This window comes from Uloborus diversus, chromosome 10, assembly GCF_026930045.1.
Source record: "Uloborus diversus isolate 005 chromosome 10, Udiv.v.3.1, whole genome shotgun sequence".
Classification (NCBI taxonomy): Eukaryota; Metazoa; Arthropoda; class Arachnida; order Araneae; family Uloboridae; genus Uloborus; species Uloborus diversus.
Window position 1 is genome coordinate 95,038,437 of NC_072740.1, and position 72,089 is coordinate 95,110,525.

A 72,089-nucleotide genomic window follows, 5' to 3' on the forward strand; every position below is an offset into this window, starting at 1 on the left:
AAGTAAGTGCAGAAGAGAAGGCATGTAATTTAAAGACATCAGTAACAAAAACTCGTTAAATACAACGTTGTGCTAATTTGATCATCGCTCACCTTTTGGTCGTACATATTTTCAATTCAAACATAAATATCATTAAAAGTGTGGCTGAGTAGTGACTCGTGAAAAAGCAATGATTGTGCATGTAAAAAAACAGGTTGTGGCAAATACAGTCCTGCCCATGTGAGCATCTGACGGGAAAAAAAGAAACATTAAAGAGATATTTATTGGCACGGATTCGAATTGGCGCCATTCTAATTAACAGCCCGACACCCCAACAAACCTAGCAATTGCGCCTTCCTTTTCGAAAGCTATTCATTGAAGGAATGCGTAGTAAAAAACAGCAAAAAAGGTTTTTGCCAAAAAAAAAATAATAATAATAATAATAAGATCATGCTTTTATGTTTTGTCATTAACCAGCATGATACGATTTAAAATTATTCGAAAAGCATGGAATTTGATTAAAGAATAACGAAGATCTCACGTAGCGATTGAAACGGACATTCTAGAGAAGTAATAAATTAGATTGAAAGTAAGTGTTTTTATCTTTGAATATTGAACTATTTCACATAGAAGGTTGCTTTTACCGTTACGGCTTAAATGCCCGCACATGTTTCTCTTTTAATCGAACACTTAAAATTCAAAACCAAAACCACTTGAACTTAGTCCGTTTTTTAAGTGTAATTTTTCGAACGTAGACAAAATGTATTTTTTTTTTCAGCATAAAACAGAGGAGTAGAAAATGATTTCTTGCTAATGAAGTTGATAATAAGTTTAATGCTTTATATCGTATTCGCGCGAATAAAAAATTAAAGGTTTACTGGGTGAAACTCGTAGTTTTAATATGGCGTAGTATTTTTTCATTTGTACAAAAGGTCGAACACTGCTATTAGAAACATCTACATTTCAGCATACAATGAAAATGTTTTTCTGCAAAAAAAACGATTTCCTTTAGGTAAATCTAATACTTTTTTATGCTTACATTATGCTGAGTCGTCTGGATGTAGTCAAAGCTTAAAGAAAAGGAAGAACACCCTTCGATTAACAGTCAACTTATCCGAATGATAACTGTAGCCTGCATAAAGGAGTCGAAACACCAAGTAGCATTCCCACTGCATTTATTTTAATACGTTTGTATGTTATGAGTACATGTAATGCGTAATACTAATATAAATTTGATATTATATCGAACAGCCCAAACTTGCCCGAAGTTCAGATAGTTTATAGCCGAACGCTCTACCGAGAAGAACTTATCAATTTAACCGAACAACTAAGTCCAGTGCTTTTAAGCTTTATTAAAATATGAACACACACACACACAGTTTTTTTTTTTTTTTTTTTGCCGAAAGTGGCGTAAAAAATGGAAAACTGCATTAGAACTTTGCTTTTAAAAAATGCATAAGAACTGCAGGCAGCATCAAGGTTTTGAAACAGCAACGGGCGTTTTCGAAAACTTGATTTTTCGACCGTAAGTCTATTTTTCTTCATTAGCCTGCCTGATAAGTTTTAAAATGAGAAGGGAATAATATATAAGATGAGATATTGAAGAAACATTTTTTTATTCTTGAAAATTTTTATAATTTGTTACCGCATGCTGCTTGAACCGTTATGACTTAGATGGCAGCACGTGTTCATCATTTAACAGCACGGTTAAAATACAAAATAAATTAAACTATGCTCTTTTTTAAGCGTAGCTTTTCGAATGTAGTAAAAATGTGATAAGCTATTTGTTTTTTTGCAAAAAGAAGAAAAAAATATATATTTTACCCTTCAAATTGAGGTAGTAATTTTTTTATTTGTACAAAGAGTCAAAAACTCATTAGAAGAATATATATTTCAATATACGATTTTTTTTTCTGAACAAAAAATTATTCTATTGTCTGAAATCTTAAACCTGTTACTTATACTTTCGCTTACATTATGCTTTAATTTTCTTACCAGAGCCAAAGCTTAAAAAGAAAGAAAGAAAAAAAAAAAAACGTACAATTCCGAAGCAATTTAGTACAAAGTCACTTCAAGTTTTCATATCAGCAAGGAGCGATTCCTTCTCATTTATTCTACTCCTTCATAGTTCTTATTCACTTAATTAAGTGTTCATGTTATGCGCGATGTTTCTCTAATTTTTTGTTGCAGATTGTCCGGCCGTGGGCCCGAACACGCTTTCTCCTGCTTACGAAGAGAAGGCTCTGCCGATCAAGCTATTCAGCTGTGTCGGTCATAGCGCAAATTAAAGTTATAAGTTTAACCGAAAACCTCATTCTGGTTTTTTAAAACACGTTCTTCCGCTGAAAAAAACAATTTTTAGACCGTGGGTCTATTTTTCGTCAGTAGCCAGCACCATAAGCTTTAAAATAAGGTGTAAATCAAAGAAATCGATCAAGAATTGAAGAAAATCTGGCGTAGAAACCATAAACAATCTACAGAAATAATATATAAGGATATATATATATATATATATATATATATCTATATATATATAAATCTCGTGTCACGATGTTTGTTCGGGGTAAACTCCGAAACTACTGAACCGATTTTCATCAAATTTCATATGTATCTGTAATTTGGTCCAACTTAAAAGATAGGATGGTTTTTATAATTTTTAATTGCAAATAAAATGTTTATTTTACACTAATAATGAGTATTAATTGTTTAGTTCTATAAATTCCTAATAGATGGCGCTGTAAGTTGATTCATCCTCAAAAATTTTATTCTTAAGTTAATTAAAATTTACAAATGATACTATGTTACGGATATTGATGGTTATCAACAGTATCACCGTAAAAAGGAGGAGCCACACTTTTCAATGTAAATGTTAAATTCTACAAATCAAATTGAAACTGATAAGCAGCGGGTAGTTCCATACTCACCACTTCTTTTAAAAACGTATTAGGCTCATATAAATGTCGAGTTTTGCAGTTTCGTTAAACCACTAAATACTTCGTCAAATACGCTATTAAAGGTCCTTATTGGGTAGCATTTAAAGTAAGAGATATGGACAAAATTGCCGAAAAAAAGCGACGAGCGATGGGTGGACATAAAAACATCATCGAAGCTATCTGACTTCCCCATATGCGAAAGAGACCCTTCTGTACAGCATCTTGCAGTACATCGTGAAAAGGGTCAACGAGTATATTTTACCCAAGATATTTTCTACGAAGAGCACTTGAACCTCCAAAAACGACCCTGATTGCTTTTTTTTTACATTGTCAAAAACCTAATGTGTTTGGCCCAATTCTCAGAAATAAAATTATTTACCAATGTTCCTCGCTATTTTACATGCACTGTAAACAAATCCGAAATGCCACTGATTATTTCCGTGGAAGATGTTGGGATTTCGCTGGACTTCAACAATTTTATTTTAAAATCAAGTATCTGCTTCAAAAAGTTTCCTGAATTGCTACAAAGGTCATGAATGCAGACTTCTAACTGTTGCGAAAAATATTTTTAATTTTCAGTGTAAAGATTAACTGAGCGTATTTATTATGTGTATCGGCTTCAGTTCGATTATGCTCAGTCTACATAGACTAAATTCTCAATCAGAGTGAATGAGTCTCTGAATTCCGTAGATTTGCAGGAATCGCAGACGAATTAGACCATGATACTTGCTTGCAAGTCTGTCCTACCTTTCGCCATGCTTGCAGCATTAGTGGTGGAGCTTTTGTGGAAAAGTAGAGGGGTGTCAAGCATTCTAATCAACTTACCTAATCTTTTTTCGAAGGTCCAGCGACACGACTGGCTTTTAGTCTGGGATAGTACTGAATTCTTCAAAGATTCCAGGACAATTTCAGGAAGGTTAATAAATTTTTGTGATGAACTGACTTTATTACTGTCGTCGTGGTCCGTACAGACTGACATAACTCCCAATGAGAGGAAGGGAGTCTCTGGATTCCGTAACTTTCCAAGAGTAACAAGCAAATAGAATTCTTTGTGCATGCTTGAAAGTCCTTCTTATTAGTGGCTATGGTTGCGATAATGTTTTTGGTACTTTCTTGGTGAGTCGAAAATAGTGCCAAGCTATTAGTTTTAATTTTACTTCGGTTCTCTCTAAAGGCTTCAGAGAAATGATTGTCTCGAATCGGAGAGGTTTCGGAATTCTTCAGAAAGACTTCAGGATAATTTTAGGAAGCTTTCTGACTTTTAGTGGGATACGCTCCTATTTTTTTCTAAGATATGTTACTGGCAGAAATTGGGCGTATTCGCTGCCCATTATTTTTCAGGACGTTTCTTAATTGTTTTCACAGTGTTGAACAAAATAAAAAAAATCATGCAAGCCACGGAAATGAAGAACACATCACTCACCAATCTCGGGCATAATTAAACTTAAAGCCAAGACATTGGGACCAAAACTCCATCCAAAACAAAACTGTGCATCCAAAACAAAGTGAATGTTGTTTTTGCATTTGTTTTCGTTAAAAATTCCCTAAAAGACGGGAATATTTGCGGACCGTATATTGTCGTATGTTTAATGCATATCACAATGTATTTCGCGAATTGTAATTATTTGTAGCACACAATCATTGGGAGTTGCATTTTCTAATGTCGTAAGCCGTTTCTAAGCCTTAAACATTTCAACTGAATTTTTAAATTCTCTGGATATACCAGGAATGCCACTAAACGATTTTCGGTGGAAATTTCTTTCGCCAATTATTTTTCTTCATAGTTTAAACCCACTTAGATTATGCAACGATACATGTTTTTTCATCAAAATTTCAACAATTTTGACGGAAAAGTTTAAAGGAGAAATTTTTGTGTTGCCACGTAAGCGATTAATAGGCGTCATAATTTTCAAACACATTTCGAAGACTTCAATTTCCCATTTTTTAGCTTTTGAAAAGACCATAAGAAGATCTCAAGATCAAACAATGTCTACTTTCGGTTTGAACTTGAGACATACATGTTTCTCTCATGGGCAATCACAGGGTGTCCTGAAAAAGACTGACTGTTTTTAAAAATTCATAACAATAAAATGGTTAGTGATAAAAAAATATTTTTTGCAGAAAATTTATACAGAGAGCCGTAAGTTTCGTCTCCCAAAGTTCCAAAATTTAGTTCAAGAATTTTCCAATAGATGGCGCAGCAGATGTAAGACTGTAATTCAAAGAAAGCCAGAAAATTACTTCATAGTTTATCGCAAAATGTTTTTAATTAATAAAATTTCACAACAATATTTTAAAAATGCCTGCCACCGGCTGCAACCACATGTCGCAAGTGGAGGAAAAATCGGTGAATTCCAATAATTATTTTTTGGCTTAGAGGCTTACTATCTGCAGCACCATCTATTGAAAAACTTTTAAACTAAACTTTGGAACTCTGGGGGACGAAACTTAGTGCCCAACACATGAATTTTGATATGAATATGAAATATTATTTTTTTTTTCATTAACCATTTTCCTGTTATAAATTTTTGAAAACAGTCAGTCTTTTTCAGGACACCCTGTATCTATCGCCTTCTCACGAGTGGAAAAGTTATCATACGTATTCATGTTAGCAAAAGACAGGTTAAGCAAGAATATTGGCCGCAACTTAGTGCTTAGATAATTTTTAGTTTTCAAATAATAGAAACAATAGATCGAAGTCAGTGTTATCTACTTCAATTATAAAATTAAATTTTTATATGTTTTTAATTTAGTTAATGTATTTTGTAAAAAAGTTATTGATTACAAACTATAGATAAATTGCGATGAATAACATTTAGTGTACAGTCTAAAAGTGTATGTCGGTTTATGCTTAATTTCTACGTTCTGATATATTACAATCAGTTTCGATATTTAATATCACTTTCAATGTTTTTTGCTTTTATTTTTGGCCGAAGTCATACTTGCAAAATTTATTAAGCGTAAGCATAGTGCTTTAACCATTGAAAATTTAGTTAGTACTTACTAAATTCAATAATTACTTAACTCAGCCTTACACGTACATTATCAATCTCATTTGTTTAAAAATTGACTAGACAATTTTTAGCTTTACTAAAAATATTCTTTAGTGTCTATCAAAATATTGAGTAAATATAATATTTTAACCCAACTACTTCGCCACAGCAACGCGTGGCTGGGTCAGCTAGTATATATATATATATATATATATATATATATATATATATATATATATATATATATATATATATATATATATATATATATATATATATATATATATATATATATATATATATATCTATATATATATAAATCTCGTGTCACGATGTTTGTTCGGGGTAAACTCCGAAACTACTGAACCGATTTTCATCAAATTTCATATGTATCTGTAATTTGGTCCAACTTAAAAGATAGGATGGTTTTTATAATTTTTAATTGCAAATAAAATGTTTATTTTACACTAATAATGAGTATTAATTGTTTAGTTCTATAAATTCCTAATAGATGGCGCTGTAAGTTGATTCATCCTCAAAAATTTTATTCTTAAGTTAATTAAAATTTACAAATGATACTATGTTACGGATATTGATGGTTATCAACAGTATCACCGTAAAAAGGAGGAGCCACACTTTTCAATGTAAATGTTAAATTCTACAAATCAAATTGAAACTGATAAGCAGCGGGTAGTTCCATACTCACCACTTCTTTTAAAAACGTATTAGGCTCATATAAATGTCGAGTTTTGCAGTTTCGTTAAACCACTAAATACTTCGTCAAATACGCTATTAAAGGTCCTTATTGGGTAGCATTTAAAGTAAGAGATATGGACAAAATTGCCGAAAAAAAGCGACGAGCGATGGGTGGACATAAAAACATCATCGAAGCTATCTGACTTCCCCATATGCGAAAGAGACCCTTCTGTACAGCATCTTGCAGTACATCGTGAAAAGGGTCAACGAGTATATTTTACCCAAGATATTTTCTACGAAGAGCACTTGAACCTCCAAAAACGACCCTGATTGCTTTTTTTTTACATTGTCAAAAACCTAATGTGTTTGGCCCAATTCTCAGAAATAAAATTATTTACCAATGTTCCTCGCTATTTTACATGCACTGTAAACAAATCCGAAATGCCACTGATTATTTCCGTGGAAGATGTTGGGATTTCGCTGGACTTCAACAATTTTATTTTAAAATCAAGTATCTGCTTCAAAAAGTTTCCTGAATTGCTACAAAGGTCATGAATGCAGACTTCTAACTGTTGCGAAAAATATTTTTAATTTTCAGTGTAAAGATTAACTGAGCGTATTTATTATGTGTATCGGCTTCAGTTCGATTATGCTCAGTCTACATAGACTAAATTCTCAATCAGAGTGAATGAGTCTCTGAATTCCGTAGATTTGCAGGAATCGCAGACGAATTAGACCATGATACTTGCTTGCAAGTCTGTCCTACCTTTCGCCATGCTTGCAGCATTAGTGGTGGAGCTTTTGTGGAAAAGTAGAGGGGTGTCAAGCATTCTAATCAACTTACCTAATCTTTTTTCGAAGGTCCAGCGACACGACTGGCTTTTAGTCTGGGATAGTACTGAATTCTTCAAAGATTCCAGGACAATTTCAGGAAGGTTAATAAATTTTTGTGATGAACTGACTTTATTACTGTCGTCGTGGTCCGTACAGACTGACATAACTCCCAATGAGAGGAAGGGAGTCTCTGGATTCCGTAACTTTCCAAGAGTAACAAGCAAATAGAATTCTTTGTGCATGCTTGAAAGTCCTTCTTATTAGTGGCTATGGTTGCGATAATGTTTTTGGTACTTTCTTGGTGAGTCGAAAATAGTGCCAAGCTATTAGTTTTAATTTTACTTCGGTTCTCTCTAAAGGCTTCAGAGAAATGATTGTCTCGAATCGGAGAGGTTTCGGAATTCTTCAGAAAGACTTCAGGATAATTTTAGGAAGCTTTCTGACTTTTAGTGGGATACGCTCCTATTTTTTTCTAAGATATGTTACTGGCAGAAATTGGGCGTATTCGCTGCCCATTATTTTTCAGGACGTTTCTTAATTGTTTTCACAGTGTTGAACAAAATAAAAAAAATCATGCAAGCCACGGAAATGAAGAACACATCACTCACCAATCTCGGGCATAATTAAACTTAAAGCCAAGACATTGGGACCAAAACTCCATCCAAAACAAAACTGTGCATCCAAAACAAAGTGAATGTTGTTTTTGCATTTGTTTTCGTTAAAAATTCCCTAAAAGACGGGAATATTTGCGGACCGTATATTGTCGTATGTTTAATGCATATCACAATGTATTTCGCGAATTGTAATTATTTGTAGCACACAATCATTGGGAGTTGCATTTTCTAATGTCGTAAGCCGTTTCTAAGCCTTAAACATTTCAACTGAATTTTTAAATTCTCTGGATATACCAGGAATGCCACTAAACGATTTTCGGTGGAAATTTCTTTCGCCAATTATTTTTCTTCATAGTTTAAACCCACTTAGATTATGCAACGATACATGTTTTTTCATCAAAATTTCAACAATTTTGACGGAAAAGTTTAAAGGAGAAATTTTTGTGTTGCCACGTAAGCGATTAATAGGCGTCATAATTTTCAAACACATTTCGAAGACTTCAATTTCCCATTTTTTAGCTTTTGAAAAGACCATAAGAAGATCTCAAGATCAAACAATGTCTACTTTCGGTTTGAACTTGAGACATACATGTTTCTCTCATGGGCAATCACAGGGTGTCCTGAAAAAGACTGACTGTTTTTAAAAATTCATAACAATAAAATGGTTAGTGATAAAAAAATATTTTTTGCAGAAAATTTATACAGAGAGCCGTAAGTTTCGTCTCCCAAAGTTCCAAAATTTAGTTCAAGAATTTTCCAATAGATGGCGCAGCAGATGTAAGACTGTAATTCAAAGAAAGCCAGAAAATTACTTCATAGTTTATCGCAAAATGTTTTTAATTAATAAAATTTCACAACAATATTTTAAAAATGCCTGCCACCGGCTGCAACCACATGTCGCAAGTGGAGGAAAAATCGGTGAATTCCAATAATTATTTTTTGGCTTAGAGGCTTACTATCTGCAGCACCATCTATTGAAAAACTTTTAAACTAAACTTTGGAACTCTGGGGGACGAAACTTAGTGCCCAACACATGAATTTTGATATGAATATGAAATATTATTTTTTTTTTCATTAACCATTTTCCTGTTATAAATTTTTGAAAACAGTCAGTCTTTTTCAGGACACCCTGTATCTATCGCCTTCTCACGAGTGGAAAAGTTATCATACGTATTCATGTTAGCAAAAGACAGGTTAAGCAAGAATATTGGCCGCAACTTAGTGCTTAGATAATTTTTAGTTTTCAAATAATAGAAACAATAGATCGAAGTCAGTGTTATCTACTTCAATTATAAAATTAAATTTTTATATGTTTTTAATTTAGTTAATGTATTTTGTAAAAAAGTTATTGATTACAAACTATAGATAAATTGCGATGAATAACATTTAGTGTACAGTCTAAAAGTGTATGTCGGTTTATGCTTAATTTCTACGTTCTGATATATTACAATCAGTTTCGATATTTAATATCACTTTCAATGTTTTTTGCTTTTATTTTTGGCCGAAGTCATACTTGCAAAATTTATTAAGCGTAAGCATAGTGCTTTAACCATTGAAAATTTAGTTAGTACTTACTAAATTCAATAATTACTTAACTCAGCCTTACACGTACATTATCAATCTCATTTGTTTAAAAATTGACTAGACAATTTTTAGCTTTACTAAAAATATTCTTTAGTGTCTATCAAAATATTGAGTAAATATAATATTTTAACCCAACTACTTCGCCACAGCAACGCGTGGCTGGGTCAGCTAGTATATATGTATAAAAATCTCGTGTCACGATGTTTGTTCGGGGTAAACTCCGAAACTACTGAACCGATTTTTATCAAATTTCATACGTATCTGTAATTTGGTCCAACTTAAAAGATAGGATGGTTTTTATAATTTTTTATTGCAAATAAAATGTTTATTATCCTTATATATTATTTCTGTAGCCTGTTTTTGGTTTCTACGCCAGATTTTCTTCAATTCTTGATCGATTTCTTTGATTTACACCTTATTTTAAAGCTTATGGTGCTGGCTACTGACGAAAAATAGACCCACGGTCTAAAAATTGTTTTTTTCAGCGGAAAAAACGTGTTTTAAAGAACCAGAATGATGTTTTCGGTTAAACTTATAACTTTAACTTGCACCATGACCGACAGAGCTGAATAGCTTGATTGGCAGAGCGTTCTCCTCGAAACCAGGAGAATGCGTGTTCGGGCCCACGTCCGGACAATCTGCATCAAAAAATTAGAGAAATATCGCGCATTACATGAACACTTAATTAAGTGAATAACAAATATGAGTAAATAGAATATATGAGAAGGAAACGCTCCTTGCTGTTATGAAAACTTAATGTGACTTTGCTAAATTACTTCTGAAATGCACGGTTTTTTTTTTTTTTTTTTTTTTTAAGCTTTGGCTCTGGTAAGAAAATCAAAGCATAATGTAAGCGAAAATATAAGTAACAGGGTTAAGATTTCAGACTACAGTATAGAATCGTTTTTTGTTCAGAAAAAAATAATAAATCTTATATTGAAATATATATTCTTCTAATGAGTTTTTGACTCTTTGAACAAATAAAAAAATTACTACCTCAATTTGAAGGGTAAAATATATATTTTTTCTTCTTTTTGCAAAAAAAAACCAAATAGCTTATCACATTTTTACTACATTCGAAAAGCTACGCTTAAAAAAGAGCATAGTTCAATTTATTTTGTATTTTAACCGTGCTGTTAAATGATGAACACGTGCTGCCATCTAAGTTCTAACGGTTCAAACAGCCTGCTGTAACAAATTGTAAAAATTTTCAAAAATAAAAACATTTTTCTTCAATATCTTATCTTATATATTATTCCCCTCTCATTTTAAAACTTATCAGACTGTCTAATGACGAAAAATAGACTTACCGGTCGAAAAATCAAATTTTCGAAAACGCCCATTGCTGTTTCAAAACCTTGATGCAGCCTGTAGTTCTTATGCATTTTTTAAAGCAAAGTTCTAATGCAGTTTTCCATTTTTTTACGTTGCTTTCTCAAAAAAAAAAAAAAAAAAAAAGCCTGTGTGTGTGTGTGTTCATATTTTAATAAAGCTTAAAAGCACTGGACTTAGTTGTTCGGTTAAATTGATTAGTTTTTTTCGGTAGAGCGTTCGGCTATAAACTATCTGAACTTCGGGCAAGTTTGGGCTGTACGACATAATATCAAATTTATATTAGTATTACGTATTACATGTACTCATAACATACAGACGTAATAAAATAAATGCAGTGGGAATGCTACTTGGTGTTTCGACTCCTTTATGCAGGATACAGTTATCATTCGGATAAGTTGACTGTTAATCGAAGGGTGTTCTTCCTTTTTTTTTAAAGCTTTGACTTCATCCAGACCACTAAGCATAATGTAAGAACAAAAAATTATTAGATTTACCTCAAGGCAATCCTTTTTGTGCAGGAAAACTTTTCATTGTAAGCTGAAATGTAGATTTTTCTAATAATAGTGTTCAACCTTTTGTACAAAAAAAAAAAAAAAAAAAAAAAATACGCCGGCCAATTGAAACTACGAGTTTCTCCCAGTAAACCTTACTTTTTTATTCGCGCGAATGCGATATAAAACATTAAAATTATCATCAACGTCATTAGTAAGAAATCATTTTCTACTCCTCTGCTTTCTGCTGAAAAAAAAAAAAAAAAAAAAGCATTTTGTCTACGTTCGAAAAATTACTTAAAAAACAGACTCAGTTCAACTGGTTTCGGTTTTGAATTTTAAGTGTTCGATTAAAAGAAAAACAAGTGCGGGTATTTAAGCCGTATAGGTTTAAGAAGCCTGCTATGGGAAATTGTTAAAATTTCAAAAATAAAAACACTTATTTTTTTCAATCGAATTTACTACTTCTCTAGAATGTTTGTTTCAATTGCTACGTGAGATATTCGTCATTCTTTAATCAAATGCCATGTTATACGAATAATTTTGAGTCGTATCATGCTGCCTAATGACAAAACATAGACGCATAATCTGATTACTTTCTTTCGGCAAAAAGCTTTTTTGCTGTTTTTTACTACGCATTCCTTCAATGAATAGCATTCGAAAAGGAAGGCGCAATTGCTAGGGTTGTTGGAGTGTCGTTCTGTTAATCAGAATGGCGCCAATTCGAATCCGTGCCAATAAATATCTCTTTAATGTTTCTTTTTTTCCCGTCAGATGCTCACATGAGTAGGTAAAAATTGACAGTTCAACGTCAGGAGGCGCAATGCGCAATATGCATCTGCAATCCGCCTCCCAATCCCCCTCCGACCTTGGGGTTGACCTTGGGGTTGCGCATGAATCTTGAAGAAGGTTACGGGGGTTTTTCGCGCGTTTTTAGATATTTTCCCGCGTTTTCGGACTTAGAATATTTTGAACTTGTTGTCATGACAACCAGAGTTTTTAGTTTTCGGTTGGCAACACCTGTTGCTATGCTTTAACTTATGCGGTGTTTAACGTTCATGGCGCCATCTATTGAGAGGTTTATTTTTATTTTTTTATTTCTACGAATTTAATTATTTTTATTTTTACAGAGTGTTGAAGTTGGGAATCGAACACCCAAACTTTGAGTCAGCAAAAACGTATGCTAACCACTATGCTATATTTTTCATTACTCTTTCAGTCTTAATGTGAATCTGTACCATGACAACGAATATTACAATTAAATTAATTTTAAAACCATCAGTTAATTTACTCTTTAGTACTAATCATGGCATATCATTAACTGAATTTCAGCTCATAATTGAAACTATCATCATTATTATTATTATTTTTCATAATAACAAAGTTTTCACTTAAGTAAAGATTTATTTAAATACAACCCATTCGAGATTTTAGATTTATTTCAATGCTTTGTGGACTTGAAATATATTTTAAACTTTGATTTTCTTTTTCATGCATTTCAAACTTTATCCTTTTTATTTTTTCTAACTTGTTAAATTTTCTTAACTAATTTCTTTTTTCTTTGTCAAATTTACAAATAATTTTTTCTAACTTGTAAAAATTTCGAAGAAATAATTTTCTTAACTAATTTTTTTTTTTTTACTTTCATACAACAAAATATTTTTTCTTATTTGTTAAATTTTCTAAGAAATAATTAACTTAAATATTCTTTCATACATTTTGAACTTTAACGTTTTTTCCTGTCATTTAGCACTTTGATTTTTTTCACTATTTTAGCGTTTTTCAATTATTTTCAGTCTTTAACTATTTTCTTAGCTTTTTAGTCTTTAACTAATTTCAAGCATTTCAGACTTAGATTATTTTTTCGTGATTTCGATTTTTTTAGTATATTTTAGAGTTTGATCATTTTCTCGCTTGTTTTTACTTTATCGTTTTTTTTTTTCCCGATATTTTTAAACTTAGAAATTTTTCACAAGTAGTGACTGGAATCGAACCTTCAAATTTTTCGAAACATTATCATGTCTACAATTTTTGCAATCATGTCAAACTTGCAATCAATTTACTCTTAGTAGTAATTAACACTTATCATTAACAAATTTTTACGGATTTTAAAAAATCAACTTAATTAATTTTTTCCAGTAAGCAAATTTCGCACTCAAGTTACATTTCATCACTGCATATACGTTTCAAGAGTTTCATTGAATTTATCACATTCCATTTAATTAACTCTAATAATTACTTTTTCATTAATACTTAACTTAATCATTTTATCATACATTTATTCCAGTTACAAAATTATGCTTAAAAGTTATTTATTTTTCTTAGCACAAGAGATTTTAACATGTTCCTACTAAAATGCTTTTCACTCTAGTTTGAGTTTACTAAAATAGCAACTCATTTACGATTTAGATTCATTTAATCGTCTTTGATTCTTTTTCATTATTATTATTTTACATTATCACATACGTTATTATTTTTATACATTTATCCATTTAATTTTCCAAAAATCTACAATCAATTTACTCTTCGTATTAATTAACACTTATCACTATCAAATATTTTCATGAATTTTAAAAATTATCTTCTTAAATAATTTTTTACTGTAACCAAATTTCCCACTCAAGTTATATTTTATCACTACATATGCTTTTCATGAGTTTCATTTAATTTATCGCATTTCATTTAATTAACTCTAATAATTATTTTTTATCATCGATATTTAAGTTAATCATATTTTCCTTTATTTATTTTTCATGCAAACACTCTTGATGGAATAAAACAAAATTTTCAACTTTCATGAATTAAATCCCCTCTGACTATTTTATTTTTACTTTACCATACTTTACTATTTTACTTACTGCGTTTTACTATTTATCATTCATTACAGCTTTTCCAAAATATTACTTTACAACCAACTAATTTCATTAACAGAATTTTCATTACAATTTATAAATTTCACTTTTATTTAATTATTTTTACCTACGCTAAAATAAAACACATCACATAAAAAAGTTAAACATCAATGAAGAACCCGAGAAATGTTAAAATTATAAGTCAAGTATCAAAACTTCATGTCAGCAAATTTTAAAAATAGACTTACCGAAAAATAACTTCTACTGAAATTCATTTCAAAACTTGGAATCAATTTACTCTTAGCATTAATAAACACTTATCATTAAGAAATTTTCATGGATTTTAAAAATCAACTTATTTAATTTTTTTCCAGTAAGCAAATTTCGCACTCAAGTTACATTTCATCACTTTATATGCTTTTCAAGAGTTTCATTTAATTTATCACATTTTATTTAATCAACTCTATTAATTATTTTTGATTAGTATTTAACTTAGTCATTTTATTGCATAGTGTTTTACTTTATTATTATTTTTTTTTTTTCATACAAGCACTCTTGTTAGAATAAAACAAAATTTTCAATCTTCATGAATTAGAATCACTTTGGCTATTTCATTTTCCCAATAATATTTTACTTTAACAACTAATTTCTTTAACAAAATCGATATCATTTATTTTAGTCTTTATCCTTTTCGAACGATACATTCAAATGGACAGCTATACGTTAAATTAAGAAACTTAATCTAAATTTTGACAAATTAAGTTATAGCTAAATACTGACTAAAATTAAGTACAAAAGACTAACCTTTTTGGGGTGAAATCCCTCAAGTACCAGCTATCGCGAAGTTATTTAAAAACAGTGAATGAAATTGTAATAAGTGGATTGTTAATTATAACTCAATCTCACAAAATTACAATTACACGCATGTTTTATTTGAAATCACTGCATACGGCTGGCTGCCCATCGTCGATTTGCAGAACGCATGCCGTGATATCGCAAATCAACTCGGCTGTTGAAAAAAACTACCGTAATGCTACAGCACTTCGGATCGTCCACACACACACACCAAGGCGAATTGAGAAAATGACTTTATCAATATTGCTATCTACCCCTTTACCGATAACAGATAACAAACCCCACGTGCTAGTATTATTCACCACCTGGCCTACGTCTTTCAAGTGATGTCACTGTTTCTGACCAATTAAAATTAGTTCACGTTTCTCAAATATCAAGCACATAGATCGACAATAGCCTGATGTCAGGTTTTCCAAACAAAATTTTAGATTTTAATTCGTAGTTTCGAATTAATTTCTTTTTCATTTCAAACTTATAAAAAAAATTTCCAGCTTGTAAGAATATTTCTTTCAAAAACAGATTTTTGATTCAAAACAGTATTTTTTCAAACTTGTAATATTTTTCTACTTAGAAAATGAAATCAAAAATTTTTGTTTTCTTTAATCATATAAAATGTTTTTAAGAAATAATTTCTCAAACTTGTAATATTTTTCCACTAATTAAAAAAAATCAATTTTTTTTTTTCAATCATATAAAAATAAATTTTTAATCTTACAACAGTAAATTTTTCCGCAAAAATATTTTTTCAAATCAAAATAATAATAATAATAATATTTTTGTAACATATTGTTTTTTTTTCCTTTCAATCTTTTTTTTTTTCAAAAATTTTCAAACTTACAAAATAAAATTTTTTCAACTGAATCTTCAAACGAAATGATTTAATTAAATTTAAAACTCAATATCACTTTACTCTTAGTATTAATAACCAATAGCACTTAACCATTTACTCTTTGCACTCTAAGTATTAATTAACACACACGCATTACAAATAATAATAATAATGTTTAAGATACTTACAAATCATCCACTCAAGCTTTCAAATATCCATCTAGCATGTTATTGTTCATTCGTGTGAGGGAACTTGTAATAAAACTTTACTTATCAACCGAAATTATAAGCGAAAATATCGCATTTTTTAGCACTTAATATAATCCTACAATTAACAAATTGGTTTTAACTTTGAATTTAAGAAAAATAAAAACTATTACACACTTAGTAACATATCTATCGATGTATATTATTTCATGACAAATCACAAATAGGTGAGGATCTTTTATCGATCATGTGACCAACTAAGTTAAGAAAGAGCGTTCTTATCTCATATGAGAATTTATAAGTCTTTAATATTTCTCTTTAATGTAAGTGTATTGATACGTACGAGTTTGTGTATGTGAATATAACTGTGTATTGTTTTCAAACCATTGTCATGTTTAAGCTTTACGGTTCTAATTTTGACTTTCCACTTAGCATTATTTGAAGTCCTTCGCATGCATTAAACTATAGAAATATTACAAAAATTATATTTTCATTCAGTCTTAATTACAAAACCATACAATAAGATGAAGACAACACCGATAGTATAAAGATTACTTACAATAAAGTGCATATAAAAAATATATGTAAGAGTGATTTCAAAGTATAATCCATCAACCATATTCAACAACTCAATCAAAACACAAGTCTCTTTTAAAATGATAAACACAATTTATTCACACACACAGTAAAAGACAATTAAAAAAACTTTCATCCTTAAGTAAAACTCTTCAAAACTTTCAAGCGTATTTTTAACATCGATTGCATCAAATAAATCAGACACATGACATTTTAAACATGGACTATCAACATTCAAAGTAACGAAGTCACGAGTCAAGTTTTCCCAATTAACATTAAAAAGAGCTCGTTCGAAAAAAGTGTCGAACTTTCGACCCCTTGTTAATGATTCACATTCATGCACTCTCATGTAAAAAATGAATCCATTTTTACAATCCACACATTCTTTTTTAGAAAGGTAGTTTATGTTGCATATGAGCTCATCAAATAGTCACTTACGTAGAGAATCAGCCAGTTTACGAACTTCTTGTGATGTATATGTGCTGATTTTATCACATCGACAATCACAGGGATATTTTTTCTCAATTTCCGAAAGGATGTACTCTTTTAGAGTATAAGTCATAAGTTTGTCTTTGACACTACGTGAGATACAAGGGGACGCGTAGCACAATTTGTCAATCTGGCTTTCCAAAAGTAGAACTCTATCAGGCATCAACTGGAACACTTCTCGTTTCAGTTTGAACAATCTTTGCATACTAACACAGATGTTACCATTCGCACTCGACTCTCCAATGCAAATTGACATGATCAATTACACGTGATTGATCATGTCATGCGTGAGATGCGAAACCGTCATCGGCATTCGGTGTGATGTGAAAACCTGCTACCATCTTAAAATTACTCGTAGTAGGTCAGGATGAATTTGGAAGTCAAAGTGTTGGCATTTTCTAAAAATCTGAATACTGTGAAAACAACACAATTCTGCTCAAAAGTTCATGTGATATTCTATAACGTCAGTAGCAAGAGATTTATGTACACTTCTCATTGGTTAAAGTGAATATTCATTGGTTTATAGTGGATGTTTGGAGAATCATTTTCAGGGTGATTCTGAGCTTTGAAAGAGATCGTGAAATTTTATTCTATGTACTTAGGATTTTTCTTCACCAGCTAGTGTTAAAACCTAGTTTGATTTATTTTTTAAGTTCACAGGAAGTTGTTTTAGTATTGTGACTCCTAATCCTATGAGAGTTAAGAATGACTAACGCTGGTGAAAATCATTCTGAAACTTTGAAGCCTGAAGATGAACAGATGGGATGCAACGAACATGAAAATGAACATTGAGGCTTCTCCACAGCCTGATGATATGATACACTTGGGTGATTGTATTTTCACTTTAGGTGAATACTTTTCGGAAACGTACACGCGTGCATATTAGAAGATATACGTGTGGGAAAGATGGTATTTTTCGACCAACTATGGATGGTATTTCCTTAGAACCAGATGTGTGGAGATCACTTATTTCAAGCCTACGTAAAAATATAAATCAAAAATTAATCGAAGACCGTGATTTCGCTTTTGTTATAAAAAAGGAGAGTCGAGTGCGAATGGTAACATCTGTGTTAGTATGCAAAGATTGTTCAAACTGAAACGAGAAGTGTTCCAGTTGATGCCTGATAGAGTTCTACTTTTGGAAAGCCAGATTGACAAATTGTGCTACGCGTCCCCTTGTATCTCACGTAGTGTCAAAGACAAACTTATGACTTATACTCTAAAAGAGTACATCCTTTCGGAAATTGAGAAAAAATATCCCTGTGATTGTCGATGTGATAAAATCAGCACATATACATCACAAGAAGTTCGTAAACTGGCTGATTCTCTACGTAAGTGACTATTTGATGAGCTCATATGCAACATAAACTACCTTTCTAAAAAAGAATGTGTGGATTGTAAAAATGGATTCATTTTTTACATGAGAGTGCATGAATGTGAATCATTAACAAGGGGTCGAAAGTTCGACACTTTTTTCGAACGAGCTCTTTTTAATGTTAATTGGGAAAACTTGACTCGTGACTTCGTTACTTTGAATGTTGATAGTCCATGTTTAAAATGTCATGTGTCTGATTTATTTGATGCAATCGATGTTAAAAATACGCTTGAAAGTTTTGAAGAGTTTTACTTAAGGATGAAAGTTTTTTTAATTGTCTTTTACTGCGTGTGTGAATAAATTGTGTTTATCATTTTAAAAGAGACTTGTGTTTTGATTGAGTTGTTGAATATGGTTGATGGATTATACTTTGAAATCACTCTTACATATATTTTTTATATGCACTTTATTGTAAGTAATCTTTATACTATCGGTGTTGTCTTCATCTTATTGTATGGTTTTGTAATTAAGACTGAATGAAAATATAATTTTTGTAATATTTCTATAGTTTAATGCATGCGAAGGACTTCAAATAATGCTAAGTGGAAAGTCAAAATTAGAACCGTAAAGCTTAAACATGACAATGGTTTGAAAACAATACACAGTTATATTCACATACACAAACTCGTACGTATCAATACACTTACATTAAAGAGAAATATTAAAGACTTATAAATTCTCATATGAGATAAGAACGCTCTTTCTTAACTTAGTTGGTCACATGATCGATAAAAGATCCTCACCTATTTGTGATTTGTCATGAAATAATATACATCGATAGATATGTTACTAAGTGTGTAATAGTTTTTATTTTTCTTAAATTCAAAGTTAAAACCAATTTGTTAATTGTAGGATTATATTAAGTGCTAAAAAATGCGATATTTTCGCTTATAATTTCGGTTGATAAGTAAAGTTTTATTACAAGTTCCCTCACACGAATGAACAATAACATGCTAGATGGATATTTGAAAGCTTGAGTGGATGATTTGTAAGTATCTTAAACATTATTATTATTATTTGTAATGCGTGTGTGTTAATTAATACTTAGAGTGCAAAGAGTAAATGGTTAAGTGCTATTGGTTATTAATACTAAGAGTAAAGTGATATTGAGTTTTAAATTTAATTAAATCATTTCGTTTGAAGATTCAGTTGAAAAAATTTTATTTTGTAAGTTTGAAAATTTTTGAAAAAAAAAGATTGAAAAGGAAAAAAAACAATATGTTACAAAAATATTATTATTATTATTATTTTGATTTGAAAAAATATTTTTGCGGAAAAATTTACTGTTGTAAGATTAAAAATTTATTTTTATATGATTGAAAAAAAAAATTGATTTTTTTTAATTAGTGGAAAAATATTACAAGTTTGAGAAATTATTTCTTAAAAACATTTTATATGATTAAAGAAAACAAAAATTTTTGATTTCATTTTCTAAGTAGAAAAATATTACAAGTTTGAAAAAATACTGTTTTGAATCAAAAATCTGTTTTTGAAAGAAATATTCTTACAAGCTGGAAATTTTTTTTATAAGTTTGAAATGAAAAAGAAATTAATTCGAAACTACGAATTAAAATCTAAAATTTTGTTTGGAAAACCTGACATCAGGCTATTGTCGATCTATGTGCTTGATATTTGAGAAACGTGAACTAATTTTAATTGGTCAGAAACAGTGACATCACTTGAAAGACGTAGGCCAGGTGGTGAATAATACTAGCACGTGGGGTTTGTTATCTGTTATCGGTAAAGGGGTAGATAGCAATATTGATAAAGTCATTTTCTCAATTCGCCTTGGTGTGTGTGTGTGGACGATCCGAAGTGCTGTAGCATTACGGTAGTTTTTTTCAACAGCCGAGTTGATTTGCGATATCACGGCATGCGTTCTGCAAATCGACGATGGGCAGCCAGCCGTATGCAGTGATTTCAAGTAAAACATGCGTGTAATTGTAATTTTGTGAGATTGAGTTATAATTAACAATCCACTTATTACAATTTCATTCACTGTTTTTAAATAACTTCGCGATAGCTGGTACTTGAGGGATTTCACCCCAAAAAGGTTAGTCTTTTGTACTTAATTTTAGTCAGTATTTAGCTATAACTTAATTTGTCAAAATTTAGATTAAGTTTCTTAATTTAACGTATAGCTGTCCATTTGAATGTATCGTTCGAAAAGGATAAAGACTAAAATAAATGATATCGATTTTGTTAAAGAAATTAGTTGTTAAAGTAAAATATTATTGGGAAAATGAAATAGCCAAAGTGATTCTAATTCATGAAGATTGAAAATTTTGTTTTATTCTAACAAGAGTGCTTGTATGAAAAAAAAAAAATAATAATAAAGTAAAACACTATGCAATAAAATGACTAAGTTAAATACTAATCAAAAATAATTAATAGAGTTGATTAAATAAAATGTGATAAATTAAATGAAACTCTTGAAAAGCATATAAAGTGATGAAATGTAACTTGAGTGCGAAATTTGCTTACTGGAAAAAAATTAAATAAGTTGATTTTTAAAATCCATGAAAATTTCTTAATGATAAGTGTTTATTAATGCTAAGAGTAAATTGATTCCAAGTTTTGAAATGAATTTCAGTAGAAGTTATTTTTCGGTAAGTCTATTTTTAAAATTTGCTGACATGAAGTTTTGATACTTGACTTATAATTTTAACATTTCTCGGGTTCTTCATTGATGTTTAACTTTTTTATGTGATGTGTTTTATTTTAGCGTAGGTAAAAATAATTAAATAAAAGTGAAATTTATAAATTGTAATGAAAATTCTGTTAATGAAATTAGTTGGTTGTAAAGTAATATTTTGGAAAAGCTGTAATGAATGATAAATAGTAAAACGCAGTAAGTAAAATAGTAAAGTATGGTAAAGTAAAAATAAAATAGTCAGAGGGGATTTAATTCATGAAAGTTGAAAATTTTGTTTTATTCCATCAAGAGTGTTTGCATGAAAAATAAATAAAGGAAAATATGATTAACTTAAATATCGATGATAAAAAATAATTATTAGAGTTAATTAAATGAAATGCGATAAATTAAATGAAACTCATGAAAAGCATATGTAGTGATAAAATATAACTTGAGTGGGAAATTTGGTTACAGTAAAAAATTATTTAAGAAGATAATTTTTAAAATTCATGAAAATATTTGATAGTGATAAGTGTTAATTAATACGAAGAGTAAATTGATTGTAGATTTTTGGAAAATTAAATGGATAAATGTATAAAAATAATAACGTATGTGATAATGTAAAATAATAATAATGAAAAAGAATCAAAGACGATTAAATGAATCTAAATCGTAAATGAGTTGCTATTTTAGTAAACTCAAACTAGAGTGAAAAGCATTTTAGTAGGAACATGTTAAAATCTCTTGTGCTAAGAAAAATAAATAACTTTTAAGCATAATTTTGTAACTGGAATAAATGTATGATAAAATGATTAAGTTAAGTATTAATGAAAAAGTAATTATTAGAGTTAATTAAATGGAATGTGATAAATTCAATGAAACTCTTGAAACGTATATGCAGTGATGAAATGTAACTTGAGTGCGAAATTTGCTTACTGGAAAAAATTAATTAAGTTGATTTTTTAAAATCCGTAAAAATTTGTTAATGATAAGTGATAATTACTACTAAGAGTAAATTGATTGCAAGTTTGACATGATTGCAAAAATTGTAGACATGATAATGTTTCGAAAAATTTGAAGGTTCGATTCCAGTCACTACTTGTGAAAAATTTCTAAGTTTAAAAATATCGGAAAAAAAAAAAACGATAAAGTAAAAACAAGCGAGAAAATGATCAAACTCTAAAATATACTAAAAAAATCGAAATCACGAAAAAATAATCTAAGTCTGAAATGCTTGAAATTAGTTAAAGACTAAAAAGCTAAGAAAATAGTTAAAGACTGAAAATAATTGAAAAACGCTAAAATAGTGAAAAAAATCAAAGTGCTAAATGACAGGAAAAAACGTTAAAGTTCAAAATGTATGAAAGAATATTTAAGTTAATTATTTCTTAGAAAATTTAACAAATAAGAAAAAATATTTTGTTGTATGAAAGTAAAAAAAAAAAAATTAGTTAAGAAAATTATTTCTTCGAAATTTTTACAAGTTAGAAAAAATTATTTGTAAATTTGACAAAGAAAAAAGAAATTAGTTAAGAAAATTTAACAAGTTAGAAAAAATAAAAAGGATAAAGTTTGAAATGCATGAAAAAGAAAATCAAAGTTTAAAATATATTTCAAGTCCACAAAGCATTGAAATAAATCTAAAATCTCGAATGGGTTGTATTTAAATAAATCTTTACTTAAGTGAAAACTTTGTTATTATGAAAAATAATAATAATAATGATGATAGTTTCAATTATGAGCTGAAATTCAGTTAATGATATGCCATGATTAGTACTAAAGAGTGAATTAACTGATGGTTTTAAAATTAATTTAATTGTAATATTCGTTGTCATGGTACAGATTCACATTAAGACTGAAAGAGTAATGAAAAATATAGCATAGTGGTTAGCATACGTTTTTGCTAACTCAAAGTTTGGGTGTTCGATTCCCAACTTCAACACTCTGTAAAAATAAAAATAATTAAATTCGTAGAAATAAAAAAATAAAAATAAACCTCTCAATAGATGGCGCCATGAACGTTAAACACCGCATAAGTTAAAGCATAGCAACAGGTGTTGCCAACCGAAAACTAAAAACTCTGGTTGTCATGACAACAAGTTCAAAATATTCTAAGTCCGAAAACGCGGGAAAATATCTAAAAACGCGCGAAAAACCCCCGTAACCTTCTTCAAGATTCATGCGCAACCCCAAGGTCAACCCCAAGGTCGGAGGGGGATTGGGAGGCGGATTGCAGATGCATATTGCGCATTGCGCCTCCTGACGTTGAACTGTCAATTTTTACCTACTCACATGGGCAGGACTGTATTTGCCACAACCTGTTTTTTCACATGCACAATTACTGCTTTTTCACAAGTTCCTACTCAGCCACACTTTTAATGATATTTATGTTTGCATTGAAATTACGTACAACCAATAGGTGAGCGATGATCAAATTATCACAACGTTATCTTTAACGAGGTTTTGTTACCGATGTCTTCAAATTACATGCCTTTTCTTGTGCGCTTACTTTTTCCGTGTACTTTTTTTCGGTTCTTTTTCATAAAGTTCTTCCTTTGAAATTTTTAAAGAACGAAATGCCTTATGAAACGATTTGAAGAACAGTGCGGAGTTCCGCACGGGTCAACTAGTCCTTACATATTATTTCTGTAGCCTGTTTTTGGTTTCTACGCCAGATTTTCCTCAATTCTTGATCGATTTCTTTGATTTACGCCTTATTTTAAAGCTTATGGTGCTGGCTACTGACGAAAAATAGACCCACGGTCTAAAAATTGTTTTTTTCAGCCGAAAAACCTGTTTTAAAGAACCAGAATGAGGTTTTCGGTTAAACTTATAACTTTAATTTGCGCTATGACCGACAGAGCTGAATAGCTTGATCGGCAGAGCGTTCTCTTCATAACCAGGAGAATGCGTGTTCGGGCCCACGTCCGGACAATCTGCAACAAAAAATTAGAGAAACATCGCGCATAACATGAACACTTAATTAAGTGAATAAGAACTATGAAGGAATAGAATAAATGAGAAGGAATCGCTCCTTGCTGATATGAAAACTTGAAGTGACTTTGTACTAAATTGCTTCGGAATTGAACGTTTTTTTTTCTTTCTTTTTAAGCTTTGGCTCTGGTAAGAAAATTAAAGCATAATGTAAGCGAAAGCATAAGTAACAGGTTTAAGATTTCAGACAATAGAATTATTTTTTGTTCAGAAAAAAAAATCGTATATTGAAATATATATTCTTCTAATGAGTTTTTGACTCTTTGTACAAATTAAAAAATTACTACCTCAATTTGAAGGGTAAAAAATATTTTTTTTTCTTCTTTTTGCAAAAAAACAAATAGCTTATCACATTTTTACTACATTCGAAAAGCTGCGCTTAAAAAAGAGCATAGTTCAATTTATTTTGTATTTTAACCGTGCTGTTAAATGATGAACACGTGCTGCCATCTAAGTCATAACGGTTCAAGCAGCATGCGGTAACAAATTATAAAAATTTTCAAGAATAAAAAAATGTTTCTTCAATATCTCATCTTATATATTATTCCCTTCTCATTTTAAAACTTATCAGGCTGGCTAATGAAGAAAAATAGACTTACGGTCGAAAAATCAAGTTTTCGAAAACGCCCGTTGCTGTTTCAAAACCTTGATGCTGCCTGCAGTTCTTATGCATTTTTTAAAAGCAAAGTTCTAATGCAGTTTTCCATTTTTTACGCCACTTTCGGCAAAAAAAAAAAAAACTGTGTGTGTGTTCATTTTTTAATAAAGCTTAAAAGCACTGGAGTTAGTTGTTCGGTTAAATTGATAAGTTTTTCTCGGTAGAGCGTTCGGCTATAAACTATCTGAACTTCGGGCAAGTTTGGGCTGTCCGATATAATATCAAATTTATATTAGTATTACGCATTACATGTACTCATAACATACAAACGTATTAAAATAAATGCAGTGGGAATGCTACTTGGTGTTTCGACTCCTTTATGCAGGCTACAGTTATCATTCGGATAAGTTGACTGTTAATCGAAGGGTGTTCTTCCTTTTTTTTAAGCTTTGACTACATCCAGACCACTCAGCATAATGTAAGCATAAAAAAGTATTAGATTTACCTAAAGGAAATCGTTTTTTTTGCAGAAAAACATTTTCATTGTATGCTGAAATGTAGATGTTTCTAATAGCAGTGTTCGACCTTTTGTACAAATGAAAAAATACTACGCCATATTAAAACTACGAGTTTCACCCAGTAAACCTTTAATTTTTTATTCGCGCGAATACGATATAAAGCATTAAACTTATTATCAACTTCATTAGCAAGAAATCATTTTCTACTCCTCTGTTTTATGCTGAAAAAAAAATACATTTTGTCTACGTTCGAAAAATTACACTTAAAAAACGGACTTAGTTCAAGTGGTTTTGGTTTTGAATTTTAAGTGTTCGATTAAAAGAGAAACATGTGCGGGCATTTAAGCCGTAACGGTAAAAGCAACCTTGTATGTGAAATAGTTCAATATTCAAAGATAAAAACACTTACTTTCAATCTAATTTATTACTTCTCTAGAATGTCCGTTTCAATCGCTACGTGAGATCTTCGTTATTCTTTAACCAAATTCCATGCTTTTCGAATAATTTTAAATCGTATCATGCTGGTTAATGACAAAACATAAAAGCATGATCTTATTATTATTATTTTTTTTTTGGCAAAAACCTTTTTTGCTGTTTTTTACTACGCATTCCTTCAATGAATAGCTTTCGAAAAGGAAGGCGCAATTGCTAGGTTTGTTGGGGTGTCGGGCTGTTAATTAGAATGGCGCCAATTCGAATCCGTGCCAATAAATATCTCTTTAATGTTTCTTTTTTTCCCGTCAGATGCTCACATGGGCAGGACTGTATTTGCCACAACCTGTTTTTTTACATGCACAATCATTGCTTTTTCACGAGTCACTACTCAGCCACACTTTAAATGATATTTATGTTTGAATTGAAAATATGTACGACCAAAAGGTGAGCGATGATCACATTATCACAACGTTGTATTTAACGAGTTTTTGTTACTGATGTCTGTAAATTACATGCCTTCTCTTCTGCACTTACTTTTTTTTCGGTTCTTCTTCATAATGTTCTTCTTTTGAAATTCTTAAAGAGCGAAATACCTTATGAAACGATTCGAAGCACAGTGCGGAGTTCCGCACGGGTCGACTAGTACATTAATAATGTGTATTGGTTGTTTGGTTCTGTAAATTCTTACTAGATGGCGCTGTAAGTTAATTTATCCTCAAATAATTTATGCTATTTTTGCATTTAATTTCGTTAAACATTCCCTAAAAGACGGGATTATTTGCGGATCGTTAATTGTCGAGTGTTTAATACATATCACGATGCATTTCTCGAATTGTGATTATTGGTAGCACACAATAATTGGGAGTTGCATTTTTTAATGCAATTTTTGCATAACGAGAAACAGCATTTCGTCATTGGTTTAAGGTAATTTTCACAACATGATATCCAACGCAATCATCATTTCTGTGGGGAAACTATATAAATCTTTTGCTTGAAGATGTACTCCATAGAGTTAAACAAACACCGATGTCCAAATCTAGATTTTACACCAAAGATGTATAATGAAGCTTTAGTGTTGAATGAAGATTTATACATTTCAATTTGAAATTTGTTGTTTAGTCATTATGGTGTGATATCACCTGATCGATTGGTCAGCGACTTAGTTGACACTGATTTGCAACGAGAAAAAACAGTGCAATGACACTGTCTTAGCTACAATTATAGTGAATAATGAGGCATTACTGACAGCTGAAAAAAAAATCATAATCAAATTGTGCTGACCGTTGATGCTGAACAAGGCTACACAGTTGTCGATGAAAATAAAGCCGTAAACATTCTAACTGAATTTTTAAATTCTCGGGATATACCAGGAAGGCCACTAGACGATTTTCGGTTGAAAATTCGTCCACCAGTGTTATTCTTTTTCACAGTTTAAACCCACCTAGATTATGCAACGGCACAAGTTTCTTCTTCAAAATTTCAACGATTTTGACGGAAAAGTTTAAAAAGAGAAATTTTTGTGTTGCCGCATAAGCGATCAATAGCGTCATAATTTTCAAACACATTTGGAAAGCTTCTATTTTTGATTTGTTTAGCTTTTGAAAAGGCCATAAAGAGATCTCAAGAACAAACAATTTCTACTTTCGGTTTGGACTTGAAACATCTATGTTTCTCTCATCAGCAACTACAGGGTGTCCAGAAAAAGACTGACTGTTTTAAAAAATTCATAACAATAAAATGGTTAATGATAAAACAATAATTTTTTGCAGAAAATTCATGTGGTGGGCGGTAAGTTTCGTCCCTCAAAGTTCCAAAATTTAGTTCAAGAATTCTCCAATAGATGGCGAAGCAGATGTAAGACCGTAAATCAAAGAAAGACGGAAAATTACATCATAGTTTTTAGAAAATTGTGGTTAACAAATACAATTTCAAAACAATATTTTCAAAATGCTTGCCGCCGGCTGCAACTACATGTCGCAATTGGAGAAAAAAATCGGTGAATTCCAATAATTATTTTTTGACTTAGAGACTTATTATCTGCAGCACCATCTATTGAAAAACTTTTCACATAAACTTTGGAGCTCAGGGGGATGAAACTTACGGCCCACCACATGAATTTTCTGCAATTTTTTTTTTTTTTTTTTATCATTCACCATTCTCCTGTTAAATTTTTTTGAAAACAATCAGTATTTTTCAGGACACCCTGTATCTATCGCCTACTCACGAGTGGGAAAGTTGACATACCTATTCGTGTTAGCAAAAGACAGGTTAAGCAAGAATATTGTGCACAAATTAGTGCTTAGATAATTTTTAGTTTTCAAATAATAGAAACAATAGATCGAAGTCAATGTTATCCACCTCATTTACAAAATTTAATTTTTATATGCTTTTAATTTATTTAGTGTATTTTGTAAAAAAAGTCATTGATTACAAACTATTGGGAAATCTGAGATGAATAAAATATAGTGTACATTCCAAAAGTTTATGTTGGTTTACGCTTAATTTCTACGTTCCGATATTTTACAATCAGTTTCGATATTTATTATCACTTTCAAGTTACTTTGTTTTTATTTTTTGCCGAATTCGTACTTGCAAAATTTACTAAGCGTAAGTATATTTCTTTTAACATTAAAAATTTAGTTAGAACTTACTTATTTCAATAAGTACTTAATTCAGCCTAACACGCCCATTATCAATCTCATATATTTCAAAATTGGCAAGACTATTTTAAGCTTTACTAAAAATATTATTTAGATTCTATCAAAATATTGAGCAAAAGAATATTGTAATCCAACTACTTCGCCACAGCAACGCGTGGCTGGGTCAGCTAGTATATATATATATATATATATATATATATATATATATATATATATATATATATATATATATATATATATATATATATATATATATATATATATATATATATATATATATATATATATATATATATATATATATATATATATATATATATAGTGCTGGCCAAATTATTAGACTAGAAGAGTTTTTTTGAGGTTTTTTCTTTTTTATTTTGTACACTATTTGTACTAAAATACTATTTATTTTTACTGTTAAAGTACAGTACATACTGTACACTGATTATTACGTTATTTTAGCATTATTTAATGTTTGCAGGTGTTTTTACCTCCTTTTTAAAAAAGTGTTTTAAGAAATGGTGTAAATCTTGTGAAAAGTATGCCAAAAAGACTTAAAATGCTCATCAAGAACAAGGGAATATATAAGGGTGAAGTGAAAAAAACGAAAAAAATTTTTTTGCGAGTTGTTAATAGTGCGGAAAAGTTACGATTGGTGAAGTCTTAGAAAACAAAAAAAATTTTTTTTTTAAATCGGATAATATTTTCAAAATAGTAAAATTTTCAAAAATGAGAGCTAAGGCTTGGTTACTTAAAATTCTATCAAATGTACCTCTAGTTTTTACAAAGGAACAATTTTAATATTTTTTTATGTTCAACCTGTCAAATACTTTCTTCAGAAATAAAATTAACTAGTCGACCCGTGCGGAACTCCGCACTGTGCTTCGAATCGTTTCATAAGGTATTTCGCTCTTTAAGAATTTCAAAGGAAGAACATTATGAAGAAGAACCGAAAAAAAAGTAAGTGCAGAAGAGAAGGCATGTAATTTAAAGACATCAGTAACAAAAACTCGTTAAATACAACGTTGTGATAATTTGATCATCGCTCACCTTTTGGTCGTACATATTTTCAATTCAAACATAAATATCATTAAAAGTGTGGCTGAGTAGTGACTCGTGAAAAAGCAATGATTGTGCATGTAAAAAAACAGGTTGTGGCAAATACAGTCCTGCCCATGTGAGCATCTGACGGGAAAAAAAGAAACATTAAAGAGATATTTATTGGCACGGATTCGAATTGGCGCCATTCTAATTAACAGCCCGACACCCCAACAAACCTAGCAATTGCGCCTTCCTTTTCGAAAGCTATTCATTGATGGAATGCGCAGTAAAAAACAGCAAAAAAGCTTTTTGCCAAAAAAAAAAAAATAATAATAATAATAAGATCATGCTTCTATGTTTTGTCATTAACCAGCATGATACGATTTAAAATTATTCGAAAAGCATGGAATTTGATTAAAGAATGACGAAGATCTCACGTAGCGATTGAAACGAAGATTCTAGAGAAGTAATAAATTAGATTGAAAATAAGTGTTTTTATCTTTGAATATTGAACTATTTCACATAGAAGGTTGCTTTAACCGTTACGGCTTAAATGCCCTCACATGTTTCTCTTTTTATCGAACACTTAAAATTCAAAACCAAAACCAGTTGAACTGAGTCCGTTCTTAAGTGTAATTTTTCGAACGTAGACAAAATGTTTTTTTTTTTTTTTCAGCAGAAAGCAGAGGAGTAGAAAATAATTTCTTGCTAATGAAGTTGATAATACTTTTAATGCTTGATATCGTATTCGCGCGAATAAAAAATTAAAGGTTTACTGAGTGAAACTCGTAGTTTTAATCGGGCGTAGTATTTTTTCATTTGTACAAAAGGTCGAACACTGCTATTAGAAACAGCTACATTTTAGCATACAATAAAAATGTTTTTCTGCACAAAAAGGAGTTCTTTAGGTAAATCTAATACTTTTTTATGCTTACATTATGTTGAGTGGTCTGGATGTAGTCAAAGAACACAGTTCGATTAACAATCAACTTATCCGAATGATAACTGTAGCCTGCATAAAGGAGTCGAAACACCAAGTAGCATTCCCACTGCATTTATTTTATTAGGTGTGTATGTTATGAGCACATGTAATGCGTAATACTAATATAAATTTGATATTATGTCGGACAGCCTAAGCTTGCCCGAAGTTCAGATAGTTTATAGCCGAACGCTTTACCGAAAAAAACTTATCAATTAAACCGAACAACTAAGTCCAGTGCTGTTAAGCTTTATTAAAATATAAACACACACACAGGCTTTTTTTTTTTTTGCCGAAAGCGACGTAAAAAATGGAAAACTGTATTAGAACTTTGCTTTAAAAAATGCATAAGAACTACAGGCAGCATCAAGGTTTTGAAACAGCAAGAGGCGATTTCGAAAACTTGAATTTTCGACCGTAAGTCTTTCTTTCGTCATTGGCCAGCCTGATAAGTTTTAAAATGAGAGGGGATTAATATATAAGATAAGATATTGAAGAAAAATGTTTTTATTTTTGAAAATTTTTACAATTTGTTATCGCAGGCGGCTTAAACCGTTATAACTTAGATGGCAGCACGTGTTCATCATTTAACAGCACGGTTAAAATACAAAATAAATTGAACTATGCTTTCGAATGTAGTAAAAATGTGATAAGCTATTTGTTTTTTAGCAAAAAGAAGAAAAAATATATATTTTACCCTTCAAATTGAGGTAGTATTTTATTTATTTGTACAAAGAGTCAAAAACTCATTAGAAGAATATATATTTCAATATACGATTTATTATTTTTTTTCTGAACAAAAAACAATTCTATTGTAGTCTGAAATCTTAAACCTGTTACTTATATTTTCGCTTACATTATGCTTTAATTTTCTTTCCAGAGCCAAGCTTCAAAAAAAAAAAAAAAAAAAAAACACGTGCAATTTCGAAGTAATATAGCACAAAATCACTGAATGTTTTCATATCAACAAGGAGCATTTCCTTCTCATTTATTCTACTCCCTCATAGTTGTTATCCATTTAATTCAGTGTTCATGTAATGCGCGATATTTCGCTAATTTTTTTGTTGCAGGTTGTTCGGACGTGGGCCCGAACACGTAATCTCCTGGTTACAAGAGAACGCTCTGCCGATTAAGCTACTGAGCTCTGTCGGTCATAGCGCAAATTAAAGTTATAAGTTTGACCGAAAACCTTATTCTGGTTCTTTAAAACAGGTTTTTCGGCTAAAAGAAACAATTTTCAGACCTTGGGTCTATTTTTCGTCAGTAGCCAGCACCATAAGCTATAAAATAAGCCGTAAATCAAAGAAATCGATCAAGAATTGAGGGAAATTTGGCGTAGAAACCAAAAACAGGCTACAGAAATAATATATAAGGATGAAACTTTATTTGCTTTCGTGTGAAGCATTCGAGCTTGACAGCAGGAATTCAAAAATCCGGTTTTTTAAAGTTTTTTAATAACAGCAAAAATCTTATTTGTTTATATTTTTCGAGAATTCAGCAGATAAAAATCAATTATTCAAAAACTAATTTTTTTTTGGCTTTTTGGAGAATCCTTGACCTTCACATTATTAGTACGATGATCTTACCAACTGAGATAGGGAGCCCCCATCTCGGGATGCAATGAACTAAAGTAAGGAAAGTAACAAAATAAATTGATAAATCGATGCCTCAATTTTGTTAAAATATTTTTTTTAAAGTTATACCGTAATTTACTACGTTAAAATTAATTTTTTAGGTCTAGATTTTAGAACAGAACTGCAGTTTAGAATCCTTTAATGAGCTATGATTCACGAAAATTTAGATCAGAACACTACAGAAAAAATATATGGCATTAAAACGACATTTGGGGGGAGTGGGACCAAAAAACTTCATTGCGGGATGCTATGCATTAAAGCATTGCGTTATAAAAATAAATAAATAAATAAATATTTTTTTTTCGATTAAAGCAAAACAAAAACAAAATGTAAATTCTCTCGTTATTTTTCGCCGAAAGTCGTATAAAAAATTATGCTTTACTTATGAAATTTAATAAAGTATTAAAGGAGTAATGGCGCTGTCACAAAAAAAAAAGATACTTTGAGAAATGATACACGTGATGTTTCGTTTGAAAAAGCTGTCTTGGCTCGCAAAGCGCAACTAGACTACTACCGTGGGAAGGTAAAACGCAATATCCGTTAACTCATTTTTCATTTCTTTGCATTTTTGTCATCTATTGAACTTCAGCTTTATTTTACAAGCTCGCTTATTTGATTTCCCGCTAAAAATCAAAACACTAAAAACATGTCCAATTCCAACATTTCTGCATTGTTAGTAAGGAATCCAAAACGCGTCTCTTTAAATACTTCAAACCTCAATTCTGCAGATACTGCGCTTTACCTTCCCACGGCAGAATACAATTTTTTATTGGTGCAATATACTGACTTATGAAGAGATATTAAGGCGTTAAACTAAGAAAGTTATCATTTTATCCACAAAAAAAAAAAGAACACCATTAACATCAAATTTTTCTTTTGTTGTTCAAAAATTTGTGAAGCAGAACTATATATACATCTAATTACTTATCATTATGGTGTGCAGCGTTTCAAAGCTGATTCATTCCAAAAGAATATTAAGGAACAACGTTTGAACTTGAAGTTGGAACATTACAATTGTGGACTGGCCCGCGGGCCGGTGTGCCCTCCCGGCTGTGAACCCTTACGCCCTTAAATGTGTCTTCCATCTTTTTTTTTTTTTTCTTTTTTTTTTTTTTCTTTCTTTTTTTTTTTTTTTTTTTGCGTCCTAGATCCTATTCGCTTTCGGGTTTTTTTTTTTTTTTTTTTTTTTTTTTTTTTTTTTTTGCGCCCTCGAGCCTGTGCGTCCTTTGTTAGGCAAGGTTAGCGCCCTCTCTTAAGTTAGCTCCCCTGGAACAATATCGCAAGTGACACCTTTTTTATTTATGATACTAGCTGCGTGCCCGGCGTTGCACGAGCTACTTAAAAAATGAAAGGGATGTCCAATTGATGTTTTTGTATTACTCTGACATTAGTTTCTAAAGCGCTAAGGAGTAAATAAATACGGGTAATGCAAGGTTTGCAAAACATCAGTAGAGCATCAGTATTTTGGGCAAAAATCTCTTAAACGTTAATCATAGTTATCAATGATACAAATTATGAGCATTTTCAATTATCACAAAAGATGAAAATATATGCATTATCAACTATAATCTGTGATCACGTTAAAATGAATTACATCCGATAGAATATATCTGAAATATTTATGTACAATTACAATCAGCTTTTTACATAAAATGACACACACTTTTTGGTTAATTACGTGAAACTAAAGCACCAAGACTAAATAAATACCAATAAGCATTAATTTAATACCAAGTCATCAGATTTCAAATTAGCTTTAGTTAAAATCTTTAAAAACAATTCTTTTTGTTCAACTCTGTTTCACTTAAAGAAATCCAAACAATCTTAATTTAACATGTTCTTTTAACGATACAAACTGTATTTCAAAAATAGAAACAGGAAGGAAAAAGAGAGTTATTACAATTCGAAACCTCACCCATGTAACGGGAATTGGTCCAACAAAATAAACATAATTAGTCACACATCCTAAATGTACCAAAATATGAGGCCGGTGAATGATAAACTTACACTACAATCAATAGACATAGCTAAAGAAACAACTTTCCTATGCTGAAAAGAGTTAAGAACGTTGAATGTAAAAATTAAAAAGAAAAGACAGACCATAAAATAAAAGCTATGTCCGAATAGTGCAACCAATTTTAAACTCTACCAGTTTGTTTCGCACTCTAGGCTTCCTTAAGAGGTTTTCCATCTCCAGCTCAGTCACTTTCCTATGCCGGGCTGATGAGTGCTAATGAGCACGAAACTGCAGTCCTCGGCTGGAAATGACTGAGTTGGCGGTGTATTTCACAATTTTAAACTAATTTAAAATGAAATTCTAGATGGAAACGTTGTTTTAAGATTTGGACAGGAGCCAAAAAATCCTTATATATTATTTCTGTAGCCTGTTTTTGGTTTCTACGCCAGATTTTCCTCAATTCTTGATCGATTTCTTTGATTTACACCTTATTTTAAAGCTTATGGTGCTGGCTACTGACGAATAATAGACCCACGGTCTAAAAATTGTTTTTTTCAGCCGAAAAACCTGTTTTAAAGAACCGGAATGAGGTTTTCGGTTAAACTTATAACTTTAACTTGCACTATGACCGACAGCGCTGATAAGCTTGATCGGCAGAGCGTTCTCCTCGTAACCTGGAGAATGAGGGTTCGGGCCCACGTCCGGACAATCTGCAACAAAAAATTAGAGAAATATCACGCATTGCATGAACAAGTAATTAAGTGAATAACAAATATGAGGGAATAGAATAAATGAGAAGGAAACGCTCATTGCTGTTATGAAAACTTGATGTGACTTCGTGCTAAATTACTTCGGAATTGTACGTTTTTTTTCTTTTTTAAAGCTTTGGCTCTTGTAAGAAAATTAAAGCATAATTTAAGCGAAAATATAAGTATCAGGTTTAAGATTTCAGACTACAATGGAATTGTTTTTTGTTCACAAAAAAATAATAAATCGTATATTGAAATATATATTCTTCTAATGAGTTTTTGACTCTTTGTACAAATAAAAAAATTACTACCTCAATTTGAAAGGTAAAATATATACTTTTCTTCTTTCTGCAAAAAAAAAAAAAAAAAATAGCTTATCACATTTTTAACCGACTTCAAAAAGGTGGCGGTTATCAGTTCATACCGTATGTATTTTTTTTTTTTTTTGTTTTGTTTTTTGTTTGCCCACTCACAGCGTCTCACCTAGTGAACCGATTTTAATGATTCTTTTTTTAATGGATAGGGGATGGCTCAACTTAGGTCCTATTACTTCGTTTGACCATATTTGTTCTTTAGAAAAAAAGTTATAAGCAAAAAACAGTAAATTTCACGCATTTTCCCTATTAAATGATTAAATATAAAACCCATTGTTACAAAAGTTTGGTGCCATACAATAGTGATATTGATAGTAATTGTAATGAAAATTTTGAGTGAAGGCTTCTCTGAAGTTTCTTCATCAAGTTTCTTCAGTGTCATTGCTCAATAGTGGGGGTAAACCTAACGTGGAAGCGAGGTAATACAGTGATTAGGATCTGCTTAGCCTTCACAATGCTACCAGGTTACGTGTGCCTCAACTATAGTAGTATTTTTATCGTTATCATCTATGTCAATAGCGGAAGATCGTGGCTAAGTAAGGAGATACAGGATTGCATTACAAGCATCTTGTATGCTGTGAAATGTAAATTAGTTTAGGAAAACGTATTATTTAAATAGTTATAATTAAATTAACACGCAAATGAATTCCAGAAAGGAGCAAAGATAAGTCTTTAGTGCCAATCGCTTAAAGTTTAAGGCGTGTTTATAGTTTTTTTTTTTTTTTTTTTTTTTTAGTATGGGGCATTTTTATGAAAAAAATAAGGTGAAGTTTCGTGATGATAACTTCTTACTATTTCTGAAATGCATTTACACTAAAAAGAATAAAATAAAAAAAATTTGAAAAAAAAAATAGAACCGACTTCAAAAGTGCTCTAAAAAGTGAAAAATAATTTTATTCTTTAAACACCATCGATAATACTTTTAAACATAATTTTTGAAGTTGGCGCAAAAACGATGGATAAAATCATTCACTGCCATAATTCAACTACAACTATAAAAAATTGACCAGACCCAGTATCTTCACTACCACTTACATTATGCATTAATGACAGCATATTTGAGTAACGATATGAATGTTTCGTTCCTAATTTTTGATTTTCTGAAAAAAATATGAACGAAGCATGTTACACTGGATTTTACTTTTTGTTTTTGCGCCAACTTCAAAAATTATGTTTAAAAGTATTATCGATGGTGTTTAAAGAATAAAATTATTTTTCACTTTTTAGAGCACTTTTGAAGTCGGTTCTATTTTTTTTTTTTTTTTTTCAAATTTTTTTTTACTACATTCGAAAAGCTACACTTAAAATAGAGCATAGTTCAATTTATTTTGTATTTTAACCGTGCTGTTAAATGATGAACACGTGCTGCCATCTAAGTAATAACGGTTCAAGCAGCCTGCGGTAACGAATTGTAAAAATTTTCAAAAATAAAAACATTTCTCTTCAATATCTTATCTTATATATTATTTATTCCCTTCTCATTTTAAAACTTATCAGGCTGGCTAATGACGAAAAATAGACTTACGGTCGAAAAATCAAGTTTTCGAAAACGCACCTTGCTGTTTGAAAACCTTGATGCAGCCTGTAGTTCTTATGCATTTTTTTTTTTTTTTGCAAAGTTCTAATGCAGTTTTCCAATTTTTTAATTTTTTACGTCGCTTTCGGCAAAAAAAAAAAGAAAAAAGAAAAGCCTGTGTGTGTGTGTGTTCTTATTTTAATAAAGCTTAAAAGCACTGAAATTAGTTGTTTGGTTAAATTGATAAGTTTTTTTCGGTAGATCGTTCGGCTATTAACTATCTGAACTTCGGGCAAGCTTGGGCTGCCCGACATAATATAAAATGTATATTAGTATTACGCATTACATGTACTCATAACATACACACGTAATAAAATAAATGCAGTGGGAATGCTACTTGGTGTTTCTACTCCTTTATGCAAGCTACAGTTATCATTCAGATAAGTTGACTGTTAATCGAAGGGTGTTCTTCCTTTTTTTTAAAGCTCTGACTACATCCAGATCACTCAGCATAATATAAGCATAAACAAGTATTAGATTTACCTATAGGAAATCCTTATTGAGCAGAAAAACATTTTCATTGTATGCTGAAATGTAGATGTTTCTAATAGCAGTGTTCAACCTTTTGTACAAATGAAAAAATACTACGCCAAATTAAAACTACGAGTTTCACCCAGTAAACCTTTAATTTTTTATTCGCGCAAATACGATATAAAGCATTAAAATGATTATCAAGTTCATTAGAAAAAAATCATTTTCTACTCCTCTGCTTTCTGCTGAAAAAAAAATACATTTTGTGTACGTTCGAAAAATTACACTTAAAAAGAGGACTCAGTTCAACTGGTTTTGGTTTTGAATTTTAAGTGTTCGATTAAAAGAGAAACATGTGCGGGCATTTAAGCCGTAACGGTTAAAGCAATCTTCTATGTGAAATAGTTCAATATTCAAAGATAAAAACACTGATTTTCAATCTAAATTATTACTTCTCTAGAATGCTTATTTCAATCGCTACGTGAGATCTTCGTCATTCTTTAATCAAATTCCATGCTTTACGAATAATTTTAAATCGTATCATGCTGGTTAATGACAAAATATAGAAACATGATCCTTTTTTTTTTTTTTGGCAAAAAGCTTTTTTGCTGTTTTTTACCACGCATTCCTTCAATGAATAGTTTTCGGAAAGGAAGGCGGAATTGCTAGGTTTGTTGGGGTGTCGGGCTGTTAATTAGAATTTCGCCAATTCGAATCCGTGCCAATAAATATCTCTTTAATGTTTCTTTTTTTTTTCCTGTCAGATGCTCACATGGGCAGGACTATATTGGCCACAACCTGTTTTTTCACATGCACAAATATTGCTTTTTCACGAGTCACTACTCAGCCACTTTTAATGATATTTATGTTTGCATTGAAAATATGTACGGCCAAAAGGTGAGCGATGATCAAATTATCACAGCGTTGTATATTACGAGGTTTTGTTACTGATGTCTTTAAATTACATGCCTTCTCTTCTGCGCTTACTTTTTTTCGGTTCTTCTTCATGATGTTCTTCCTTTGAAATTTTTAAAAAGCGAAATGCCTTATGAAACGATTCGAAGCATACTGCGGAGTTCCGCACGGGTCGACTAGTATCTTTTAAAAGAATTATTAGAATTTTACTTGCTCACCCATATGCAAAATGGCAACAGGAAAGAAATAAAAATTCCTGAATAACGTTATGTTAATTAACGTTTTAATTAATATCTCCGCTAATTAAAGTCGCACAATTATGAGATTGGTCCTATTGTTTTCTTTGGAAAATTTCGAATTGATAGGTATCTCGTTTGACTCTCGATTCGCAGCGGTTCTCGAGAAGATCCATCTTCAGACAGACAGACAGACAGACGGACGGACGCGAACAGATTTTAATATTATAGTGGATTCTAAACAATCAGCCACCTGGAAATTTAATTTAAGTTTTACGAAAGAAAGCAATCGACTGGTCGTAGGAGGAGATTCCACATGCAAAGCAAAACCCAAACACTAGGTTAATAACACCGTATTTTTTTTAACTAAATTAATCTTTTTTAACAGAAACTGGTCAAAGTCCTGCGGTTTCTCTAGATACTGATTCATCTAGGTCATTTATGCATCAGCGAACGAAATGAAATTTTTCGTATCATTGACCTTGTTTTGATTTCAATTTCCAGATGAACAATGGGGAACTTAATAAAAAAAGGTTTTCCACCGTTGTTGTACAAAAAAGTGTTTTCGATTTTAATTGAAAATGCTTTGCACTCCAACTGGGGGAATGTTTTCAAGGTTAAATCCGGTCATTTATCTTATTGTGAAGCTGGACTAATAGTAGGACTAATAGATCAATGGTATAGCAAGAAATCCATAAGAAGGGTGTCTAGTAGTGATGGGCATAATCGAGATCTTTTGATAATCGAGATCTCGGGAATCGAGTACTTCTGATAATCGAGTGATTGATAATCGAGATCTTTTCAAGTCGATCACTCGAGTGATTGATAATCGAGATCTTTTGAATTCGAGAACTCGAGCGATTGACTTCTCGAGATCTTTGGAATCGAGTACTCGAGCGATTGACTTCTCGAGATCTTTGGAATCGAGTACTCGAGCGATTGACTTCTCGAGATCTTTTGAATCGAGTACTCGAGCAATGGACTTCTCGAGATCTTTTAAATCGAGATCTCGAGATGTTTTAAATCGAGATCTCGAGATGTTTTTAATCGAGATCTCGAGATGTTTCAAATCGAGATCTCGAGACGTTTGAATCGAGTACTCAAGTAGTTCATTTTCTGAGCTTTTCCAGAATTGAGTAGACTGCTACAGGGGCGCCCCACTATAAGGGGGAGGGGGCATGATGCGGCCTGCGCCATTGGCCGGTTTTTTCAGAGTGTTTTTTATCTCATTTTCGGGTGGGGTGGGGGCATGGCGCAGCCTGTGCCATTAAAATTTTTAGGGCTGGGTTTTTGAGAGGGTTCTTTAAATCTCATTTTCGGGAGGGGTGGGGGGTCCATGGCGCTGCCTGCGAAACCGAAATTTCTATAAAAGTGGTTTTTTGAGAGGGTTTTTTAAATCGCATTTTGGGAGGGGGGGGAGCTCTTTCTAGACGGATGCTCCGTAACATTTGAGAGGGTGCACCATCGCCCTGCGAAGGGGGGGGGGGGGTGGATACCTTTGACTTTTGGAACAGTTGAATTCCCGAGTTGTATTGGCAGGGGTGCGCTCGAAATAGGAATGTGCCATCAAGCCTATCATTTAGGGGTATAATAAGGGGCGAACCCTCCTGGCTTTTAGAAGTTATTGTACTCATATAAATGAAATTCTTACTCTTATTCGGCATAATATGCAACTCGTAGGATACTCTTTAATCCCTCCTCCTCTCTTGTAAAGTTCGAAATAACGGCCTGCCCCCCTCCCCCAATTCCTTGAAAAAATCTAGTTTTTACGTTTCAGTGGGTCTAGTTTTTTTGTTGTTTTCCGATAAAATGAGCAGATACACCCTTGCCCCCCTACCCTCCGGAAAAGTTCGAAACGCAAGACTGTTTTAGGGGGTCAATTTGATAGATTTTAGTCTTCATTTAGGGGTCGCAATCTTTGGGGGATACTGGTTCGACGAGATTCCCTGTTAGCTTGTCAGAAACTAGGAGTTCGGCATTTGGGCGACCCGGCTCGGACTAGTTTAAACTTTTATAGGTTTACTAGCTGACCCAGCCACGCGTTGCTGTGGCTGAGAATGGAAATTATTTTTGTACGATCAAATTAATATTTTTAACAAAGCTGGAAAAAGTTCCGTTGATTTTAAATCACTGGGAAATGAGAATGGTCGTGTTTGCCCGAAGTAGGAACTAACTAAATTTTCTATAGTAAAACCATTACTATCTACGTTCCTAGAAAATAACGGGCAGCTGATATGCCCAATATCTACCATTAAGATACCTTATAAAAATCAGGAATTTTTTCCGGTAAAATTAAGTAATATTCCTGAAATTATTCCTGAAGCCGCGTAAAAAATTCAGACATCTTTCCGTTTAAAGCCAGTCATGTTTCTGGAAAATCAGAGAAAACTTAGGTAGGTATAATCGTTCGGCACCTTCCTGATTTAATTTGAAAGTTCCATCAGCATTACTGCAAACATGGCCGAAGTCAAGCAAGAATTGCAAGAAAGTACCGAGCATTACACTCGCTTGCAATTCTTGCGAAACAACGTCGTCCATGCCTATTTACTCCCTATCGGCACTTGATCAGCTTGGACAGACCATAATCAAACTGAAGCCCATACACTTTATAAATACGATCAGTTAATCTTTGAACTGGAAGCTAGAAATATTTTTCACAACAGTGAGAAAATTGCATTCTTGCAACGTGTAGCAATTCAGAGAACTTTTTGACAATAACACTTGATATTTCTGGAAAGTGTATAAAAACCACTGAAATCCTGAAACGTTACACGGAAATACTCAGATACGTTTCGGAAATCTTTTGCAGTGTACTTACATCGTCCAAAGGTGCAAAATAACTTGAACGTGGTAAGTAAAGTATCAGAATGTTGAAATTAAGCATTAACCAATATACAGATTTTGTATGCACAGTTTATACATAAATTGATAAGCTATAAAAGTGGAATTTTATGAATAAGGTATATAACATTTATTTCGAACTATTGTTTCGATTATTTTAAATTATTAAAATTGAAAATTATCTTTGTACTAATTTGTTTACAATATTTTTGGTTAATCTTTCTTTTGCTAAGACGAACAGAGTTGATGGTTTTTCCACACATGAGCATGTTACATGTAGTTGTACCCATGGGAGAAACACCTATTTTCCTAGTTCAAACCGCCATTGTTTGCCCTTGAGATCTATTTATGGTTATCGCGAAGGCTAAGCAAAGCGAAATATGAAGCCTTCTAAGCTGTATTGGAGATTCTGACGATATTAATGGAATGCATGGTAGCAGGATAATTCCTCCTTTAAACTTTTACAATAAAATTGCTGCTTCAAGAACATTTCCGGTGACCCTTTTGACAAATATACGTGTATATTTGTAAAAACCTAGGTGGGTTTAAATTATGGAGAATATTAATTCGTGAAATAATTTTCAACTGGAAATTGTGTAGTGTCATTCCTGGTATGTCCAGATGATTTAAAATTCAGTTGGAAACTTTACTGATTTGTTCTAATCAGCAATTTTATCGATTGATTTAATTTTTTTCAAATTACCGGGCAACAGCTGTTGCATTTAAAAGTTAATTGTGTCTACATTAACTTTTTTGCTGCCAAAATAGCGTGACTACAGAAGCGGTCATAATAAAAAAAAAAAAAATTATTCGGGAATACACTCTTAATGAGTTCATTTTTCGTCTCAATTGCAGTGCAGAACTTTTCGGGCTAATTGATGTACTGTGTATTTTGATATATATCAGTTTCAATGTTTGCAATACCCAGAAATCGATTAGAAAATACTTGTGCGAATACCTAATTTTGCATTTGAACTCGCATGTTCTTGGTCAATCGCATCATCTCGACATTACGCTATAAAAACGATTGTTTTAAGCATCCGTTGATTTCATCGGAATAACTGGTATTGTCTGCCGGAAGTCCCCAAACAGTATTCAGGCAATGGTACTAAAAGTTTATCGTTGCCTTTCAAATCTTACATAATCCTTTGATGTGCTTCGAATGAATGCTTTTTGCTCATGAGCCATAGTACACTTATCCCAAACTATAATTGCATTGCAACACTACAGCCATTCCGCGTTTTTTCTTTAATGTTACATTACACATTGCGTTTGGTTTGTTATAAATATCTAATAGGCAACTTTAAAGCTGTATGTGCTGTTCGTCTACCATCTAAAAAAAGTAGCAGCAATGCCTGACGATGCAATTGTCACTGAAATTTTCTGTTGCGAAAGTATATTTGCAAGAGTTAATGTTATTAAAAATCTCCTGGCGGAAAAAAGAAAGAAAATTAATGTTTTCCGCTTAAATTCAGTAACCTTCCAGAAATTATCCTGGAATATTTTTGAAGAATTCAGTAGTCTTCCTGGTTAAAAACAGTTATGATTCTGGCAACTTCAGAGAAGCCTAACGTAGGTTTAATATAATAATCTGGAACCCCTTCCTGCTCTCCCAACTAAAATCTCGAAGCATTAATGCAATCATTGCTAAGCTAGATTCTAAAGTAAGTGCTGGCTCGAATGTAACTCCTGTGCAACTTCCTGCATAGCTTCTTGATCCATGCATCTTTTCGCTCTCATTGGGAGCTGAGTCAATCTCGACTGACCGTCATCGAGCTGAAACCGATACACCAAATAAATACGTTCAGTTAATCTTGATACCGGTGGACAAAAATATTTTTCACAACGGTGTGAAATCTGCAATTTGTAGCATTTCAGGAAACTTTTTGACAAAGATAACTGACTTCCTCAGAAAGTGAATAAAAACCTGTAAAATCCCGAAACATTATATGGAAACAATAAGCAACGTTTCGGAGGGTTTTTTTCATTATAGTGTTTTTAGCAGTAGGTCAAACGATGTTAGAGTTATATCGATTAATTAACTTACACCGCCATCTATTAAGAATTTTCAGAACTAAACAATTAATACACACTATTAATGTGTAATTAACATTTTATTTGCAATTAAAAATTATAAAAACTATCCTATCTTTTAAGTTGGATCAAATTACAGATAGGTATGAAATTTGACAAAAATCGGTTCAGTAGTTTCGGAGTTTACCCCGAACAAACATCGTGACACGAGATTTTTATATATATAAGATTGGTAGCGGCTAGAAAACTGGCAATGTGCCCTTGACTGTTGGTAGCCCTCAGGGGACGCCCCGTAGCGATTGAAATGGTATCACCCCCCTCCCCCTTTCATTTCAATTTCTGTAACGGATCGATTTCTCAATTTTTTTTTTTTTTTTTACATTCATTTTGAGTGATTTATTCGAACGGTCATGTATTTAAACTAATGATTCTCAGATATCACGTGGTTATTTCAAATGGTTTCGGGCACTCAAACACAATGTTAATATTGTAAACAAGTAGGGGAATCATTGCTCTCTCTGCGCAAAAGGACTCATTTATTCTTATTTATTGCTTTGCTTTTTTTTTTATGTTCTTGTTAATAGTGGAATTATATTTATCTGACTGATACATGTGGAGGGCGGGTAAAATATTTCTGGCTGCTTTTTCCAGCAGATTGGGATTCCCGGCGCATTGAAAGTTATAAGTGTGGCTTGAATTGCATTGAAGTTCATGATTATTTTTTTTCTTTCTTGATTCGCTCTTTGTTATTTTTCTTTTTCATTCGCTGACTTGGGAAATATGTAATAACAGTATAAAAGTGTAGGGAGTAAAGTTGAAATATTTCTGAGTGCATTAAAAAGAAATATGGAAGTTTGTCGTGTGGAATTAATATTAGCTTCCACGCTTTGGCCCATTTTTTTATAAATAAAAATAACATTTTATACAGATTTTCTTTCTTTCAAATTCCATACGTAAGATATTTATGACTTTTGTGCGTAGCATTTATTTTCGCGTGCGTAGTTGAATTTAAATGTTTTTCTTGTTTTACTCGCTTCTGTTTAAGTCATATTCCTTATATTTTCAATGTGATATTCCTTATATTTTCATAAATGTTGATTAGTATATTATTCACTCAACTTAAAAATTTGGAGTCAATTGATGTGCTGATTTTATGAGATTTATTTATTTATTTATTTATTGTAAAGTTGAGGCAAAACTGCTGAAAATGCTTTGGCTCGCGACGGTCCATTTCGGAACTTAGTTTCATAGCTGCGCTTGATTTTCCGTGCGTTGGTCCTCAAAAAGGTTTAAATTGATTACCAACTTTCTCTAAAAAGCAGATTACGTATCCGGTTTTCAAATCATCCGAGACGCTCGATAACCGAACATTCGACAACAAGCAATATATTAAACAAGGATCCCCCACGATTGAGAGGGCAGAGGGGGGGGGTTCATGGTGCAGACCATGCCATTGAAGTTTTGAAGAGGAGAGGGTAACTTATAAGAGGGCATTTAGTCTTATTTTATGGGGCTCTCGTTCTGGGGGTTCTCCGTCGCATTTGACAGATGAATGTCATCGCCAGGGGGGGGGGGGGGGGGAATGGGCACCACTGCATTTTAAACACACTGCGTTTAAACGTTCCACAAACGTTTTAACATGACTGTCACAGCGTTAACAATCGTTTTAAAACCTTTATCTCAACAAAGTGTGCTCTCTGAGTAACCCCATTCGAAAAAAAGCACTTGAGAAGCTATTATTTGATTCTGAAACTTTAGAGAATGACAGGGGTGTCCGTCCGTCCCTGTGAGCAATGGCAATTATCGAAAATTCGACGCCAAACATTCAACTATAACCCCATTCGAATAAAGCAAGCGAAAAGCATTCATTGTATTTTAAAATCATTCCAAATCTATCCATCCCAAGAGCGAAGGCGCATTACCTATGAAGCTCTTCCCCAAGAGCAATACCACCAAATGAGACAAAATCCCATAAAAATTACAATCCCGCAGTTTGCGTCAAAACTCCCCCCCTCCCTCCCCTCTTATTTGCACCCATAGGAAGGAATTACACAAGTAAACCACTTGTTTTATTAAGGAATAAGTAAATACCTTAGTGCCGAGAAGTAACATGAAATAACAAACGTTTTGTGTCCCAAATATACAGGGGGGGGGGGTCATTCCAAGCTCGTCAACTTGCGAGATCGAAATTTTCGCTCACGTGATTGCTTGTGACGTAGAAATGTCGCAAAATAGTATTCTCATCTACTCGAACCTAGCCGCAAGCTAGGTTCGAATAGATTAGAATACTACTTTGCAACATTTCTACTTAACAACCAATCACGTGAGCAAGAATCTCGATCTCGCAAGCTAGCGAGCTTGGAATGACCGCCCAGAGTACTGCTGAAACGTGCTTTGGAGTTTTTAAGGTACCCTTTTTTGAACAAAATAGTAAGCTTTTGCGTGCAAGGAGCCATTCATTAGTTACGTAAGGATGATTTTGGCATTTTTTTGACCCCCCTCCCACCATGTAAAAGTATGTAAGATTTTTCAAACCGCTCCCCCTATTCTTAGGTAAGATTGATTCCATTCCGTTTTTCAAAACAATAAAATAACGAATCTAACATCACTGGGAATCGAAATTAAATTCACTATTATTAAATTAATCCTTTTTGTGTAATGAAATATTTACTAAAAAATTGGAATCTAGACTGAATGTTTTTTCGACATTTTTTTTTTTTTTTTTTTTGTGTATGATGCGATAATTATTAAAAATAAAACATGCTATGCATAGTGCGATTCTTTTATCATGTTTTACACGATTCATTCTTCGTAAAACAAATAAAAAACAGCTCATCCTAATAAGTTTTTTTATTTTCCAAACGCAAATAAAATATATAATTCCCGTCAAACTACTTGACTGCACAATTTCAAATGTAAAACATCAACTTGGAAAATATTGCGTGAGAATGGGTTTGAAGTCCCCCTCCCTCTCGGGACCCTTACGTAATTAATGAATGGTCCCTAAAGACATCCAGTAATGTTCTTACATCCACAATCTCATTATTTTGCGTTGAAAAAAGGGTTCCTTGAAACCCCGAAACACATGTCTGCAGTAATCTGTATAGTTGGGCTCTAAAACGTTTGTTGTTGCCTGTTACACCTGTATCATTACCTAATGGTATAGTCGAAGGTGGACGTAAGGGGAAAGACTTCCCTCAGGTTTTCAACTTAAGTATTCCACCTTTTTACCTGAAATATAATTTTAATTTTAATGCCTCTCAAGTTGGAACCTTATTAGCGCGCCCACTTCCACCAAACATATCATTAGACTACCAAAGCATCCCAAATAATCATTTGATAATCAAGCATTCGACAGCATACATTCAATTATAACACTAGTCGAATGAAACATCATTAACTTTTCAAAGCTAGCCCTCTGACCCCCCTAAATGACGGATCCGCCCCTGGAACTGAAACTCTTCAGAAGCAGAGGTGCCCACCCGCCCTGAGGACAAGGGCACCCCCTCAATATCGCATAGACCACCCCACCGCCAAAAAAAAAGCGAAAAATATCCCTCAAAACACTTCCCCCCCCCCCCCCCTCAAAAGGACATTCCCTAAAAAAGATTAACGTCCATTGAGAATTTCAATGGCGCAGTCTGCGCTATGACCCACCTCCCCTGTGGGCACCTCAGCTCAACCCGTCACTCCAAATTTTTCTGGGGGAAGTGTTAAAGAGTCTCAATGCATATCTTTTCGGAAGGCAACAAAAACCATGACCATTCATAAATAAAATCATTAACTTTTCAAAGCCAGCCCTCTGACCTCCTAAATGACGGATCCACCCCTGCAATTGAATCACTTCAGAAGCAGGGGTGCCCCCTGACGTCAAGGGCGCACCCCCTCAATATCACAGAGCCCCCCGAAAAATAAGAAAAATACCCCTTAAAACACCCCTTCTCCCTAAAAATGTCAATGGCGCAGTCTGCGCCACGATCCCCACCTTCCAAGGTGGGTACCCCTGTCAGAAGTCAACTATATTGAGAGGTTCATTCAATTCTCAAATCGATCAAAAATTACACTGCTCGAGTGATTGAGATCTCGAGAACTCAATATCTCGAGAGCTTAACATCTCGAGAACTCAACATCTCGAGAACTCAACATCTCGAGAACTCAACATCTCGAGAAGTTCAAAGCGAGAACTCGAGCAGTTGATCGCTCGAGCACTCGGAAAGGACAAACGAGAACTCGAGCAGTTGATCGCTCGAGAACTCGGAAAGTGATAATCGAGAACTCGAGAAGTTCATCGCTCGAGAACTCGAAAAGTGATAATCGAGAACTCGAGATACGATAATCGAGAACTCATTATAATCGAGTTCTCGAATGATTTTGAATAATCGAGTGATTCGATTATGAGTACTCGATTATGCCCATCACTAGTGTCTAGCCTAAAAATAGCCAAATCACTTGGAAATGGAAATAGAAGCAGTCATAATTTAATTTTAATTTTACTTAGGCAGCCATACACAGATGAAGTTGATTAGATTATGAAACTAAAAGTTTTCATTATTTGAGTTTACTTTTGAGTTTCAATGGAGGGGTCTGGACCCAGAGACCACCCCCTTTCCCACGCCACTGCTACAGATGAGCAACTGTATTCAGGTAGCAAAATACGTTTTAAGTTTTAGGACAATAACGGTTAAACACTAATGTCCAAACTCTCTGCACAACATTGAACTTTCACAAACCAAAATGAAAATCTGAAAGAAAGATTGGCAGAAAGCGCTCAGACTATTTGGCTCCAGTTAACTGAATAAAATTATTAACCTTTTCTGAACCTGCAATTTCATAGTCAAAACAGTTTCAGAGTAAAAACGTCGGAGAAGATGGCCTCAGGTAGGGGTGCTTATCCCTCCAAAGGGCCGCAGCGCACCCCTCCCCCCTCAAATGCTACGTAGCTCTCACGAAGAACGAGACCACCCCCCAAAACGAGATCAAAGTCCTTTTTAATCCCCCCCACACTAAAAATGTCAGTGGCGCAGTCTGCCTTAGGACGTCCCCCCCCCACCCCCTTCATATCGCGGGCACCCCTGTCTTAAGGGAAAGTGCAGCTACATTAGTACATAGGCGATACAACGGTTTTTTTCGCTAATGGAAACTAAGGATCACCTAGTTTGCGACATTCTACAACTTTCAGTATACTGGTATTTGCGACCATGTTTGGTCATATGCAATTGAAAACTACTTATTGGAGATACCATACATTATTTTGTCATTTTGATGGATTGTGAATAAAACAAGCCGTTAAAAAAGTTTAAAAGTTCCTTTGTAATAAAATTCACCGAAAAATTAAATTAAGCTATTATAATGCAGTGCCGGATCTGGGGAGAGCGAACCCTTGCCCTGAGCGGTACACTGTAAAAAAATTCCGAAACGTTACTGAGTATTTCCGAGTTACGTTTCGGGATTTTAATTGTTTTTACCCACTTCCAGGAAAAATCAAGTATCCGTGTCAAAAAGTTTCCTGAATTGCTATAAGTCACACGAATGCAGACTTTTCACTGTCGTTAAAAATATTTTTAGCTCACAGTTTAAAGATTAACTAAACGTATTTATAAAGTTCATCGGCTTCAGTTCAATTACGGCCCGTCCATGCTAATTAAGCTTCCAAAGGGAGCGAATAAATGTGGACTACTTTGCTTTGCAAGAATTGCAGGCGGGTAAAATTCTCGTCATTTACTCGCAATTTTGGCTTAGCTTTGGTCATGTTTCCAATAATGCTCTTGGAACTACCTTGGTAAATCAGGAAGATGCCGAGCTATTATATTATACATTCCTAAGTTTAATCTAAAGTTTCAGAGACACGACTGGCTCTAACGGGAAGATTTCTGAATTTTTCAGGAAGCTTCCGGGATAATTTCAGGAAGGTTACTGAATTTTAGCAGAAAACGTTAAGAAAAAGTTCTGTTACTGGCAGAAATTAGGCACATCAGCTGTCCATTATTTTCCAGAAACGTTTCTGAATCGTTTTTACAGTGTAACTTCTGATAAAGAAGGGGGGAGGGGTGAATTCACCCAATTTCTGTGTTTTTCATCGTTGAAACTCGATATAAAAACAAAAAGAAGAAGAATAAGGGTGGAAGTTTCAAGTTTGCATCGGTTCCGAAATATCCAAGATCCAGTATTGGAACCACGAGTAAGAAGAAGGAGAGAAATTTCCTACGGGTTTGCTAGTGTAAAAGTGGCAATGAATGTTCATTTTTTCCAGAGAGCGCTGTCAGCGAACCGCTTCCGACAATCGCAGCAAATCAATGTAAATGATGCTAAGTTTCTCTTTTTTTAGAGGCAGCTATTAAAACAAAAAAAGAAACAAACTACTGGAAATTGGTTGTATTAAGGGACCAATATAGTGGACGATGTACGGCTTTCGTCCACAGGAAGTTAGCGGAGTATTTTGATGGAAAAATTTATTTTATTTCTCATCACCAACTTGCCGAATTCGTCTGCTATTAATATTGTGCTGTGCAATGTTTTATTTATTACGAGTTGGAATTTTTGTATTCCAGTAAATAATTGACGAAAAGAGAATGTAGTACAATTATTTACGTAAATACATTTTTTCAAATTAGTTGTAAATTTCGTGACATGTTTCGAGAACTAATTAAAGCGAAATAATTTTTTGCTTTCACGACCTTTAACAGATAAAAATAAATGTTAATGTTCGATTTACTTAACTTCAAGCTGATATTTATTATAATAATTTTATTCATGTATTTACTCACTGCTTAGACATAATTGTTATCATTGTTTTTTTTTATTATTATTATTGCATTTTTTTTCTACAACCAAATCGAAAACAAATCGGGAAACCTTTTTCATTTAAAAAATACATGTACAATAACAGTAAATTGTAATTTTCGAAAACTTGATTAATTTCAACAGAAAACCCCACAGCTATCTCAAAAGAACGTTCCAAGGTTTTTTTTTTTTTTTTTGAATAAATAAGGTTTCTCGATTTTTTTTCCATTTAGTTGTCGGAATAAATGCAATAATAAAAAAATAATAATAATAATGATAACAATTCTGTTTAAGCAGTGAGTAAATCCATGAATAAAATTATTATAATCAATATCAGCTTGAAGTGTAAATAGAACATTAACATTTATTTTTATCTGTTAAAAGTCGTGAAAGCAAAAATTATTTCGCTTTACTTAGTTCTCGAAACATGTCACGAAATTTACAACTAATTAAAAAAAAGTATTTACGTAATTAATTCTACTATATTCTCATTTCGTCAATTATTTACAGAAATAGAAACATACCAACTCGTAAAAAATAAAACAACGCATAGCGCAATATTAATAGCAGACGAATTCGGCAAGTTGGTGATGAAAAATAAAATTAATTTTTCCATCAAAATACTGCGCTAACTTCCTGTGGACGAAAGCCGTACATCGTCCACTATATTAGCCCCTTATTACAACCAATTTCCAGTAGTTTTTTTTCTTTTTTTGCTTTAATAGCTGCCTCTAAAAAATAAGAAACTTAGTATCATTTACATTGATCTACTATGATTGTCGGGAGCGGCTCGCCGACAGCGCCCTCTAAAAAAGTGAACAATCGTTGCCACTTCTAAATAGGTAAGATTTATCTCCTCCTTTCTACCGCTCTGATTGGAACCCATTCCTTCCTTTTAAGTCATCGAAATTGGCAAAAAACTGCGTTTTTAGGACTTCATCTTTGAAAATTTTACTGGGGAAAGTGGGGTCCCGAATCTCATCCTCTCCATTCAAGACTTCCTACAATTGTACACACATATGCGCAAATAATAACGGAAAGGGGGTTATAAGTGTCACAGTCGAGCAAAATTTCGGCTATCTCTAGTACCCTTAAAGGAGGGGGATATGTTTAGGGATTTTTACGAAAATCCACCGATTTTTTTACTCTTTTGAATTTCTCTACTCACTCTGCAAATAACTGCAGCCGTTGAGTTAACATATTTGTGCTCTGCCCCAATTTACTAACTAGTATGTGTAACTAATTATCATCAGGTAAAAATGTATAAAAAGAAACTATTGTACCAATGAAATGCCAAAAAAAAAAATCGTCTTCAATAGTGAAAGCATTTCAACAGCAAATCTATCTCTCTAAACGAGGTCCTTAAAATGCTATATCACCTTTCAACAAACTAATCCTAGTACCAACACCTCCGAACATCCTCAAGAGCAGGCAGAGAGCTGTGAGTGAGGAGCAGAGGGTTGGGGGAGTTGCGAATAAACACTGAGCCCAAACGATATCAAATTTCGCACTTGTTAGTCCCATACAGCTGAAAGGTTTATTTATTGCGAATCCAAAGAAGGGAGAGTTCTCCCCTCCCCGTCAGCAATCTGAGTGAATTATGGCGATGAAGTTTCGAGGTGTATCTGCAGATTTGGTCTATTTCGTAAATGACCTGTGATTCCCTAATTTGTTATTTTTTTCCGTTATTTCTTCCGTTTCTTTCGATACGTACATTTTCTTATTTAACTAAATATTTATTTATTGCCTGCCGACGGGTGAGGATCGAATTTCCCTTTTTGACAAGCGGAATGGACATATGCTCAAGATGTATAGGATGATGGGGTTTTTTTTTCCGGAAGTAAGCTTTTTGGTTTGGTGGAAGGGAAAATCGTCACGCTACTGGTAATCGTCGGGGTGACATTTTTTTTAACACGAAAGTTTCAGTTAGTCGAAATCTTTTATTTATTGCAGTATAGCTAAAGGTCGTCTGCTAATTAGGAGGGTGCGTTCGAAAGGATGTTGATGCTTGACGGATTCGATCAAGCACTTGGGAGGCATGCAGCCCCATCCCAAAGAGAGCTGTTTAGAGCTCCAATGATTTATGTTGAGTGTGTTTTAACGGGAGGGCGTAACACAGTAGCGTAGTGAGATATTTTTCATGGAGAGGTTTTCATTTATTATCTTCATATCGTTATCATCTACACAGATCGACAACAGGGGCGCCACGAACGGAAAATTTCAAGAGGGCGGAAAGTCTCAATTTGCTGAATGGAACTCCAGATTTTGCCGAATGAGGATAATTTTACTGAATAGAACTCCAAATTTTGCCGAGTGATGATAATTTTACTGAATGGAACTCCAAATTTTGCCGAATGGAACTCCAAGTTTCGCCGAATGAAATTCCAAGTTTCGCCGAATGGAACTCTAATTTTCGCCAAATGATAATAATTTTACCGAATAGGGCTCCAAATTCAGCCAAATGATAACAATTTTTCCGAACGTCAGACAAAATTTGCAGAATAGGAAATTTTTCGTAGGTCACAGTGACCTCCCGTGACCTTTTCAGGCATTTCTTAGGGTTGTTTTATACTAATCTAATGTTGGTTTACCTTGCAGAAAATTTATGGGTTTTTCAGTTTCCATCGCAGGTTGTTGAAAAATATTCGGCTATCGGATTAGCTATGCATTAGATGACTAAGTAAGGGCTATTTATTATAGGCTATAGGTTATAATAAGCAATAAGTTATCGCCCTCACCTGGAGCTTAGGGAGAACTACAATAAATACTGAACAGCTCGCTAAGGCATCCATAGAATGAGCTTCGGCCTTGATTGATGCGTCAATTTGAAAATAGTTTACTGTGTGAAAAGGCAGGCTCAGCTTCTATGAAAAGTTTACTACCTCTAGCTTTGTTATCCGGTGATTCCAAACGAAGATGAAATTACGGTACTATTTAGATACCGTGACGACATGTTTAGCATGGTGACCGAATTTCACAACTAATCATATTTTTTAGTTTCCTTCGTTTTTGATGTTTTTATTTTTTTACATTAACTATTTCTGATCATTCGATGACTAATTGCTGATACTCAGTGATGTTCCCATCAATTTTTCTGAGGGTATACCCCCAGTAATCCGTTACGTGCAATATATGTATGCGATCATATACATAACGTGTCATAATATGAACATTTATGAAGCTTGAAGGTATACGCTATGCGTCTAAAAAATGTTTGAGGGTATACGGCGTACATGGAGTATAACCCTATGGGAACATCCCTGCTGATAGTTGGTAATGATATCTATTCATTTATTGCTTTATTTAGCGAGTGCGCGTCCTCTGTAAGTAAGCCAGTGCGCACACGGAGGAGAACTACTGCGCGATTGCGCACGAGTGCAGCTTAGAGGACCGGTGTCTGAATACGAGAAAAAAGGGGAACAATTTTTTTTTTACCCTGTTTAGATATGAAATGGCACTGTAAATCACGCGTTTTTTTTTTTTTTTTAGTTACCTTTCCTGTCTTTTTATACGAGCATCAAATGAGTTCGAATTTATTCCTTTTTAATTTGTCGAGAAAGTTTGGTTTTAAAACTAGTTCAAGAGCGTGCACATATGCAAAGGAGAAAGAACTAGAAAATATTTACGACCTCAAAAACACGCTGACCAAACAATTCGAAAGATACTTTTCATTCTCAAAGGCTAACTAAGGATGATGATCCTTTTAATCGTTTTGAGACCTTACATCTGTTCTATATGATTAAATGGTGTCACGAAGGAAAAAATAACTGCTGATACTTTGACCAAAATACCGTTATTTTATGTTAGAGCCTCATATGAGGAGCAGGGTGACAAAATGGTTAAAATGGAACAGTTTTTTTTTTCTTTTTCAGTAAAAATATTAGAAAGTTTTTTTTTTTTTTTTTTTTCACTAAAACTATTAGGAGAGGTTTTTTTTTTTTTTAATTTTACACATGGATCTGCTCTGTAAAAATCTTTTTAGGATGTTACTCTTTTTTCATAATGGATAACATACTGAACTCTTGTGTGACTTTATTGATAACAGTTTTTCTTAAGTATAGACTTTAATCTGAACTTCGACTGCATTTTTAAATAATTAAAGAACAATAGAAACTGCATTTTTTTTTCACAAGTAAAAGCAATTCAGAGGGAACTATGAAAGAAATTAGACTTGAAATATAATTATAACTTTTATTAACACTTTATTGTTGAATAATTAAATAGGTTCAGTCCAAGTAATATGCTTTTAAAAACTACTAATTCTTAATCGTTTCTATTTCACACTCCGATTACTTTCTCCTGTTATCGATTTCTATTCCTCATTATATCAAGATTCTAGATAAAAAGCACTTAATGAGCATATTTTTCAATAATTACAAGTGACTACTTACACATGTAGAGCTGTAATTGCTTTTGACGACTGGTTTTCAGAACGAAGTTCAAAGATCTACCAACCGTAGGTGTGAAATGAGAGCTTGAGGAATAATAATCTCAGAAAAAAAAAAAAACATGCAGTTCGACGCCCTGATTCAATCTCCAAAGGTAAGAAAAGGCGATGTCCCTTCGAAATCGCCAGCATATTTGCAAAGTTCTCCAATATGCATACTAACCATGCAATCGTGCAAATGCCAGACTTGAATGTCAAGTTACGTTGAGTTAAAAATTAACCTATGCTATGAATTAATGAGTTGAAAGGAGATAATTTCTTTTCAATTTCTTTATTTAAATTCTATACTTTTTTAGTCTATAGGATAGCAGCATTATCATCAATAAATAAATTAACGCATATGATATTGATGATGAAATATTTTAAATTTGCTATTTCAAATATAAAATCCCTCCGCGCTTTTCGATTTGTGAGGTTATGCAAAGTAGTTTTAACGCATCAAACAAGTCAAATCTGGATATAACGCCAAAGCTGGGAACTATGAAGTAACAGATTTAAAGAGCCAACTCGATGCAGTATCAAAAATGTTACAATGTTACATTCACCTCAGCTGGTCAGTCTTTTCTTGTCTTGCTCTCTTGAACCCTTCAATATATCTCCTAACAAAGGCATAAGAAATCATATATAATTTCAATCTGAAACAGGATTTTTGGCACTGGTTTGTTGATAAAATATTTAGCATAGTCCTTAGGGATCGTCCACAAATGATGTTATTCGATGAATGAGAGAGGGGGGGGGGTGCTTGTGACATGGAGGAAGGAGATGGGATAAGTTGAAGTGTGACACTTTGCGGCACACTTAATTTTTCTTTCCGTCTCATCCCCCCTCCCCCTGATTTTTTTTTAAAAATTAAAACTGGAATCGGAGTAAAGAGTTGCAATAACTAAGTCAGCATTTTTTTTTTTTTTTTTTGCTAACTAATAGCAAATATTGCCACAACTTGAACATTTCTGTAATAAGAAATCACATTCCAAAAACATTTTTAAAGCACTCTCTTTTTTTTTCGTTTTAAAAATCTTGGAAACTAATCATCAAAATAACGTATGTTATTCCTTATACATCTACCAACTTCTATCAGAAAGCGATAAATTAATGTAGAATTGCCACTCAAGAAATTTACTGTAATCTGAATTAAAATAAATTATAGCGAAATAAAATAAGTGTTGCAGATGATGATTAAATAATGAATTTCTTTTGTATAAAACTTGGTTAAAAACATTCATATCGGCAAAATATTGCTAGAGTCATAAATAAGGCTCTCTTTCTTCTTACTCTACCGATTTTAAGGAACAAAATATTGGGCCATGATGGACAGGCACCATCTCGTCATGGACTCACTACATTTTTCACATGGAAATGATAAACTGTTTCAATTTTTTTTTTATGTTAATTCTACAAAATCAGTCATATTTCTAACGTAGGGAGAATAACTTCACCATTCTGTCTTTATTGAACTAGAGGGTTGAAAATGTAGTTAGTTTGTTGAAATCAATAAAAGTTGTTCATATACAAAACCCATTTGCATTCTTTTAGTTATCGGTCAGCCATACGTTTTTGGATGCAATTAGTATTACTATATCACAATGACTAACACTAATAAATCAATTTAAGTTTGAATTAGGGCGAAAGATCTCTGCTTTATTTTCCATAAAAGTAGACAAAGATAATTTCGTTATGGTAAAAAAAAATTAACATTTTGTAATTGTTTTTTATTTTTTTATTTATTTATTCCTTTATTTTTTTGCGAAAATTTATTATTTTCTGTGAATAACCCTATTTTTTTTTACTTTACACCTCCTGCTGAACATGACACGTTGTGGTTGCGTTTTTTAATTATCTGTTAAATCCCACAAAATTCAAAACGAGATGACGTCAGGAGTTGGTAAGATCTGCTCAGATATTTCATGAACATCTGCGAAACTAGAAAGTAAAACAAATCAGGTCGATGCTATAGTCAGGGAAATTTTAACATTAGCGGTGATTTAAACCCCACTTAAGAGAACAAGCCACATTTCCAGAAAATTTTGTTTACTACTCGAGTTTTCTGTTCGCAAGGTCCAGCAAAACAGATATTATCTTTCTGAAACGGGATAAAAGACACAAGAACTTCCCGCAAAGCTGTCTGTCGTTTCCTAAAGTGTTTTATCACAGACGAACATACCTGAGCCAAAGCAGCACCTTATCTGTAGTTGGGGCAGTGGGCAGCTCTAAAAAGCTGGGCCCATTCCATGACGATGAATTGTCTTTGGATAATCGATTCCGGCGCCGCAAATGAGCCTTCTGATAAACCACTAGCCATTCGTCTACAGATAATTTTGCTAGAAATATATAAAATTTTCCCCTTATCTTCGCTCTTAGCTATTCCTCTAATACTAATCAGACAGTCGTGGTACTATTTCCAGGACTAGTAATGGAAAGTAGATAGCTTATATAGACGGAAAGCATTCCGGTCATGACTATCTCTAATGCCAAAAGCCGTTAATGGGAAATAATGATTCTTTTATTTATTGTATACTCTCGTGTACATTAATGTGTCTCAAAATACGTTGCATTCTGGTTAGTGCAGCAAATAATGTACAGAAAATGTGTCTCAGAAAACTGGAACCAAGTGGAACCTATGCCTGCCTTCCTTCCTTCCTCAGTGGCACGACAGCCCTGGGTGGGCCCTGGCGTTTTCAAGAATTTTCTTCTAGGCCTCTCTTTTTTTCTTTTCTTTTCTTTTTTTTTTTTTTTTTTTTTTTTGGCCATGGCTTGCCAATTTTTCACTTTTATGGTAGAAAAACCCCTATCAAGGCAATCAACCCACCTGAGGTTGGGTCGACCCCTAACGTGGCCAGCCCATTTGAAGCTTTAAATTTTTATGAATTTGACCACGTCAGATTTTTTAAAAGCACGATACACCTCTAAATTAGAGCGCCTTTGCTAAATACCATCAACCTCCTTTCCTACAAAGATGGCCCTTAAAATGCGGCGTTCAAAGACACTAAGGGCATTTTCATTGCTTTGTGTCCATGTTTGTGAGGAGTATGTGAGTACAGGTCTGAGATTTATAGATTTAATGTTTTGTTATCCTTTAGGAAGGGAAAAGGAACCTATATATGTCTTATCTGTCCGAAAATGGGGACCTTCTGTTCCCGGATTTTTTGACCGTCTGGTCATATATCTGCTGGACCTTACGTCCACTTTTCTGTCCGTTGGACCTTTTGGGAGTGGATCTTCTGTCCGTGGACTTTATCACAGCAGTTGCTGATTCGTTCTTTAAGCCATGATATATATGAGAATACATTTTGATACTACATGCTGTTTCTATTAATATTATGTTTTTGCCAAGATTGTGATTTCTTTCGTTTTTCATTTTTTATAAGCTGAAAAAGTAATCTATTAGTTCGCAAACAGCTTCCTGGACCGAAATGACTCTTTTAAGTTACGTCTACATTTCGTTTCAAAAGTGTTAATTATTGATTCCATCTAAGAAGAATTCAAAACTAGTGAGTGTGAGTTAAATGTATTGTGCCGTTCTGGCCCTTCAGTGCAGTATTATTTTTATTTGCAAACAAAAATGCTTTTATCCAAATATGTTTTCTGCGTTTCGTGTTCTTTTTAAGTAGCTAAAGAAAAATTCTTCATGTTATAGAGAAGTCAAATAAAAAAAAAACCCTGGGGCCCGGGACTCGTGCCCCCCCCCCCCCCCAAATCCACTGCTGGTCGCTGTGACCTCTAAAAAATGTCTGTGTTCAGCAAATTTTGTCTGACGATTCGGCAAAATCATCATCATGCGGCAAAATATTGAGTTCTGTTCGTCAAAATTACCATCATTCGGTGAACTTAAGAGTTCTATTCTGCAAAATCATCATCATTCAGCGAAAATTTGGGAGTCCCATTGGACAAATTGAGAATTTCCGCCCTCCTAACAGTTTAAGTTAGGGGCGCCCTAGGTCGCTAAGACGACAAAATGTTATAGTCCTTATTAAAGTCGCTATGTCAACTACAACAACGTATTTCCGTAATGCTATGTTGAAAAATTATTGATGATGAGTTTTTTAAAACGTCACTAGAGGTTTATCCTGAAAGACAGCTTATTCCTCAAATCAAATAATAGTTAATTGGGAAATGCTTCCGGTAACGAACCGCACATACGATACAAATGATGCAATTATTATATTAACTTGTTAAATTATTTTTATTCACAGAATAAAATAATCAAACATTAATCCAGTCACACATCCAAAGCTTGGACACCAGATTTCTGCAGCGTGGTTTTGCTCACAAGAACACGCATAATTTTGGAACCAAAATATCGAATAGGTCATCTACCCTTGTATTTGTTCCAAGCCTTTCTGCAAGGTTTTTTCCAAGCCGGTGCAAATCTAGAAACTGCCGCCCCTTCTCCACCTTCCTTCAAGGTTTTATATCGAGAATCAATGAAAAAAAACCTACAGAAATCGAGTAAATTACCCCCCATCACCCAAAGGTTGCCATCCGGGCCAAGGGTCCTGGTATGCTCCTGAGAGATCGGGAACTGTCATTAGAGCAACAAAGTCGCCGAACTATCTTCATAGTCACACCTTTACAAGGTTAAAGTCGCTAGAATCTTAATGCATACTGTTACTATGTGCCAATACAAAGAAGTTGGGTTTTTTACTTCCCTTTACGTAACTGGGGAGCTTTGGTTCCCTGCTCACTGTCGCTCACCAAACCCCGAAGACTGCTTCGCAATCTTATTTGGTTCAGGAAGATTTAAAGTGCCTCTTAAGAAGCATCATATTAAAATACACGTTACGATTAGAACGAAATCGGGCTCCCCTTCCCGTAGAATAATAGAGTTTTAGTAAAGAGATCATTAAATGAAGAAGCAATATTAAAATCCCACTACAGCCCGAAGTCAAAAAGAACTTGATAAAACTACGTATAACAAAATTAGTTTAAAAAAAAAACGCTTGAAAGAGCACCCCTCTCTTCAAGGGTTCAAACTAAATTGTAAAACTTGACCACTGAGAGATGGCGGATGACCTTGACGCGGAAACAGCATTTGTGTTTTTGGTAGTAGGTTGTTTGTTATTACTTTGTAATCGATAGGATCAGCGGGAATTTGCCTCTTATTACTACTCGGCGTCTTCTAACTGATTCTACCCATTACAAATGATGAAAATGATTTCTCCGCTTCAAGGTCATCCGCCTTCTCTCCGTAGTCAAGTTTTACCAAAAATCACGCCTTAAAGGCCTCGTGTCTACATGTGTGATTTCTTAAGCAACATATATTTTTTTTATAACCCTGTGAAATCATTAGCTTTAATGAAATAAATGGAGCAGTGAGAAGCTAAGGGATGTAAGGGCCAAAATTAAAAATTTGGATAAAACCAGTATAAATGGTAACCTCTCTTCTGTTTTGGAGCAACAGATAGCCCCTGTAGGTGCTTCTATACAGCATGATTTAGAAAAACTTTTCAATAAAATCTACCCATGACCGGGAAAATGTCTAATTACATCCCTTTGCTTCTCCTGCCTCAGATGAGCTGTCACGTTCGGGACAAAGCGCCGGATTTTTCCATGGAGTGGTCCTAATATGTTTTCGTTATTAACGTTGCGTTAGAATTAAAGAGTTGGCACCAATATAGAGTTTTCGATTGTTGGGAAATCTCCTGGAGTTAACTCCATGTTACATCAAGCGGATGAAGCAGCTAACTCATTCTAACGAATAACTTGAGAACGATTAACCGGATCTAGCTCTTTGTTGAACAAAACGACCAAAGAGTGGAGTTAACTCTTTGTTGCTGCAAACCCTTCATATTATCAATGGTTAGAGCTAACGCGAGTTGAGGAAATAAATTCCAACCTAGGACAGCACATTAAGTTTCTTAAATGTTTTTAAATGGTTACCAGCGTTTTGACAACCTGTTTAAAACGTTTAAACGTTAAGTGTGCTGCCTGAAAGGCCAGACCCCGAAGTGGTTTTTTGGGGGGGAAAAGTAGGAAATAAGGAATCAAAAATTTAAAAAGTAGGAAAACTAGGAAAAAAATCAGTTAAAAAAGTAGGAAAAAATAGGAAGAGATAAGACTAAACAGACGTCAAGAGGAAACAGATTTAGCGTAAACTTTATTTCTAATGTAAAATAAACTAAAAGTATTTTTGATTTAAAACTGTCCCAAAAATAAACTAACAGTACTTTTGAATTATTAAAGGGATTTAATGAAAGACCGAGTCAAATAACAAAACAAAAGAAACAAACTGACAATTTTCAATATGAAAAATAAACTAGTGGAAACATAGGTACTAAATACAAAAATATGAAAATAAAATCCAAACAAAGAAACACCTTTCAACAATCTTAATATATAAAAATCAATGTCCTGAGATAACATATATATATACATATATACATATATATATATATCAACGCACAGCCGAAACCGCTGTTACCTCAGACTTGAAATTTGGCAGCCATGTCCGCATGATTACGAAAGTAACCACTAAGAAAGGATTTTTCGAAATCTCAATTAGTTCGGGAGAAATTAATTAAAACCCCTTAATTTCTGCGAAATTAAAACCTGTCATTGAAATTTAAATCCCTTATTTTAAGAGGCTTTCCTCCATTAAAATCATTATTCAGTACTTCATCTCAACTTTTGGTCGATAGCGAATTTTAAATTTGATATTGTTTTTATTTCTCACGTGATTCTTCGAGGCTTTTCTCAAGTCAAGTAATGATGTTTCTGTCTTTTGCTTTCATTTTTTCAAAACTAGAAACGAAGTTTTTAAGAACATCATCATAGGCGGACTATCCTTTTGAATTTAGAAGAGTGCAGTTTCCTGTAAAAGTTTGCTTTGCAATAACCGTTAATAAGTCACAAGGACAGACATTAAAAGTAGCAGGGATCAATTTAAAGAATACTTTTTTTTTTTCACACGGCCAATTTTATGTAGCTTGCTCCAAAGTCTGTTCATCAAGCAGCTTAATAATTTTAGCACCAGAAAAAAACCAACCTAAAAATGTGTTATACAAAGAACATCTTGCTTAAACATAGGTATAATAATAAAATGTGGATGGCCTGTGTTTGCAAAGATAATCAGTACTTTAAAAGGATCGTTAATAACAGTTAAAAATCGGTTAAGTACAAGGGCATATACATAAGGAGTCCAGGGGCCCCGGGATCCTCCCAAAATTAGAAAAAAATATAGGTAATAAGTAATTATTACAGGGGATTTTCGAAACTAGGTGCTCCAAACATTGTTAACCCTTGCTAATTCCATTACCCGAGCAATGCCGGGTACGGGAATGCTAGTACAGTAATAAAAATTTCAAGTGTGAAAGAATAAAATGCAATATAGCGATGGGCAACAATAATAGTAATAATAAATAAATAAAAAAATAATAACAATAATAATAAAACTCATATTTTGGTGCAATAAAACCATTTTTGTTAAAGATTTGTTTTGTCAAAAACGAAAACATTCCTTCGAGAGCATCCATTTTATCATTTAAAAATATTAACACTTTCAGTTCCTGTTGTCATAAACTATGATGCAAAAAGCAGAGCAAATATTAAATCAGTTTTAGTTGAAAATAATCAGCAGCTGACATGCATTTTTGCATAAGCAGGGGCAGATGTTTGAATTTGAAAAAAAAAAAAAAGGAAATAGACTAAAAGTGCAGAACTAAAATAAATTTGTTCTTAAATATGGGACATAAAATTCATAATAAAATAATTAAACTAAATAAATAAAGAAATAAGGAAACTAAAGGGTTTGTATTATGTTATATATTTTTAGCATACAAGAAAATTTTTCTTTCAGGAACGTCATTTAGGGGGGTCAGTGAGAAAAATTTCTCCCCTCCCTGGCTTTAGAAAATTAATGCTTAACTATACAAGTTTGTGTGGTTTTTATTGTTTTCAAACAAAATTTGCATTCAGTACTTTGCTAGCCATCCCCGGGGGAAAAATCAAAATGACGGGCTAGTTTTAATTTTAATCAAGCAATAAAAACGAATATTGTTTTATTGATGATTTTTTACTTCCTTCTTCCAAAATTTTTGTCACGGAAAAAAAAGAGAAAATTATGGTAAACAATTCAATCCTCACCATACAACAAAAATATTCATCCGGAAATTCTTCACGAAATTGAGTGATGGGAGGAGGGGGGAGCAACTCCTCGATATTGATGATATATCAGGTTAAAAAATATTGATTAAAAAGAAATACAGTACATATTTGCTTGTAGCTCTATTCCCTCCCCCCCCCTCCCCAACTTTTTAAAAATACGAAGAAATAAAAACGGTATCTTGCATTTAAATTGATTTCCGATTTTTCTCCAAAAATCGGGAACATTTTGCCCATCTAGGTTTTGCCGAGGTTTTTTTTTTTTTTTTTTTTTTGTAAATACACTCTTTGCAAGGAAAGAAACTGAAATTTTATAAATTTTACAATCATGTTTCCTATTTAGAATGAACAATAATCATATTTATGTATGAAAAAAGTTAGTTTCTGCGATTATTTTTGAAGTGTTCCGTTTTTGCGAATTTCTGTTATATGTCGCTTTTATTTTGTACTAATATCAAGAAAATATGTACCGTGTACAGGTTTTTCAATTTTTGCTTCCTTACGTTCCTTTTAAGGTTTTCATTGCCTTTCTGTTTAAATAGAGCTCCATTTCCCTTGTAATCATCTATACGAAAAATTTGTGAATAGGAAATTCGGCTTTTCCCGCACTTTTTTAACACTCCGCCGTTTACTTTAATTAAAGCTTCTAATTGACGGGTAAGTAATATATAATTGCACCAGAATGTGCCAGTATCCACTTCTTGATTGTTTCGTTAAAACAGTAGGACTGAAGTCGGAGCGATAAAAAGAAAAGTCGATCATAAACGGAGCAACGGTAAAAAAGTCACTTACGAAAATTTAACTTTTAAACACGCAGACGCCGCGGCGCTCCTTAAAGAAATTACTGAAGTCAGTCAATGAAAATATCAGGATCCGCTTGTTTCTTTTGCTTTTCAAATTTGAAATATGCAGAAAATTATTAGTGCGGCATCGTAAAAATAATAATCAATGCACAATTAGAAGTGCTATACTAAAGAAATAAAAAGTAGGAAAAAAAAGGAAAAAGTAGGAAAATAAGGAGAGTGCTCTAAAAAATAGGAAAATGTAGGAAAAATAGGAACTCTTCGGGGTCTGAAAGGCGATCTATATCAGAGTGTTCAAGTGCAATGCGTGTAAATTTCTAAGTAACTTCGTTGAAGCTACAGCAATGATAATTATAATGCAGAACAATCGCAAAAAAACGTAAGAAAAAAAACTTGATGCAGACAAAGGAAGTAATTGAAAAAATAATGAAATGAGATCTTGTTCTTTTGAAAAAAAGTATTTAATTCCTTCCATTTCCTATAAATGAAGAAATTCAAAACATTTTTACGCCGCAAATGCATTTTATTTTAAAGAAATACACACAGATATTCAAAATTGTAAGCAAATATTGATTACCAGTCTAAAATAAAACGCACCTTTATTTATATTAAAACCGCATTACGTTCCGCCGAGTGTCGGGCACTCAGATTGTCTTCGAGTATGCTTATCTTATGAAGGGCGTGTGACCCAATTTATGAAGAGCCTGTGACGAGGAGTTACCATCTCACCTTATTACTGTTGTTATTATTTTATTTTTATAAAAACATTTTGTGGGTGTCATTTATTGTTTCCAACCCCGCGCCGAATGCAGTCCCTCGGGATTGTAAAGAGTCGATCCCACGAGATTGACTTTATTCTTCTAAAAATTAAATTTTTATGTCAAAAAGCAAAAGTGCTTTTATTACTTGAATTAATAGTTTTCTTGAAATCCGTACAGCAATTGTAAAGCACTACAAATTCAGATCCTAATTAGTAATTATCGTTTGGTAAGCAAAAGTGTGCCTCTCGTAAAGGATGGTAAAGGATTTTTGCTCTAAAAATAATGCGCTTGATGAAAACACGTGCTGTGACTCGACTACAATTGGTTTCACTAAAATTAAATAATTGCAAAGATTCGCATTAACTTCATCACCTTCTGAAACAGATTTTTCTTTTCTTATGCTGGATTTTTGCTCATGAAATGCACATTTCTGACAGATACGACGTCTGTTGGATATGCGTTTTGCTGTATCCAATTCAGCTTGTATTGATAACACCCTTGTTGCTTCATTAACGTTGGTCATTGTATTGGTGAATTTGATTCATTACAGCAAGGGGTGAACAGATTGATTTCACCATTTCATCTAGTCGCTGTCTCAATAAAAGTATTTGGATAACTTCGCTAATTTTACCTCTCACTTTAAAAGAGGAACTCAAAAACTTGAGCACCTTAACTTACTGCACTGTCATGCCAGTCATCTTGTGTTTCATACAAGTGTCTGTCGCCCCTTTTAAAGACGTACCGAATTTAAAAATGTCAGATTTTTCATTGCTTTCTTCTTTGGAGTGCACTTTTTGTAACTTAGAGGTTTTGAGTGCATTACTAAAGCTTACAAAAGTGCTTCAACATTGCATTCAGGATACTCCAGCGGGTTTTGGAACATATAATACACTTTCTCTATTTTTTCAAAAGCGTTATTTGCTGGATTTTTAATTTTAGCGATGGTTTTTGAAAATGCTTGTAAGTTTTATGCATTTTCTCAATTTGCTGAACGCATGAAAACTGAAACCTCGAATGAAAATACCAATTGATTCTCAGAAAAATATACTCTTATAGAAAAAATATACTTTTTGTTGTTTTCTTAAATAGTAAATCAATCTTTGATCATATGAGACAACCAGTTTTTCTTGCTCTTCTAGCAGATATACGAGGAAGAAGATTGAAACTTCAGATGATGCTTGTGAAGTGAAAACAGTAGTTTTACAAGAGGCAAAAGCTGGAAAACGCTTGAATGGAATAAACCTTTGCGGGATTGAAAACATAATCCCGAGGGATCGGGATTTCGGGATTGGAAACTTTAGTGTCTCTGCTTCCTATGTTTTCATAGAAAAAGCAATTAAAACGAATATAGAAAAAAAATTGCAATAGAAAACAATAATACTGAAATAAAAAATAAAGAAAAATTTCGATAATTGAATTTGAAAGACTTAGTTGTTCTTAAACATTACAACAACATGATGTCTTACGGGATTTTGATTTCTTTGTAAACTATCTACTTTTTTTTTCTTTTCTTTTCTTTCTTTTTTTCTACATAATCAAGGGTTTTTTTTTTTCAAATAGATTAAATGCTATTCGAATTACATGTCATGATTTCACAATGATTCATTAATTATTGAATATCATTAACTAAGCCATCATGCCAACATGTTTAATAAAAATATACTAATGGAATATTTTCCGCAATAAGCCTAATATATGGCACATCACTGCAGTATATAATTTTCTCTATTAACTTTTGTCTGTTCGTCAAATGAGCTTTTTATGAGTAATCGTTTCTTCGGTGTAAAAATTTTGTATCTAAGATATGAATGAAAAATAAAAATAAAAATGTTCTCACAGAAAAAATATTAAAAAAACTCTTGAAGTCGAAATTAAGGCTCCTTTATATAACACAACTATCAAGATGTAACACAGTTTATCGAATGAAAGTGCTATCTTTCAAACCTACTTTGAAACAGAAATGGAAAAATCAACTGAACCAGAAGACTCGCCGTCCAGAATATCAGTTTACATCAACTTCTTCCTGAATAATCTCGACGGCTGGAGTACTTCCTGATAATTTCAGTTCGGATATCTTTTTCAGGGACAGACAGTGTATCAATATTTAAGAACTTTTGTTTGCGATAGATGTCGGGCTTGAAACGTAATTCTTAATGAAGTCACAAACAGGATATGAGGCCAATTAGAGTTGCCTGATTATCAGAAACACTAGCGTTGGTGATAGGTTCAGTTACGTAGTCATTTAAAAGATTGTACTTACATCTCGTCGGAATAATCATTTGAAGCAATTGTTTCTTCACAAAATGCAATTATATGAGCCGTTTATTTCAAAAGTGGGGAAAGTCTATTTTTTGTTCATTTAAGTTAAGGTATTTCAGTAATCAGGTTTGAGAGATGAAAGATTTTAAACTTTCATCTCTCAATTCAAATTCTGATTTTTTAAATTTTTTTAGCTTCAAATTAATATATATGTATAAAGATCATGATAATTGTTATCTATAACTACCATAGCATTCCTTTTTTATTAAAAGTGGACTTGCCTCTCTGCTAAAATGAACGGCTCATATGGAAAAGAGAACGAAAATAATTTTCTTCCTCTTTTGTCCCAAAGGAAATTAAACAAATTTTTAGTTTACATGAAGCTGCATTAAGCAAAAATTAACACAATAAAATCTATCCATTATTCTAACCAACCATATTTAGCTTCTAAAAGTTTTAAGCAACTGTTTCGAGTAGGTTTAGGCTTATCTTTAGATTATTGTTTCCAAAAACAATTTATCGGAAACGTTGCTCTGAACAGTTGCTCATTTTAAACTGCAACTAAATTTTTTATTTAAGAATAAAAAAAGAAATATTTCTATTATATGTGATTATTTTTACTAGTTTTATGCCTCTCTTTATTAAAACACGAGTACAAGTATAAACCTGCCCATTTTAAAATTTTAGCTGCGTTATTTTGTTGATCGGAGTGTGAAAACTTAGCAGCCTAACTTGCCACCATTTTTTATTTTTTTTTTTTTGAGTTTTTTTCGTTGATTTTTTTCCCCCTTTTTTTCCGTTGTTTTTTTTTTTTTTTTTTTTTTTTTTTGACAAAGAAAATTCTGAATATATATACAGTGAAAAATCAAAAAAAGTTGTTAAGTAATGTCATAAGCTAAACGATACTAATAGTAATGGTATAACGTGGAATCCACGAAGACATGTAAATAAAATGCTGGGAAAAAATTAATAAGCGAAAAATTTAAACTCAGTTGAATAATACAATCAGCAATAACGATAATTATAATAGTAATAATAATTATAATTGTTATTATTATTATTTTTTTTATAATTGGACCAATAATAATAATAACAATAATAACAGATATACTAATATATTTTTATTATTATTTTATATATAAATAAAATAATAATAAAAATATAATAATAATTGATAAGTAATAATAATATTAATAATAAATTAAATTATAACAATTTTTTTTTATTTCAATAATCGGACCAATAATGATAACAATAGTAATAAATAAAATAATAATAATAGTTATTATTATTTCAATAGCCTAACCAATAATGATAATAATAAGTACAATAATAACAGTAGTTTCATTATTATTAATATTATTTCAGCAATCGAAGTAACACTAATAATAATAACAATGATGATAATAATGATAATTATTATTATTGTTATTTCAATAAAAGGGGCAATTTTTATGTACCACATCTAGTGATGTAAAATACCTGGGTGTTTATTTTTAGGGGTAAATACCCATGGTATATACCCGGGTAAATACCCAAAATAGGTATTTACCCGGGTATTTATTTCAAAACTTTATATTCAACTAAAATACTTTTCTGTCTGTATTCCACTATGTATATCTATAACCAACCATATACAAAACAATAAAATTTTGCCCAAAAATTGTGTTTTGATCACATACAGGGTGTCTATAAATGATGGACCCGATTTTAAAAAATCGTATTTTTAAAAGTTCTCGACGGAATAAAATAATTAATGCGCAAAATTAAGGAGAAAAGTACCAAGTTTTTTTTACCTTATAAATGTTCGATATGGGACCCTCTTGTGACATGGCATACGTCCATTCGATAATCTAGTTCATTCCACACATTTTCTAACATGTCTCTGTTAATGGTTTGTAATGCTGCAGAAATGCGTTGTTTCAATTCTGGGAGCGTTTTCGGCATTGGTAAGAAAAACAACTTGGTACTTTTCCCCTTAATTTTACGCATTAATTATTTTATTCAGTCGAGAACTTTTGAAAATATGATTTTTTAAAATCGGGTTCGTCATTTATGGACACCCTGTATTTAAAGAATTATTGTATACAACTTAGCAATCTAATAAGATATTCACATTAAATGTGTTGGATATGCCTAATCAATGTCTCCATCTTTCTCTTTTTGTTTTTCACTTTTCAAAGCAAAATTTAAAGTTTTACCAGTACAAATACAAAGTGAGTGACAAACTAACGGCTCCTAAATACTAAATACCAATAGCGTTCTCCCTTTTAACATAGAGCAAAATGATCCCAGTAAGCATAATTTCGGTCTTCTGGCTACTGCCAACTGTCGAAGGTCGAAAGCATTAGAAATTAAAAGCGGAGAAAACAATTGGTTAACTTCTAAATTTTAAAATTAACCAATAACGATTTGATTTGAATTGTTTGGATCCATCATCATACAACACCATCCATGTATTGCCGTCAGGTAGCGTTGTTTGTGTACCGGCGGAGGATCACTTTTAAAGCAAATGTGATAGGCATCTAGTAATTAGGAGGCTTTGGACAAACTGATCACAAATCAAAGCCAAAACTAACTAGTAGCATGATGTTATGAAAAATCAAAGATGATAAATTGCGCTAGCGCCATCTATGTAAACTTAAATCCCTTTGCTTTACCCCTTAAAAAATTAAATTATCCTGCCATCCTATTTAAGTTTTAGAATAGTTCATTCTAAGTTCTGACAGTTTTTTTGATAAGATTTCATTGCACCTTAAATTAAAAAAAATTATAATATATAAATTTTTACATTTTTAATCTTTTATTTTACAGTTTATGTTTTAAAAAGAAAATTATCATTTTTTGATACCACCTAAATTTTTTGTTGGCAAAATGCGCAATTTCTAGAGAAGTTACCCTGAGGGAAAATACCCCAAAAAATATTTACCTTCCCACCCTACATCCCTAATTGCGTGTATTAAAAATAGTTCGAATAAATTTTCATCATGAAGTACCGGGGATCAAATGCAAATGAGCAAGGCAACAGAAAACAATATTTTGATTTTTATTTTTGCTTATGAATGTGAAAATTGTTTCTATATTTGCCACGTTATCACTTAAACAGCAATAATATAAATAAATAAATAACATCATAGTCTTAAAAACTTCTCAGTAAATTCTTCCAAGCATCCCTCATGCTTACTTTTTTTTTTTTTCATTTTGGATATGACTAACCTAGATTGTGATTTTGAAATCCTGAAGTTCATCATTGAATTGCTTATACACTGCTTGACAATTGCTAAGGAACAATTACGTTTTTTGGAATAGTTAAGAATAGATAATGATTAAACAGGGCCGATCCTAGGGTGTCGGCCGCCCGTGTGCAAAGACCTAATGTGCCGCCCCTCAAGAGTAATTGGCATATTTTGACTAATCTTTAACGTCTATACAAATCTTCCTTTCAATTTCTATGCCAAATTCGAATTTAAAAAAAGGAGGGGGGGGGGACAGAAGAATGATCTTATAAATTGGAAGAAATTTTTTATAGTAAAAAACTCGTTAGGTACAGTTAATATCTTTGAAGAAAGCAATAGATAGTACCAAAATTTACTAGTCGTAAAAACGCATTTTATAGTCTTTCTTCGGTGACATCACAGAAGGGACGGAGGAAGGGGAAGCGTGGGGGAAGGTGTCAGGGGTTCAGGGGAGGAGGATTGCTCCAAGAAAATTATCGAAATTGGCGTATGAAAAATATTTTTAGTTAATCTTTAGTTGTGTTTGGTTGCAATAACAAAAGAGTCAAGTATATTCAAGGTGTATGGAGAAATTTTCGAAATTTACGTCAAATATCGCAATTTTAGGAACTTTTTCGAGACTTTAGGTGAAAGTAACGTTGCAGTTCTTTCCTAAAATTCTTTCAAAATTGAAATCAATTTGAAGCTATTTTTTAGGACCGTAGCTTAGGAAGGATCGGAAGGTTCTTCGCGAAAAATCTCCGAAACTGAAATTTTAAATCCGCAATTTTGTGTTACCTTTGTTGACGTTGCAAGAGGGAGGGAGATTCAATCGTCTCCCATCGAAAGATTTCGAAATATAAGTTGAAAAAGGAAATTTAGGCCGTCTTTGGTGACGGTAGGGGATCTAGCGGCTATCTTCCGGTAATTTCTCGGCACTATTTTTTCGAAAACCCGTTTTTGGCTAGATTTGAAAACAATAGGGGAAACGTGAAAATATTCCAAATCAAAATATTTTTCGGAACTGAAATCCATTATAGGCTATTTTTGGGAAGGAAGGATTTGGGGGCTCTCTTAAGCGGATGTTTCTAAAACCGCAATTTTATATTATCTTAGTGATGTTAACAAAACTGGGAAGCTTCTACGGATCTTTCGGATATATTTTAACATTAATATCTGAAAGATATAACTATAGACTTTTGTCCACCTCACCTCGACGATTGATGGATATGCCCTAGCACCGTGAAAATTTACATAAGCCTGGCAGTTCTCCGAAATTTTTTAGAAATATAAGTCCCAAAATCGTATTTTAAACATTGTTTGATAACGATGGGACTAAGAGCGGGCGGGGGTTCAGTGTGCCCTCACAAACTGTGTTTTTGAAACTGAAGTCAATTTCAGGCTAGTTTAGGGAGGAAGCTGTGGCTCCACGGAACCGTCTAAAAACGAAATTTTCAGGTATAGTGATTGCGTTGGAGAAAGGGGGATCCGGGGTCTTTCCCCAAAAGTTCTTGAAACTGATGTTTGAAAAACGCAATTTTAGTTTGTTTTTCAATACGTTAAGTGAGGGGGGGGGGTGGAATTAGGGGCTTCTCTAAAGACGCTAATTGAGACTGTCTTTGGCAGTAATGTTTGCGAAGGGATTTCGGGATCCTCCACTGCAAAAATTTCGAAAAATGCCAAAGCAATTTTATATGACGTTTGATGATAGGAAGGGCTGTCGTCTAAAAACACGTTTTGGATTTTGGAGCCAACATTTTTAGGTTATGTCTGGTTAGGTTAAGGTGGAGGAGGTGAATCAGACTTAATTGGGTCCTTAAGATCGATGGTTCAACCAGCGAAATTTTCCGAAAGTAAAGTCCTAGAAACTCAATTTTAAGCCTTCTTTAGTTTCGTCAAGGAGGTCATGGCATCCTTTTGGATCTTCGCTTTGGAGCTACATTTAAATTTGTTTCCCGGGGCAAGAATCCTGTTCTCCTACCTGATCTGAAACCGGGCAGTTCATTCAAGATTTTAATCAGAAAAATTGTCGTAAAGGGGGAAAAGTACAACATTTTTGTTCGTCATTCATATATGTTACTCTCAAGAGAGTCGCAATTTTCCACTTTCTCTCCACGCATCCACGATTGTTAAACACAGAGTTTGTTACATAGTTCATTGTTTGAAATGCTTGCGAGAGTATCTAATCAGTATAGCTATTTTTTTTAATAAATAAAATATGTCTTCATTGTTTAGGTCTATAAAAGCTTGGAGGGTAAACATTAGTGGCCGCCCTCGGTGCTCCTTTTAGACGGCACCATTTCATACTTCAGATGGGGGCCTTTCCGCTCCCCTGTATCCATGCCTGATTACCGATTTCGTCACAAACTTTGCAACCAAATGAAGCATGTGTGTTAAAAATAGATATTAATGGACAATGAACCAACACAATGTTCCCTA